The sequence below is a fragment of the Humulus lupulus genome, chromosome 4 (assembly GCF_963169125.1).
Source record: "Humulus lupulus chromosome 4, drHumLupu1.1, whole genome shotgun sequence".
Lineage (NCBI taxonomy): Eukaryota > Viridiplantae > Streptophyta > Magnoliopsida > Rosales > Cannabaceae > Humulus > Humulus lupulus.
Genome location: NC_084796.1, coordinates 54,019,283 through 54,091,371, shown reverse-complemented (window position 1 = coordinate 54,091,371; position 72,089 = coordinate 54,019,283). Strand labels below are relative to the sequence as shown.

At 37.6% G+C, this 72,089-nt stretch overlaps 1 protein-coding gene and 1 long non-coding RNA gene across 2 annotated transcripts; both read right to left on the bottom strand.

Moving 5' to 3' along the window:
- Positions 1-28,895: 28,895 nt before the first annotated feature.
- Positions 28,896-29,440, bottom strand: LOC133832183 (cystathionine gamma-synthase 1, chloroplastic-like; the record flags this gene model as incomplete). Its single annotated transcript, XM_062262559.1, has 3 exons — positions 28,896-29,044; positions 29,165-29,260; positions 29,369-29,440. Coding segments are annotated over 3 exons (300 nt in total), but the record flags the coding sequence as incomplete, so codon positions are not given.
- An 85-nt stretch (positions 29,441-29,525) lies between these two features.
- LOC133828968 (uncharacterized) lies at positions 29,526-31,178 on the bottom strand. The gene is made up of 5 exons (XR_009891422.1): positions 31,154-31,178; positions 30,967-31,050; positions 30,321-30,763; positions 30,146-30,208; positions 29,526-29,980 (listed from the first exon to the last, which is right to left on the bottom strand). It is a non-coding gene; the product is annotated as an uncharacterized LOC133828968 (long non-coding RNA).
- Positions 31,179-72,089: the final 40,911 nt, after the last annotated feature.

The window sequence follows — 72,089 nt, the reverse complement described above, 5'->3', positions numbered from 1 at the left end:
GTATTGGGCCCACTGAGATATGCAGGGGCCCAACATCACATTAACTATTGGAATTTACCATTTATTATGTATTTAAGTCCCCATTAAGGGAGAATGGTTGTAATAAATTCCCAATAGTGAAGTTAATTGCCCTCAACCATCTATAAATAGGAGTAGGGCTCACATTGTAAAGGATCCTAGATTTTGGTATATAGAGCATTGGAAAAACGCTACTTGAAACCTCCATAGAAGCTTGATACCTCCAAGATTTCTCATTCTAATACAAGTGACTCATTGAATAGGGTTTATTTATAACCTAAACTACGTAAAAACCCCTTGCCTTAACCTTTGTTTTCTTTAAGCTTTTTATAATTAGTTATTAGCGAAATTGCTAGTCAACATTTTGGTGCTTTCATTGAGAGCTTGATGAAAGCTTTGAGTCGCAGCAATGGTGAACACCAGAAGAAATATTACAGAAGAATTCCCCCCACCGCCGAAGTGGGAGGAGAACCTAGCCGGCCACCTCCACCAGCTAATCCGGAACTGACGGAGACGACTACTATGAGGGTAACTACTCACAGTTGTACCAGGCGGAGGAGCCACCAGAATTGGTGGCCCTTAAAGGTCAAGTAACCTCCCAACAACAAGAAATATAGGCTTAGAAGGGTAGTATCACTGCCTTACAGGAGGTGGTTAACGCGATGAAGGAGAAAGGCGAAGTACCACCTAGGCAACCAACTGGCGTGCAACCTGAGCACCCAGCTGGAATGCCACATGTGCAACCAGCGAGGGTGCCATCCTCGCACCCCGCTGATGCTGTGAAAGAATAGCCAGCTGGCATGCCACCTGCGCACCCAGCTGTAGTACCACCCGTGCCTCTAGTATCGAGGGAGGACAAGGACAAGGCTCCCTAGAATCAAAAGAGGACTCATCGGGCTTCCGAGCCCATCGATGTCCCAAGGAGGGCCAATGACCAAGAGCCTCATGGGGTTCAAGGAAATAGTAAAGCCAACAACGCTCGCAAGGCCTAGGGTCTTCCACCCAGGCACACTACGACTAACCATGTCAAGCCTGGAGGAGGGATTCCTTTCGTGCTTCACCAACCCCGGAAATCCCAGACACGGAGCCAATAGAAAAGAAGTTCCGTAAACCAAGGACAATGAATCAGTGTCTCGGTTAATAACGATAACGTAGAATCAGATGGGGAAACAGAAGTTGGATTCCTTGGAGAAGGTTGTCGCACGAACTCACAGTTCGACCTGCGAGAGAACTTGGATGCTCGCAGAAATGGAGTAGCTCCAAAGGAACTTCCCAGGAGACATTCACAATTGGACCTCCGAGACAATCTTAATTCTCAGAGGCGAGAAGCTATGCCCGACCAGGGGGCATACCCAGCACAAAGTGCCAATCACAATCCTCTATGTGCATAAAAAAATAACATGTTAAAGATGGCTCATAGGCAAGGACAAGACTCCAACTCGGAAGATGAAGACAGGGAGCCGTGTGCTCCACACATCGTCGAAGCCCCGTTACCTCGAGGCTTCCAGATGCCAGACATCACTCTTTACAGTGGAGTACAGATCCCTCTGACCATCTGTTCAAGTTCAATACAATGATGTCGGTGCACCGCGTCTCTGAGGATGTCAGATGCCACTGCTTCCTCGTTAACATCGACGGGACCAACAAACGAGTGGTTCAAAATGCACAAGTTAAGTTCCATCCACTCCTAGAATCAACTCCCAGCTGCCTTCTGAAGACAATTTATAGCCGCTTGGAAGGTTCACTTCGTGGTCAATGCTTTGGCTAACATTAAGCAGGGACCATTTAAAACCCTTAAAGAGAACATAAAACACTTTAAAGAAGAAGTTGCAAGGACCAAGAGAGTCGATGACAGTCAACAACTTATGGCTTTGCAAGCTGGTATCCGACCAGGTTCTCCTCTCTGAGACAACCTACAAAGGCGCGGATACAACATGCTCAATGATTTCATTCTTCAAGCCCAAGAATACATACATTGGGAGGATGTCCGAATCAGAGCTTTTGGAAGACCAATCTCCATGCCCACTCCCACCATCCCTACTGCTACAGTTACAGGTCCTCAATTCTCGCCTTACACTCCTGTTCAAACAAGTGTAATGGGTGCCCTGCAATATAGTCTAGTTATCCCTCAGGGAAGCTACAGTACCATGCCCGTCTGGTACAAAGTAGCTCCCACTAGGTTTAGTTCTTTTCAGCCTACCTTCATTGCTGGAACAGCTACTCCCACGCCAGTCAGTCGTGCCTAGCGAGGGTCCAAGCGGGAATTAACGCAGAGGAAAAGGTCGAGGATATATAAAGCCCAAGATAACTGGTGCTCTAAAGGAGAAGTACACTACTCAGTATTTCGATACACCGACTTGGTGGATTCTCGCGATTACATATTTACTGCCATGGAGCAGCAAATCCACTATCGGAAGCCCTAGCCTATTTGGAGGGAATGAGAACGGAGAGTATACAAAGTTCTGAAAATTTCACTACGACGTTGGACATCACACCAACAAAGGTAGAAAACTTTGTGATGAGATTGAGAACAACATCAAATTAGGGCATCTCCACCAGTATTCCAGAGTGGGAGAATGCCCAGCTCAAGCTCTAGCTAGAGCACAACCTCTACACCAATAGGTGGCACCTCCACAAGCTCAAGGCCAAGTTCCAGCTACCTAGCAGCCAATGGCGACCTCCTATGGTCAACGAAAGAGTGGGGACCATATCTGGAGGACCCCACCAGGGGGCACCTCGACGGGCTCATAGAACAGATATGTGCACGCTCTCAATCACAATGATGAATAGCTAGCACTGTCCTAACTCCCAACACAGATACTCAGATGATGGACCAAATCATAAAATTCTCTGAAGACGATGCTTAGAGAGTGCACTTCTCCCACCATTATCCGTTGATGATCGAGAGCCAGATTTCTTATAAGATGGTAGCAAGGATTCTGGTGGATAACGGGAGTTCAGTGAACATCCTGTTTAAGACAGCCTTCTAGAAGATCAGACTGATGACAAGTGATCTGTCTCCATGCACCTCAATAGTTTATGGGTTCTCAGGTGAAGGCTTGATTCCCATGGAACAGATCAAGCTGTCAGTGACACTTGGAGAAGTACCTCAACAGACCTTCAAGTACTGCACATTTGTGGTGGTGGATTGCACATTTGCATATAACGCCATCTTGGGTCGTCCAGCCCTGGTGGAGTTTGGAGCGGCCACCTCCATTAGACACTTGTGTATGAAGTTAGGAGTATGTCCTAAAAGCATATAAAAGACATTTATTATTTCGATGAATAATTAAATACAATGGTCTATTATTGTTGTATTTAGATTATTAAATTATTGTTTGAATAATTTTTGTAAATATCAGAAAAATTCCATATTCATTATTGAGGATGTGATCTTGTATTAGTATGAGAGAATTAAGATCACATGAATGAATAAAAATAGTCAACAACAAATTGAAGTTATGGAATTCTTTAATTGGGGTTGTAAGTACAGTTTGCTGAGTATCATGTTGATACAAATAATCTAGATTTGGATTATTGATGTGGTAAGACATCTCGGTAAATGTGCTTTATATAATATGATTATATATGACAAGGACCGATATGAATAAAAGTATTTATCCAAAAGCCATTTTGTTGACCCTCGAATTGGCCAACGACACGGAGTCAAATGTACGAAAAAATATGGAACGATACTTGAAAAGATAATCTAATGGAAAGGAAAAAACACCAAGAAATTATAGTGGTTCAGCCCCAGTGATTGGTAATGACCTACGTCCACTTAGTGATATTGTTATTATTGAATCTTAAAGTTGTGATCAAAGAACTAGGGTTCTTGAGTTTCACAAACCTTAGATGTAGTACAATAAGATGATGAACAACTCACTTTAGCTCTTTCTCTCTCAATCTTAAGCAAAAAAGCTAATGAATCAAAAGTCCTTTCCTTGAGCTATTTCATGCATATTTATAGGCTCAAGGAGGGTTATACATGCTAACGTGTCCTATCTTTCCTTAATAATCGCGTATCAAGGATAATTATGGAGAAATATTCAAATGCAGTTAATATTAGATTACAACTCAAGAAGGAAATAAATCAGGCTTCTCGATCAGCCTGGTTGTATAAAAAATTATCACTGATGACGAGGTGTACTTTTGGTCGATAGCCGAACATCACCTTTGTCCTTCAATTCCGCCATGTGTCAATCCACGTGTGAGAAATCTTTTCCACATCATCAATAACCATTTTTGGGTAAACATTTGCCCCCCAAGTTTACTTATTGCGACCAGAAATAAGTAAACTTAGGAAACTGACTCTTCGAATACCCCACGAAATCTGTCAGAACCGCCCATGCTTTCTCAATAAAGGTGACCAATCATGTCTAATCATGTCTTTTTGGTTTCCCAAGAATGTGTCCGACGGCTATCATGCTTCCCCATTCCTTGAAAAATTACCCTTTATGATTACCTTGGTAACCGCTCCTCGGCTAGTATAAATGACCCCCAAGTTTTCATTTTCACCTTTTACCTACTTTTGCTTTCTTGAAGAACATTGAAGAACTCGTGTTCCAGAGCCCAGCAATTTTCAAACATCTACACTCGGATGTTCAAAAGCTTTCACCTTCGGACTTCAATCTTTATCTGAGTAAGTTTCACGAACCTTCTTGTCTTTTGAGTTACCATACGAAACTGTCTTATGCTTGCTTTCATTTTTGAACCCTTTCGTGTTCTTGGATGAAAATGTATGGGGATTGTTTGCATGTTGACAGATGATTGATAGGGTAGTGAAATTTTTTCTTGTAGGAGTTAGGAGCCAGTTTGGTAGTCGAGATTGTAGATATAGGGCGTAAAATCGAATAAAAACTGGGGTTTTCCCTCCCATTCGAAGTTGAAAAAGCTTTTTCCTGAAAAACTTTTTACTTCCGCTTTTCAATCTGTTTTTCAAACTGCTTGTATAGAGCTTAGTGTTTTTGTTAGAATGTTGCTGGTCGTATAAAGACATAATTTTTATACGCAAACAACGTTATCCCAACTTTCAACACAAGCTTCTAAGCTTTATGTCTTATCTCCCCCTTTCTCTGTTCCCAGCTTTCATGCAAGATCCATGGGGAGGAGAAAGACCCATCGACGATGACTTATTGGCTCAACTGCTTGAGGACGAGGAGCAACCGTCATCGCTAATACCTTGCATTCCCTTTTCTCGTGCCATTTCAAACACTCCATCTATCCTTATTCAAAATATGGCTCGAGCAAAAACTACAGCCCAGAAAAAGAAAACTCCTAATCCTCCAAATCAGCCTGTTCCTCGGGCTGAAATTCCCTCGACTGATGGTCGAGCAAAAAATATTCCTGACCCCAATATCCAAACTCATGCTCAGCCCCGAAATGCCATTCAACTAGATGTTGAATGGTATGTTGTCTCTGAAAGCCGGGTGACGATCAGGATGATTGCCAACTACATTAGGAAATATGGACTCCCGGGGGTGACATTAGTTCGACCCAATCAAGACCAATGGGTGAACTTGCTCGGAGGCGCCTTTAGTGCCTGGTCGAGATACCATATTGAGGTAAGGGCTGCCTTGCCTCTTCACCCATTCTTCCAAGGGGTGGCCAACTACTTCGGGGTCGCCCCTTTCCAAATAACTCCCAATGGCTATAGAATGCTTGCAGCACTCTATATCCTATATAGCCACAAAAAATGGCCTGTGCCAACACTCCATGAGGTTAATTATCTGTTCGACCTCAAGTCTAACCCCAACCAAGAAGGTACGGGGTTTTTTCATTTTTGTCATCAAGAAACTGGGCGCACCTTCCTGACCGACACCACTCACATGTCGAACGTGGGGAGCTACTACCAGGAGTATTTCCTTACGACTGACATGGTCGCGAACAATCTGGCATTTACTCAAGGAGGCAACACCTTTATACCACTGGTCATTAATCTTTCTTTAATTTTTCCTCTACACTTTCTTAGAATTTTAATGCCTTTCAGGCCCATGGCTGCGACCAGAACCCACTCCTGACATGGAGTTACGATCAGCCCTCTTGGCCAGTATGACTGATGTGGAGAAAAGCGTCAAGCATCTGGTCACAGAGGCTAACCTTAGGCCGGTCGGCCTTTTGGCCCCTCATCAGGACATGAGAGAGTCAACAGCGGGGAGTGCTACTGGCGGAGAAGTTCCCGATCAGTACCCGGACGTGGAACAAACCCTTCCGAGGAGGGCCACTGGAGTAACAATCAGGGAACTATCCAACACCCCGTGGGCTGCTGCTCCCCCCACCCCAAAGGGAAAAGGGAAAAAGAAGGCCATCGAACCTCACTATCCCCTCAACGAATCTTCGGACGAGAACGGTACTTATCTCTCGCTCTTAGACAGCTTGCCAATTCCCTGTCACTTATTTGACGGGGACGGCAATTTTAAGTACGCTCCAAATTTAGATTCAGCCTTCTTTATGCCAGAGAGTGAGTGTAAGACTAGTAGAGTATATAATGTAGCGACCAGTAATGATAGCTCGGGTATTTCACTTACAATTTTTTCTGTTTCTTTTCCTGGCATAACATACTTAATTGTTTATACTATCTTACTGTTCGAATATTTTCTTTTTTTCCAGAAATGGACTCTGAGTGCGTGTTCGACATAAACAGCGCCCCTGAGGCTCCCGAAGCTCCCCCAAGCAAAAAGAAAGCGAGCAAGAGGCATCCTGGGGAAAGTAGTAAAATGCCTCAGGCTAAGAAATCTTGCACTGTAGGCCTCCCGGAGGACGGACCCTCAGCCAATGCAACACCACCCCCTTCTCCTCACGAGCAGCAGACTCCCCCTGCTCCTGTCGGGTCAACACCGTCTCCACCGGCCCCAACCGACCAAACTCAGCAGGCTGGTCTTACTTCCACAGGGGGCAACATAACAAGTCGTGCCTTTAGATTGGTCAAGGACAGGGTCGCAAAAATTGTGAAGCACGGCCGTTGTCGAGAGGCAATGGCTGCGACTGAGACTGAGACATTGGACATCCACCAGATCCTAACCCGCGCCTTGAATGAATTTTCCAGTGTAAGTTATCTTTTTCTGTTGAGATAGCTTCCTTTATATTCTACAGTGAGTCTAATCTTTGCTCTGATCGCAGCCATTTCTAACCTTTACTGCCGGTCGGCTATGCTTGGGTACCGTCACCGAGCAGTCCAAATCTTTGGAGCAGCAGCATGCTGACGAACTCAAGGCTGCCGAAGAAAAATACGCTGAACAGCTTGAGGCGGTGCTCGGGGAGAAGAACAAACTGGCTGAGCAGTTGAAGGAGAAGCAAAATTCTCTGGATAAGGCCGTCGAACAAAGGGACCAGTTCAAAGATTCTAACCGCATTAACTACCGCGAGGCTAAAAAGCTCGAGCAGGAGTTGATTGCGAGCAGACATGAGACTACAACTTTGGAAGGCCAGATCGAGGAGCTTGAAAAAGCCAATGCTAGCAATTTGGAAAGGTACAAGAACGCCACGAGTAAGTTTTTTTATGACTTCTGGAAACACAACCAAGGGGCGAACTTCAACTACCTTCCCGAACACGCAAGGCAAGCCGAGATAGTCCGCTGCGTTGCTCGACTGGCAGAAGAGGAGAGGGCAAGGGTACCTGCCTCGCCCGAAATCTCCTTGGCGACTGGCATGGACGAGGCGGACAATGAAACTGCAGATGTCGTCGACCAGGGTACCCCTCAAGATCCTCCGGCTTCGTAGTCTGCTATTTCTTTTAATCTTTCAAGTACTCGACCTACGGGTCGTAATGTAAAGACATTAATTTTTTATTGCTGCATGGGCAGCTATTTTCCTTTTAATTAGACAATTACATCCAAGCAGCACTGCTCGCGGTGTAAAGTAATTTGTTTCTGATATTATAGCACCTTTTTATTTTATTATAATATCTGTTCACATGACCAAACTTAGCATAGCACTTTAGTTTGATTTAACAAAATACAAAATTTTGAAAAATACTCTACGTACCCTAGCATGCTTTCACTCATTTTGCTCATGTGTTTACATACCTTTTAATGATATGCTTTGCTTACTTGTACCTTATATGCCCCCCAAGTGATCGAGGAGCTTTAGGTCCTTGGTCACTTGCCTTGATCAAAACCTGTTTGAACAATGCTGCCCAAAGAAAAATAATTGAAATTGTAATACAGCAAAACAACACACGTAATGGGCAAATACTTGTAATAAATACAATAATTGACAAGAAATGACTGGCTACGCACAGTCCCTTATATTTCTCGTAATAAATGGATGAAACATGTCTGTACAAGTGATCAATAAGATCTTACACTTATAAGCGATCGGTCACATAAAATGACCAACCCTTTTTCAAAACTTGTAAAAAGTAAAATTAATACAAGCCAATTCTTTAAGAAGAATTGTTTATTGATAGTACTTGCAGAGGTGTTCTCCATTCCAATAGCGAGGAACGAGATCTCCATTTAAGCGAGCAAGTTTATAGGTGCCTGGGTGAAGGACTTCTTCAATCTGGTATGGCCCTTCCCAATTAGGTCTGAGTACTCCAGCAACTTGGTCGCATGTGTTTAGAAAAACTCTTCGGAGTACAAGATCTCCAACGCCGAACTTTCTTTCTAGCACTTTAGAGTTGAAATACCGGGCGACCTTTTGATGGTACGCAGCTACTCGGAGTTTAGGCTTGCTCCCGTTTCTCATCAATCAAATCGATGGATTCCATCAATAGTTGGCTGTTCGAGCCTTGGTCGTACGTTATTCTACGATGCGAAGGCAGATCTAATTCAACAGGCAACATAGCTTCATATCCATAAGCCAAAGAGAACAGAGTATGACCCGTTGCTGTTCGATGGGAAGTTCTGTACGACCAAAGTACTTCAGGCAATTGTTCTGGCCATGCCCCCTTAGCTTCTTCTAGTCCTTTCTTCAGTGTATCCTTTATTGTTTTGTTGACTGCTTCAACTTGTCCATTTTCTTGGGGATGAGTGACTGAAGAGAAGCTCTTAATAATATTATGCCGCTCGTAGAAGCCCGTGAATAAATCACTGTCAAACTGGGTGCCGTTATCCAAGACGATCTTCCTTGGCAATCCAAAGCGACACATGATGTTTTTGACAAGAAATCCAACACTTTCTTGGTTGTTATGGTTGCAAGCGGTTCAGCTTCGGCCCACTTGGTGAAGTAGTCGACGGCAACCACAACATATTTGACACTGCCTTTTCCCGTGGGAAAAGATCCGATTAGGTCGATACCCCAAACTGCAAACGGCCACGGGCTTTGCATCTGTTTAAGCTCATTAGGGGCTACTCGTGGGATTTTGGAGAATCTCTGGAATTTGTCACATTTTCGCACGAATTCTATCAAGTCTTCATTCATTGTGGGCCAAAAGTATCCTTGCCTTAGGATCTTTTTTGAAAAACTCTGCCCCCCAGCGTGGTCTCCGCAAAAACCCTCGTCCACCTCTTTCATCAATTCTTTGGATTTTTCCTTTGTAATACATCTGAGGAGTGGAATTAAGTATCCCCTTCGGTACAAGATTCCATCGACCAGGATATACCTAGCAGCTTGCCACTAAAGGGTCCTGGCTTTGTTTCTGTCTGTTGGTAACACGCCTTGCGTCAGATACTTTACGTATGGTGTCATCCACGTATCCGCCATCTGGATCACCAGAGTGGTCTCCTCTGCTTGGATGCTTGGTACAGATAGTCGCTCAATTGGCACTATGTTCAGAGTATTAGCATCTTTTGCACTAGCTAGGTTAGCCAAAGCATCAGCGTTCGAATTCTGGTCGCGAGATACCTGCTGAAGGGTGTACTTATCAAACTGTGCTAACAAATCCTTTATTTTGTTCAAGTAGGCAACCATCCTTAAACCTCGGGCCTGGTACTCTCCCATGACTTGATTCACCACCAGCTGAGAATCACTATAAATGTCAAGCACTTTTATATCTATGTCCCTGGCTAACTGCAATCCAGAGAGTAGTGCTTCATACTCGGCCTCATTGTTAGAAGCAATGAAGTCAAATCTGATTACGCAGTGAAATTGATGCCCCTCCGGCATTATCAATATCACTCCTGCTCCAGCGTGGCACTCGTTAGAAGAACCGTCTATAAATAATTTCCACGTGGGGGCTTGGCTTTGACATTCAGGCTCGTTAGGCTCTTCAATCTGCTCACCATTCATAAGTTCAGTGAATTCTGCAATGAAGTCAGCCAAGGCTTGTCCTTTTATCGCTGCTCATGGCAGGTAAGATATGTCGAACTGCCCGAGTTCGACTGCCCATTTTAGCAATCTACCTGCAGCCTCTGGTTTTTGCAGGACTTGTCGAAGAGGCTGGTCGGTCAAGACAGTAATTGGATGAGCTTGAAAGTAAGGACGCAGCTTCCTGGAGGCCAAAACTAGGCAATAGGCTAACTTCTCGATGGGCGGGTACCACTGTTCTGCTCTAATCAGCCTTTTGTTTACATAGTAAACAACCTTCTGCACACCTTTTTCTTCCCTTACCAAAACGACACTAGCAACGTATTCCGTGATCGCCAGGTAGATGAACAAAGTTTCTTTATCGACCGGATTTGACAGGATGGGTGGTTGCGCCATATGTGTTTTTAGTGCTGGAAAAGCCTGTTCGCACTCCTCCGTCCATTCAAACTTTTTATTGCCCCTAAGTAGATTAAAGAATGGGACGCACTTATTTGTTGACTTCGAAATGAATCTACTTAGAGCGGCAATTCTTCCGGTTAAGCTTTGAACATCCTTAATCTTTACTGGCGATTTCATGTCGATCAAGGCTTTAATTTTCTCGGGATTGGCTTCAATTCCTCTCGAGTTAACTATAAATCCCAAGAACTTCCACGATCCTACTCTGAAGGAGCATTTAAGGGGATTTAGCTTCATCTGATATTTCTTTAAGATATTGAAGCACTCTTGCAAATCCCTTACATGCCCTTATGCTTTCTTTGACTTGACCAGCATGTCGTCCACGTAGACCTCCATGTTTGTGCCGATCAACTCCTTAAACATGTGGTTGATGAGTCGCTGGTAAGTCGTACCAGCGTTTTTCAAACCGAAGGGCATCACTTTATAACAGTAGAGCCCTGTATCAGTCCGAAAGCTAGTGTGATCTTCATCAGGGGGATGCATACTAATTTGATTATACCCGGAGTACGCATCCATGAATGAGAGGATCTCATGTCCTGCAGTGGCATCGACTAGCTGGTCGATCCTTGGGAGTGGGAAACAATCTTTGGGCAGGCTTTATTTAGGTCTGTAAAATCCACGCACGTACGCCACTTGCCATTCGACTTGGGCACTAGTACGGGATTAGAAACCCACGATGGATAAAATGCCACCTTGATGAACCCATTCTCTTTCAGCTTCCCGACTTCCTCTTTTAAGGCCCTTGATCTATCTTTGTCGAGCAGCCTTCTTTTTTGTTGCACTGGTGGAAAACTCTTGTCGATGTTTAGGACATGGCTGATGACTGCAGGATCTATCCTGACCATGTCTTTGTGCGACCAGGCAAAGACCTCCTGGTTCCTCCTTAAAAACACCACCAATGCTTGTTTTTTCGTTGTCTCTAAGTTTTTACTGACTTTCACAACTCTGGTCGGATTTTCTTCATCGAGTTGGACCTCTTCAAGGTCCTCGATGGGTCCCACTTCTCCTTCAAAATCCCCAAAGCGAGGATCTAAGTCCCTATCCTCACTTTGGGCAACGCCCTATTTGATGACATTATCACCCGAGTGGGCCTGAACATTAGTCACCATTTGCAACTCCTTTCCGGTGGCGTCTCTCGATACACCATTCTTCGCTTTGGTGATTGAGGTGTTGTAGCACTCCCTTGCTTCCCTCTGTTTTCCCAATACGCAACCTATTCCTGCATCTATTGGGAATTTCATGGTGAGGTGCCATATCGAGGTGACGGCTCGTAGGTCGACCAAAATTGGTCACCCAATTACAGCATTGTATGCCGAAGGATAATAGACTACTATAAAAGTAGTGAGTAATGTCCTATTAGCAGGTGCGGTGCCTGCTATAATTGGGAGCCTAATTGACCCTGTTGGGGCGAGCCCTTCTCCGAAGAAACCATAAATGGTTTGGTTGCATGGCTCCAGGTCCTTCACGGACAACTTCATTCTTTCCAGTGAAGACTTGTATAAGATGTTGACCGAACTTCCTGTATCGACCAACACCCTTTTCACCATCATGTTCGCAATCTGCACGTCCACGACCAGCGGATCGGAGTGTGGGAATCGAACGTGCTGGGCGTCATCGTCAAAAAAGGTTATCAGTTCCTCCTCTATTCGAGCCTTTTTTGGTGCTCGATCCTCGATCCTCGACACTCATCATCTCAATATCCTGGTCGTGGCGCAAGGTTTGAGCGTATCATTCCCTTGCCTTCCCACTATCTCCTGCAAGATACGGGCCTCCGCAGATGGTGAGTAGCGTGCCTGCCACAGGAGCTGGCTGTAAAGGTGGCGAGCGTTGGCATGCAGGCGCCTGCTCGTTGCCACCTTGAGCCTCTCGTTGAGACCCTCCTGCGGCTCGCGCATATCTTCTTAAATGTCCCTGCCTTATCAGGAACTTAATCTTGTCCTTTAGCTGGTTACATTCGTTGGTGTCGTGCCTGTAGTCATTGTGAAAACGACAGAACTTTGTTGTATCTCTCTTGGAGATATCTTTTCTTATAGGTGCAGGTCATTTGTAAGGCATGCTTGAGTTGGTCGCCTGGTAGACCTCAGCTCGGCTTTTGACAAGGGCAGTGTAGTTGGTGAATCTCGGTTCATACCGATTGCCTTTGGGGCGCTTACTCTCGGAGGTCAAGGGTTCATTGTTCGCCCTCTTTCCACCATTTCTACCATTGTCATTCTCGTTGCCTTTGCCGTTGCCATTGGGTTTTTCTGACTCGTTGGCGGCTTTGGCGGGTTCTTCTTTGGGCTCCTTGTCTTTTGTTGGCGATTTCCCTTCATTGGCGATCGCGTCTTTGAGCTTGATGTACCGATCAGCTCGATCTAAGAACTCCTGGGTGCTCCTTACCCCATTCTTTCTGAGGCTGCTCTAGAGCGGTGAATGGCGCCTAACCTCAGCAGTTAGGGCCATCATCTTTCCTTCGTCGCCCATAGTCTTGGCTCCAGCTCCAGCTCGCATGAAGCGCAGAACATACTCCTTCAAGGGCTCTCCCTCTTTCTAGCGTATCTCGACCAGTTGATTGGCCTCATTGGGTGCACGCAACCTGCATAGAACTGTCCATAAAACTCATTTACGAACATTTCCCATGATACTATACTAGCAGGAGGGAACTTGAAGAACCACTCCTGGGCGGTGTCCGACAGTGTTGCAGGGAAGATGCGGCAGCAGGCATCTTCTGACACCTTTTGTATATCCATTTGTATCTCAAACTTACTAACGTGAGATATCGGGTCTCCATACCCATCAAAATTTGGCAGTGTTGGCATCTTGAATTTACTGGGGGTTTCAGCCATAACAATCCTCTGTACAAAGCGGGTGCCTCTCCTCTGATCGTACTCAATGTGGGATGTTCGCCCCCCAACCAGCTGCTGCACCACCTGGTTCAGGGCATCGATCTGAGCCTGAACAGCTTCTAGGATTGCTGGGGCCACTGGTGCCGGGGGAACGTACTCATCGTGCCTTTCATGACAGTCGTTAAGTAAGTCCCTCAGATCATCGTCTCTTTATCTCTGCTCGCTGGCTCCCAGCCGACTAAAGACGTTCTGATGCCTGGGCTGCCCCCCAGCGTTATGGCCTGCTGGTCGGTCCTCTCTAGGTGGGGGACTCCTGCCTCCACCTCTTTATTCGTTCCTTCGACCAGCATTTCTTCTGCCGGAATCGGCTTCATTGTAGTCCGTGCCATCTCTGAATTGTGGCTGACTATGGTGTGACCGGCTATTTACTTTGTTGCCTCCTCGGGCTGGCATAACCCGAGCGTCATGGGGAGGCCTGCGCTGGTCGGTGGGTCCCCGTGCATTGTTATGTCATGGGGGGCCCCTGACCGTAGAGCCTATCTCAGAGTTCCTCCTGTTGGCAGAAGGACGCTGCCCCCTGCTCGGTAGATTCGACTCTTTATCCCCTGGGCGTCTCGGGCTGCGGAGCGGTTGTCCGGCCCTATTCTACCTCGGGCGCTGGGGATTGCCTCGACTAGCCTGAGATGGAGGCTTCTGCTTAGGATCCCTAGGTGGGACATCATCCTGAGCCACAGGCGGCTGCTCTGGTCTTTGAGGGCTTACCGGCTGAAGCGGATGACTAGGATTGGGACCCCTTTGAGGTGGCCCGTTTGGTGGCTGATTTGGCTGGGAAGTTAGCGCAGCCTGGTTCCTAGCCAGCAGGATGGCTGCTTCAAGGGTGGCCATGGCATACCTCTATCGTCGATCCATCTCAGCTTGCCGCTCGCTCAGCTCCTGATTCTGGCGTTCTATTTCTCTTTGCTGTGACACCATTATCTCTACAACATTCTCTTGATTGGCCCTCAGATTGGCCAACTCATCCTACAACACCCCCAGTGTTGCCTTCAATGTTTCAGAATCTAACTCCTCCTCATCAAACTCCAAATGTGGTTCGTCCTCAGCCGCATTTGGGGGAGGAGGCTGGGATGATGCAGCGCCAGCGGCCTGTCCGGTCCTCTTGGATGTTTTTGCCATTAGATTCTTTCACAATCTCTCAATGAAAGCACTAGAATGTTGACCCTCGAATTGGCCAACGACACGGAGTCAAATGTACGGCAAAATATGGAACGACACTTGAAAAGATAATCAAATGGAAAGGAAAAAACACCAAGAAATTGTAGTGGTTCGGCCCCAGTGATTGGTAATGACCTACGTCCACTTAGTGATATTGTTATTATTGAATCTTAAAGTCGTGATCAAAGAACTAGGGTTGTTGAGTTTCAAAAACCTTAGATGTAGTACAATAAGATGATGAACAACTCACTTTAGCTCTTTCTCTCTCAATCTTAAGCAAAAAAGCTAATGAATCAAAAGTCCCTTCCCTGAGTTATTTCATGCATATTTATAGGCACAAGGAGGGTTATACATACTAACGTGTCCTATCTTTCCTTAATAATCGCGTATCAAGGATAATTATGGAGAAATATTCAAATGCAGTTAATATTAGATTACAACTCAAGAAGGAAATAAATCAGGCTTCTCGATCAGCCTGGTCGTATAAAAAATTATCACTGACGACGAGGTGTGCTTCTGGTCGATAGCCGACTAGCACCTTTGTCCTTCAATTCCGCCACGTGTCAATCCACGTGTGAGAAGTCTTTGCCACGTCATCAATAACCATTTTTGGGTTAACACATTTAATAATAAAGATTTGTAATTCATATCATAACTGATGAACATTTATAGATCAACCTAAATCCTGAGTGTTCATGAACTCTTATTTACGTTTATTAAATCTTTTGATTCATTCATTAAGGTCTCTTCATAGAATGAGGCTAATGACTTTTGTTTTGGAGATTTAATATCATGGATGACTGGGAACATGTATCAACAATACAAAATCTAGTCTTTCCTAACGGATCGTATATTGGTTCCCTTAAGGGTTAATTCTGGAACTGAATGATTTTGAGTTCAAATCTATAATTAGATTATAGATTAATTGTTCACTAGTGAATTAATGGTACTTAAGGAATAAGAAGTAAATTAGAAAGGTAAAATGTTAATTCTTCCATTCTAATTTATGAACTAATTAATTAGAGGGTTGAACTATTGTAAGATGGTTATATCAATGGAAAACTTAAAATAAGATTTCTGTAAAAGTATATCTATAACATAAAGAGTTCAATTCTGAATTCATAGTGGAGAAATATCATAATTAATAAATTAACTATTATGATTAAAGAGTTTAATTATTTAGTTTTAAAATATTGGAGCTTAATGTTATAGGTCCATGGTCCTCGAAATGGCTCAAACAAACACTGACAAAGATAAATACAAAAATTGGCAAAAAGACTTATTTGATAAGTAAAATATTTTTATATGCACTAAACATAATTATTGTATAATTATGTGTAATTAATTAATTGAGAATTAATTAATTGATTTAACAAAAATATAATTAATTTTGAATTAATTTATTTTTGGGATTTTTTGGTATTTAAATAATGATGAAAATTGGGAAAAATCACATGCCCTCTCTGGCATGTGGAGGGCGTGTAGCACAGTGCATAGTCACTGTGCTACACGCACAAGAAACTTTTAGAAGATTCTTGGTTCAACAATTTTAGTTATTTAAATATTAAATAAATAATGAGATATTGTAATATGATTAAAATATTATTATTTAAACAAAATTTGATAACTGATTAGTTATTTTTAATATATTGGATATATTAAATATAGGATATCAGTTTTTCAGAGCGATACTTTTTAGTGATAGAAAATAGATCGTGAAATCTCCCTGAGAGTAAGAGAATAGTGCTTCAAGCATAGGTCACTGTTCTTCATAAATTTCGGTCCAAACTTTATTAGATCTCATGTGTTGAGAACATCTGATAAATAGATCTTGCCTATTGTTTTGTATAATGAGCCCACACTCGTTCTTTGTGTGTTGAGAACATTTTGGAAGATCATGGTGTGAGATCTCAAGGATTTTTGTGGTACAAAAAGATAGCAGCAAGGAAGGACTTGAGGTAATTTTCTATTCATCTCTTTGATTCAATATATATATATGTATGTGAAGAGTAGATCTAGAAATCTTGTGGGGTTAAATTAACAATTTTGATTGTTGTTCCGCTGCGTATAATCTCTTATTTGATCTATAAAAACCAACAAATGGTATCAGAGCCATCTTCACACATATATATATTGAATCTGTGTGGGTGTAGTTTTATGCATTTATTTATTTATGATGAATTAATGGATGGCTTAATATGATTGAATGCATGGGAATGTTGAATCGTTAATTGAATGGTGTTTTTGGGTTAGGATTTGTTGATGATTAGATCATTATGTAAGCCATTAAGGGGTATAGGATTTATGTAATTTTATTTGGTTTTTGACATCATAAAATTGTAATTCCGATCACACAAAGTCAAAACGGAGCCCGGGATTCAAAATTCAGCCATCGTTCCTCCGAGGCCATCCTCCGAGCCGCTGCTGGGGATGTCGTACGGACGTCCGTATAGCGGGCCCCAACAACACCTTCAAGTGCCACGTGTCCCTGTCTTACTGGTCCATATTTTTTTTTATGAAATTAATCTGTTATTTTTCTTTTTAATTTTTAAAATGTTAAATATCCTATTTGTTAGAAATTTGATATTTAAATAATGAGATATTTTTGTTATCCTAACAAACTTTTTTGAATATCTTATTTAAAAATTTATTTTTCAAAATAACAGATTTTAATTAATTAATTAAAAGTTGTTTTAATTAGAAGGAAAATAAAATTATGATTATTTAAAAGTTTTGTTTTAATTAATCAAGATAATTAGAAAATTATTTTCTTATTATTATTCTAGACCAACGACACATATCCTACTGAAAATAAAGTAAAGAAGCCCGATGGAGATTAAGGCGTTATTTTATTTTATTTTAATTTTATAAAGAGGTTGTAAAATTAGAAATACCCAAAAGCACCTGGTTCAATGAATACATACAGTTAATTTTATTTTAATTGTTAGGCGTATGTCCTAAAAGCATGTAAAAGACATTTATTATTTCAATAAATAAATAAATACAATGGTCTATTATTATTATATTTAGATTATTAAATTATTGTTTGAATAATTTTTGTAAATTTCAGAAAAATTTTATATTCACTATAGAGGATGTGATCTTGTATTAGTACGAGAGAATTAAGATCACATGAATGAATAAAAATAGTCAACAACAAATTGAAGTTATGGAATTCTTTAATTGGGGTTGTCAGTACGGTTTACTCAGTATCATGTTGATAAAAATAATCTAGATTCAGATTATTGATGTGGTAAGACATCTCGGTAAATGTGATTTATATAATATGATTATATATGACAGGGACCGATATGAATAAAAGTCTTTATCCAAAAACCATTTAATAATAAAGATTTGTAATTCATATCATAGCTGATGATGATTTATAGATCAACCTAAATCCTGAGTGTTCATGAACTCATGTTCATGTTTATTAAATCTTTTGATTCATTCGTTAAGGCATCTTCAAAGAATGAGGCTAATGAATTTTGTTTTGGAGATTTAATATCATGGATGGCTGGGAACATGTATAAACAATATGAAATCTAAATGTATCAATAATACATAATCTAATCTTTCCTAACGGATCGTATATTGGTTCCCTTAAGGGTTAATTCTGGAACTGAATGATTTTGAACTCAAATCTATAATTAGATTATAGATTAATTGTTCACTAGTGAATTAATAGTACTTAAGGAATAAGAAGTAAATTAGAAAGGTAAAAAGGTAATTCTTCCATTCTAATTTATGAACTAATTAATTAGAGGATTGAACTATTGTAAGATGGTTATATCAATGGACAACTTAGAATAAGATTTCTGTAAAAGTATATTTATAACATAAAGAGTTCAATTCTGAATTTATAGTGGAGAAATATTATAATTAATAAATTAACTATTATGATTAAAGAGTTTAATTATTTAGTTTTAATTTATTGGAGATTAACGTTATAGGTCCATGGTCCCCGAAATGGCTCAAACAAACATGTAAAAACGCCCTAAACTAGTACTTAATGAAACATTCACATTTCGTTGGTTTTTAAAGGAAAGCCACTTATTATAAAGGTTTCAGTGGGTTCTTTAAGACATGTAAGTTGGGTCCAATAGTTTTAAAAGAAAATATGAGTTTTTATGCAAAGTTCCAAAAAAAAACAACCAATAATTTAAGTCCCACTGATAAGTTTAAAAAGTCTCATAAAACATAACATTATTAAAATGGCGTCTTTAAGTGATCGTTTTTCGTCCATAGGATGCCCCCACGCTGTAACGACCCAGATTTTCAAGACTTGATAATGCGAAATATAAATGTTTTCATTTAACAAAATGTCTCAAAAACCCATAGAAAAAAAAACTTTTTAAAAAGTCGTATGGCCATACTTAACATTTAGTTACAAACATGTTTTATAAAGAGTAGAGTGAGCCTAGTTTAGGAAAATTACACAACATTTCCAAAAATAAAACGGCTTCCCAAAAGGTCGGTCCACATGTACATTTGCAAGGAAGACTCCAGCGCTCACTGCTCTGCCTTGCCCTTGCTCTTACCTACAACATGAAACAACTAGGTAAGCAAAAACGCTTAGTAAGATCAACTTTCAAACAAAGCATGTAGAGAACTAGGGTTCCGGACCCATCCGAACCCTACACAATCAATTTCAAGAACGCCAAAGCGTCCTGGCAAACTTATGGTCATGCTTGATAACCAATGATAAATTAATTCATAACTAGATAAAAAAATCCTGCACTCAGAAAAATCCCAGAACAAGCAGATATATTATATCACAGCTAATTCTTATCAACAATTATATCCCTGCACTCAGAAAATCCCAGAGCAAGCAGATATATTATATCACCATATAATTCGAGACCAACGCTCGACAATTTCCAACAATTCAGGCGTAACGCGCCCTCCAACATAATTGCTAATCTGTAAAAGAGAACCGAGTCTCCACACTAAGATCTAGCCAATAAATATTCTCATCAAGGGTAACTATCGTGTTACATAGGGCATCGCTACTTATTCAAGAGTGTAATCCAATTTACACGGTTTTACGGAGACTTCTATGTTAATCAGTGGTGCTGGTGAGCAGTTGCCCCTAGGGTGTTCAGCCTCACTCAATCTTGGCAACCCCTAGTATCTCTAGGCACTCTCACTGAATGGCCAATATTCACGACTGCTATCCGGGAATAACTTATCAGAGTACTTGCTCGGATTCTAACTGTCCAATGATTAAGTAAGCATGAGGGCCCCTAGGTCCCATTTATCTTGACGCCCCTAGGTTTAACCAGCTTATCCTCATCTCATGGCCACTCGTCGCAGTAATGAACCGGACATAAATAAAATCAAGCAGTGTGACGGGGATCAACCGTCTAGGACATGACGGACTTCTACCGTTCATATTTTCTAAATCAGCACTCACTAGACTAACGTCTCTAAGCAACTTTCTATGACAACCTATATATGTGCATGTATCCCTATACTAACATACAAGACAATAATCATTTCATGTTGCAGCCATACACTATAAGTTGACTTACTTGGAGTCCTTAGCGCTCAGCAGGTTTTCACCCTCCAACGTTCAGTCCAATTACGCTTAGCCAATACTGTAGTTATCCATACAGTATACTCGGATTAATTATGGCACTCATAATTCATTATTATTATTTTGGGCAGTTTGGTCATTTTAATAAAAGTCATTTGTAAGGATTTAAAATCCTTATTTGGTTTTAAACCTATTAAGGAAAGTCATACAAAATATTCGAGACTAAACCCTAAGTCTCGGGGAGACCTATCCTAAGGTCTCGATACCTAGGCTCGGGTATCACAATGGTATTTCCCCACAACCCGCTAAAAATCTTATTCTTTCAAGGTATCGCTATTAACCCGCACTTTCGATTAGTCTGTTAAAATATGTAAGATTTTAGCCGGCATTATATCCAGAAAATACAAATAAATTCCTTAATTATTTTTAAAGAAAATAAACTCTTTAAATTTTCCTTTTATTTTTCTTAAGGTTTTAATATCTAAAAACCGTTTTAAGAAAATTGCCTAATTTGTCTTAATTAGGAAAACCGTTATAAATTTCTCATCTGGTCTAATTAAGTTTCCAAAATCAATTAATCAATTTTACTTACTAGAAAAATAATTCATTTAATTATTTTCTCAAAATATAAGGTTTTAAACCCTCTTTTAATTTATTAACTATTAATAAATTAAATATCTTATTTTTAAAAAGAATAAAAACTCTTTAATAAAAATAATTCATTTAAACTCGAAGGGGTAATTTTAGTGAAAATATGATTTCAAGACTTACCATTTTATATCTTGAAATAAACAAAATTTTACTTTTTACCTTATGTTCCAAAATCTCATTTTTACACTAAGTGTGAAAAGCCTACTTTTCACATTTTTAACTACATACTTCGTTAGTTCATAACTTGAAATTTACTTACCCAATTGTTACCAAAATTTCCCAATTCCATTTTTGTTATGCCATTTAGGTCTTTGTAAAATCTTACGTCAAAATGAGCATTTTTTATTGGTGAAATCATTTTCCAACAATGAGGTAAAAATGACTTTATTTTCAAGTCCTTATTTTTTCCAAACTTTGACAGTTAATAACTTTCAAACCATTCAATATTTTCTTACCAAATTTTACAGTGGAATAATAGGTTATGCCAGAAATATGTCCACAAAATTTTAGAAAAAACTGGGTTCATTTTCCCTCTACAGTGGCTGTCCAAACTTGGTTCCGAAAATAAGAATACGAAAAAACAGTTTTTTACCTAAACTTTGAAATAGCATAACTTACTCATTTCTAAACATTTTTTTTGTGTTTCAAAAGCTAAATTTTATGTATTCAATCTCAACAACATCACAGTACAATTTAATTTTACAAAAACAATATACAGTGGTTGCTTGACCCCTTGGAAGTCACAGCTCAAAACATGTTTTGTTTTAGGGTATCCTACAAAACCCTTGGGGGTTTTGGTTTCCATTTTCAAAAATCAATACACATGCATCATAAAAATTATTAAACAACTACCATAATCTTATTACATCACCAACAAGAAACTTTAAGCATTAAATATACAAAATAATGCTTAAAACCAAAAACCCTACAACAAAAATCATCAAAAGTAAACTTTTTACCTCTTTGGTGTTCTTGCTTAAGGTTTGGACCTTCCTATTAGCTTTGGCTCCTCCAAAACCTTTCAAAAACCCTAACCAACTTCCCCCAACAACATAGTTAATTAGCTATTTGAAACTCTATGCTTAAAACTTTACAAAAGCCTAGATTAGTGAAGCTTTACCTTAGGGAAAATACTTCCTAGACCAAGACTTAGCCTCTAAGTTTTCCTTGGTGTTCTTGAGGTTGAATATTGAGAGAAAACTTGAGAGGGTCTTCAAAAATCAGATGAGAGTGATTGAGAGAGTGTGGGGGTCAGTTTTGGGGGTTAGAATAGTTTATACTATCTAATTTATCTCAAAAACACTCAAGTGTTTTACTCCCACTTGCCCACTTGACTTGACTTACTTAAAATGAGATTTTATCTTTATTAATTTGGGTTCACACCACTCTAAAATAGCACATGTCCGGCCACCCTTTGCCATATATGTGATCATTAATTTTTTTTTTTATAAAGGTTAATAAAGGTTTCATAAGAAGAAAAGTCCAAATTGGCTTTTGACACCTTTTTCACTCTTATTAAGTTTTAATCACCAAACTTAACATTAATTAATTAAATTAAATGTCTCTCACATTTAATTTAATTAATCACATAATAAAATTTAACCTAAGGTCCATTCATGGAATAAAATTCCCCATTTCGGCAAAATTAGGTATTTAACACAAAATTCCTTAAAATTTCCATTTTCTTTTAGGTTTATTATTTTTGACCAAACTTTAACTTTTGTGAATGTATTTTATGCCCAAAATATAATTGCCATGATTTTTCATTTTATTTTCCGAGATTTTTACCCGATCAGGGTTTTTGTGTCGGTCTAGGACCGAAAGTCTTATCTTGACTTTTAAAATCACAAAATTCATATTTTGGCTAGCAATAACTCATGGAATACTTACAAACAAAATATAATACTATTTAAAATAATATTCTTAACCCGGGGGAAAAATCCCGACCCGAGTCGTTTAAAGGTATCCGAAAACGTAGGACGTTACACACGCCATACACACCAGGACGATAGAACTTCCTGTTATATTATTTCATATAATATAATATTAGATTAAATAATGTGACAAAATGTGATTTGTCACACCTTGTAACATATTATTGAGAGTCACAAAATTGGACTAATGTGTGTGCCCAAATGTGACATATTTTGGAGTTACAAAATCAGTTACAAATTTGTAACTCCCAAATATTACCCAATAATGTGTATATTATATGTTACACATTTGAGATTGGATTTCATAAAGTCATGATGATATATGATTGTTGGAGACATGTTTTTAACTCCCAATAGGTGTTTGGAGGTTACAAAATCATGTGGGAAAGGATTTGGGACGTTTTGGAAAAATGACTTTTTTGTGCTGAAAATGGCCTGTGGCCGCGGCCACTGACTTTTAGTGGCCGCGGCCTGGGGGACAGAAGCTAGTGGCCGCGGCCAGTGAGGCTGACAGCCTATGTGAATTTTCAATTTTTTCCAAATTGAACGGTTCTAACATCCCAAATAACTCCCAAATCTCCATTTTAATTCCATAAACATCCAATTAAACATTGGTAACAGCCATGGAGGTTGGTGGAATTTGAAATTCAAAGGGGTATCTCAAACTCTATAAATAGGAGCCTAATGCTCACTTGTATAATACACCATTTTTCATCCACAAAGCACTTGGCTGAAAAAATACACCTTGAGGCTTGATAATTCCAGAGAGTTATTTCCTTGAGAGATCCCTTAGTGCTTAGAGAATAGAGGGAAATAAGCTTTTGGACAAAGGTCTTGAACCTTGTTCAAGTTGGTGATCCCTACACTACTACAAAATTGACATGGGATGATGGTTTTAAATCGTTGTATGGACTCTCATACGTCGGTTCTAATACCGTCGTCCCATGCAATGTCATGCCATGTAAAGCATGAAATGACAGTTTAAATAAAAGCGTCATCTCATGTCGTACATGAGATGATGGTTCCTATACAAACGTTGTCTCTTGTGGTACATGAGACGACAATTTCTGTGCAAGCATTATCCACTGCAGTAAATGAGACGACAGTTCCTACTCAAGCGTCATCCTCTTGCAGTACATGAGATGACAATTTATGTGCAAGCATCGTCCCCTGTAATATATAAGACGAAAATTTTGTAGAGACCGACGTCTCATGTAGAATATGAGAATTTTTTTTATTTCTCTATTTTCAACCACTATATTCATTCATAATTTCCTGTGTAATTACAACATAGTTTACACAAAATCAATAGGCAAACAAAATTAACAGAACTCAGTATGTTCCAAATCTAAAAATTACAAGATGAAAATATACACTTGGAATAACTATGTAAGTGCTAACTAAAAACTAAAATTAGTATATTTTTTAATTATGATTTCAAAAGTTACTCTAGCTATGACTCATGTGCTCAATAAGTTTGGCTGCCCATTCATTTCGAGTTTCATTAATTTCACTAAGTGTATATGTATTATTCTCACCACACTACAAAACACAAAATAAAAAACTATCACTACTACAAAAAAAGCATTTTAGGGATCGCATTGCAAGCCTCAAAAAAGTTTTTAGGGTGCTCCCCCTGCGAGCCTTCTATTTAAGAACCTTAAAAAGTGAAGTTTTTTAGGGCATGCGTTGCGAGTCCTAAAAAAATCTTTATGATGTTAAAAATACCTTATTAGGACTCGCAATGAGTACCTTCATAAATTATATCTCAATTTAAAAAAATATGTTTATTTTTAATTGAATTGTAATTTATATGATATATATTATATTTTTTAAAGTTTTAAATAAATTTAAATTTTAATAAATATCAATAATAAAATTATATATTAGAAATAAGACCAAGATCCATCCAATAATACAACATACAAACATAGAAGCTTTGTAGCATCCAATGTTCCTATTGGAATAGTACAAACCTGAAACAATTTAAAATAAATTGGAATACGCAATTGCAAAGATTAGCTACATGTACACATATAAACTTTTACTCAGATATTCCCCTCAAAGTTCAGCTTAAGGGATCATGTACCATCTGAATAAGCTTTATGTGTCCACTCCAGTTGCAAACCTGTGAAAGATGTGCCTAATTCCATTAAAAGAAACATAGCAGATAGTTAACAAATCGCAAATAGTTAACTGAAGAATTCAAAGAAAGCTACATGAGCAAAATAGCATACGTAGTAAGCTACCTTAGACTAAGAGACTCACCAAATAATAGGACAATAAGAGATGGCAAGAAGGCACACAAAATGGTGCCAGCCAATTCGCACATTTTAGACAAAAAATAAGAAAACAGTGTTCATTCAAATATAGTTTTTCATAAATTATGAAGGGTAATTAAAGGAAAACTAACATCAATGATGAGATGTTGCAATAATATATAAAACCACTGAAACCCATTTCACAAGAACGAGAAACAGAGCAATTCATTACTCAAAATGAAAAAAATACATATTTTTAGATATATATATATAATAATTATATCTGTGTGTGCTGTGTTTATGATCCCATTCGAAACAGAGCAACTCATTAATCAACATACAAACAAAAATCTAAAAAATGCAAGAGGATAATTCATGACCCTTTTCCCGTCTCAACTACGGCCCAGTCATATATGTTGTTTCTCACTCTATAATAGTACTGCACTAGTTTTATCATTCTAAAAAATGTCTTGAAAAAATAAAAACCACAAGTCACATAACATATTTGGCTTTATTAAATTTTCAAGCAAAATAGAACATGTATACCATATATAAACCTCAGTCCTTACATTGGTATCATTCCCTATACGTAGAATAGACTCAACTAGCAAGTTTAAGCAAAACATAATAATAAAAATGTAACACTCAAAACCCTTTTCATGTATCATTTATATAATTTCATCATGGAAAATTTCAACAGCCAATGCCAATGAGAAACCCCAATTAAACAAAGTCTACTTATCACAACTCAATTAACAATTCTCGTATCTGAGATATAGGAAAAAAAATAGAATCACGTGATCAATAGTAGAGTTTAGATATCCTTTTTTTTTTGTTATAACTTGTGTCAAACATAGCAACCAAATAGATTAATAACACAACAGAGACAGCTGAACCAGCCAACAACAACTAGAACAGACAAACTACACCAGGACCTAAACTTGGGAATTACACTAAAAACAAAGTAAACTAATTAGTATAACTCAATTCATAGAAGAGAAATTTCCCTGCAGTTATTGAAGAGGAAATGAATGAAGATAAAAATAAGTGAAAACCTAGTTCAACAAAAAATAATATAACCACGAAATAAAATTGGAGAGTGAAAGTTAAAGTAGGTCTCACCATTGCTTCTATAACTATAAGTACACAAATCTGCATAATAAAAAAATTAAATTTACAATATATCAAAAGCAAGAAAGTCATAATAAGGTATGAGCATTGAATAAAGAGAAGACTTTGTTCTAAAATTACGTGGTTCATCTTTATAGTGTATGAAATATAATCAAGAATGATGCATCAATGACACAAGTATAAATCAATAAATAGATGCAACAAAACTTTGAGTATACTTCAATGACTTAATATAAACTTAAACACTAGCCATGCGAAGTCAATAATTCAACAAGCAAGCAAAGATCTAAAGACAATATATATATATATACATATATAAATTCATAAGGATAGCTCTGCCATCTTTTGCTTAAATAAAACCCCCCTTTTTTTTTTCTTCAGATATCTTTGCCATCTTTTGCTTGAATAAACCCCCTTTTTTTTCTTCAGATTTCACTCATAATGCAAAACAGGGGCAGCAAGTGGAAAAAAAGAAGAAACTTGCAAATGGCATCATCTTAGGCACATGGACTCGATAGATTAGTGCACTTTTCAAACAGCTGTGTTGGATTTTTTTTTAATTTAAAATGGTATTTTCCTAGACAGAGGCCACACACTTAATTCATTAAAACAAAGTAGAATACAACACAACATAAGCAACCAACCCCTGTCCAAAGTCAGACTTGAAGGGACCAAAGAAAAGAAAGATTGTTTGCTAAACTAAATTTTGATTCCCTTTGTTTGTATATTTCAGGACAAAACTCTACTCTAATCATATCCATAATGTATATTAATTACATAGTGTATATTAGTTTATTTTATAAACTTAGACTATATAATTTTTAGTTTATAAATATTATTCATAAATGTATATTAATTATTAATGATATCTAATTCCAACCATTCAATACTATTACTATAAAATACAAAAAAAAAAAGAGTTTACATCTAGTTAGTTTACAGCTAATATCATTAGGTTAGTTAGGTTTTGTAGGAAAGATCTCCACATATAGATTAACAAAGAGATTTCAAACTCAAATTTCTTACTCAGGATTCAAAAAAAAAAAATTTAGATAGATATTACTTGAAAAATACATTATTAAGGGCATTGAAATAATAGCTTAACCCAATCATTGCTTACAAAGGCCAGTAAATATTTTGAGCTGAACTTAGTGCCTCAATTTGTAAATCTCTTCAGTTTAAGCAACAATTAAAATAACTAAGACATAGAGAGATGACCTTGTATGTGTTAAATATAATCTCCCTGAACTTTACCTTATCTTTCGAAATTTTCTTCTTCTCGTAACCCCATTTCCTGGCCAACTTCAGAGCTATTTCTACACCTTCAGCACCAGTGTTCTTAGATCACAGTCTGTGAGTCATTTTAACAAATACATATTGAAATCTCAAAATAAGAAAAATGACAAAATTTATCTCAAAAGTTGACCACAAAATTCTGAATCATCACAAATCAAAATGTACTTTTCCAAACACCTCAAATAAAGTCCCAGGGGCAAATAACATCAAATATATTTAAAAAATTAAAAATTAAAGAGCACAAAGCAAAATGTAAATGGAAGACTCTTTGGTAGATTGTAGTAACAGCTATCTGTTGGGTTATTTGACTAGAGAAGAATAAGAAAATCTTTGAGGAAATGGAAAACAGGGTGGAGAAATTTGGCTTGATCTTGCATAGTGTTAATCCTATTACTTTTTATTTCATTTCTGTTTTTGAATGCATTTTTTTACTAGTTTGATTTGGAGCAAATGTGAATTCAAATTTTTGTTAGTTGAAATTAACAAAGTAGTGCAGTATTATAAATAACTAGCTTTCAATACTTATAAATATTAAGATTTTGCAGTTTTTGTTAGTCTCTAGCCAAATCAAAACTCATTCTAATAGCAAAGCTTTCAATTAAAAGTGTACTTTCAATTATGAATTAACAATCATTTTTACTTATTTGTCTATATCATAATTTTTATGTAATAACTATTTGGAATGGATTGGTTTCAAAATTTTCATTTCTTATCATCATTTTCATTCTTTTTATTGTAGACTAACATGAACTAACTGCAAGAATAATTTAATCAACAATTTACTCTAAAAATTACATATATTCCTAATTTTAAATATATTGTATATACACAAGTAAAATACTTCATTGCAGATCATTAGCATGGTATACATATTCTTCAGTGATTAGGAATCTAGTCTTTTCATCACTATATATATGGTACAAGTATAAATTAGGAGTTAATAAATATCAACACATAGTTTAATCAACAAAAAAATTACTTGCACTCTTTTTTCTTCTATTTTATTTCAATAGATAAACAATAATACCTCATATTATAATACCTCATATAGAAGAAAAATGTGCACTTGAGCTGAAGCTTTAATTGAAAAGAAAAGAAGAAGAAAAACCATCTTTAGAGATGTAAAATAATCTCAAATTACTACAGGTCCTACCATACTACAAACTGAAAAGCTCTAACAAAAGCAATTTTATCACTCTGCCTAGGCATCTATGCCAAAACTATTTACTCCTTAGGCCTCATAGTAATCTGACTTTTATTTGGGTTATTTATAAGCTAAACTTTGCTAATCTTTTCATTAAAGAATATGCATCCATGAGGGTGTATGATAATCTGACCTTGTCATGATAAAACTTACTACTGACAGCTAATAATTACATTTTCAATCAATATATTGAAAATTCAAGGGCAGTACCAGTAAGACATAATTGCTGGTTGATCCACAATACTCTCACAGCCACCAAAAGATGGGGCAATGTATGGAATTTTAAGTGCATCAATGAATTTGATGGTGGTATGTAAGTCGCCATCAATCTGCATAGTCAAGCCATACACCGGTTGAGAATGAACATACCAATGAGTAGAGGTAGAAAGAACATATATCGGGCTCACGAAAGCAAGCTAAACAGATGAAAAATAGTCAACAATGCTCACATCAAAACTGACGACACCACCAAAACTAGTCATTTGCCTCTTGGCAAGTTCATGTTCAGGATGACTTTTCAAGCCAGGATAATAGACCTGAGCCACCTGTCAAAAATGTTGTCACACTATCAATTCACAATACACGATACTAACAAATAAAAAGATAAGTATTAAATTATAATCTGTCCAGTGACAAATTGCTGCATCCTATACCTTAGGATGTGCCTCTAAAACTTCGGCCATCCTCGATGCTGTCGAATTCTGTTGCTTATCGAACTCTGAACTATGTTAAGCTACAAAATATCTTAAATTACAACTTGTCTAGTTACCAAGCCCAAGACTAATTCAATCAGAACCAAAGATAAAAATAAAAAAACAATGACAACAACAACAACTAAAGTTAAAGAAAGAGAAAGCTAACCATATAAAACTTTATTTTGAAATTTGTATCTTTCATAGTCAATATAATCATTCTAAATACTATCAATATACATTACATTTTCCTACCACAAAGTTTAAGATTTAACAAAAAATTATTTGCCTGCTCTCTCAATAGAATCCAATTATCAAACAGAGCTTTAGAGATCCTAAAAGTAATAACAAATGCATAGTAGAAAAAGTATGGATAGGGATGACTGAAAATATACATATGTGACTGATGAAAAATATATCCAAGAACCTCATTTCTGAAAGCCTGGCCAATTTGAGCAGCAGCAAAAGGAAGCTTGTTCCCATTTCTGAAAGCCTGGCCAATATAACAGATGCCTCTACACCCTCAGCAAGAGATGCCTTGCTGCTACTATTGCTCCGGATTGCTGACTGAACCTGATGAAGAAACAATAACCATATAGAACTAGAATGTTTTCTTTTTTAGGTAACAAACAGAGCACTTGATTTAAGACCAAAAGGAGATAGAAACAGAGGTCTACCAACCCAACAAAACAGCACAAAACAATGGAGTGCATTAATTCAACCCCTACATTATTTTACCTGAGAAGACGCACTTTTGAGTACAGAAAGTACATGAGAGCGAATCATACCCAATGCTCGAGACTGTCATAACAAAAAAATTACTCAATTATTGGAAATGGAAACAAATTTTAGTGGAAGAATGTGCAAAAATGTAACATTATCTAATCAGCTATCTGTATAAATTTGTTTCTACCTGCAGTTGTCGAAATTTGAGTAAGTAAACGCCGGATTCAGCATGCTGTGGATTGTTTTCTACATACCTAATATAAAGTAGATAATGTTTAAGGTCATCAAGTTGATTGAGAAAATAAATGTCTCAACAAAATATGCTAGTAATTCCCTAAATCAACATATAAATTAATGGTACGACACAAGTAATATCTAGCATGGAAGGACATGTCAGTGTCACAAAATTAAATGGTCGATTTGGTCAAGTAGATTCTTTAGATATGTCAAAACATTTTTACAATGATTCCAGCAGATAAAAAAGAATAGCTATAGATGTGCTAGCCAGTCAAAACCTTGCAATTTTTTCATAGTTTGCTCAATTTTTTCCTTCTCTTCATTTAGCTTGACACATTTTTCTTCCAATATTCTGACTAAAGAGCCAATTTTTAACAGGTCCTCTTCAAAGACCTGCAGTGAAATAAAGAAACTCAAGAAATCCTAAATCCAGCATGAAATGTGTACAAGAAGGGAAGATCTATCTTCCTAAAGCTTGTGAAACTCTATAGATGAATAAAAATAATTATTACAATGGTTAGTTCGTGCCAAGATAAAAACTGCATATTCTTTGAAAAGTAATGTAAAAGTGACAATTAGTAGTTGTATGCTTGTACCTTTTTATTATTTTCAATGACCATGGAGAAGTTTTTTCCATCATGCTCCACTTTTGGATTTGGTATAGCAGGTTTGACATGAACCTGCATATGGAGTATAGCAATGGTCCAATAAGTAATGGTTTGTAAACTACTTCAACCAACAAAACAAAAACATCACATATAGCTTTTACATAGTTGTTCCCACCTCAACATTCAGACTAAGGTTTGAATGGCGAGAATTAGATATGAATGTGCTAATCTTTTCTTGCGTAAAAGAAAAGATGTTCCACAACCAGAATCCATCTTTTCTTCCATAGGATTCACTTATCTCAACATTCATTATTACAGTTTTATTGAGAAGCAGATAAAGTATTGAATTTTGATCAAGAAAGGCATCGAAGAGATTATAACTGGGCAATGAGCACTTATAATGAGTAAACAATTGAAAAATAGGACAAGAAAACCACCTTTTTTCTTTTGCGGCTGTTGCTGCGCTTCTTTAGATCTTTCTCCTTCCTATCTAAAATGAAAGATACACAGAAAGAAATACATGAGATGAGATACAAGACAGTACTAATAAGTTGAAAAGAGAAAATGAAGAAGAGAGGTTGACTCCAATAACAAGATCTGTTGTGGATGTCGAAATAATGGCGGGGTTGTTGTCCTGGGGTTGAACGACGGCTGGGCTACTGTCTTCGGGTGCTGTTCGAGGTTGTCGAATGGAGGTGGGGGCGCCGTCACTGAGGAGGTGCTGCGCGCGAGGTCAAATGGAGGTGGAGGGGGGTCACGATTGTGGCAATTTTTTTAACCTGGAAATCATTAAGAAAGTCATTCTTTAAAAAAATAAAGAAGAGAAAAAAGAATATGTTTTTTAAAAAATAGTTTTTATTAGTTTTAAAAGAAAAAATAAAATTAATACTATCAATTTTTAATAAGTATAGGTTGTGTTTGTAAAAAAAAAAATTATATTGTTTGGTAAAACTTAAAAAATAATTTTTTATTTAATTAATTAAAAATTTGACAATTAAACATAAAATGTATTTGGTAACTCTATTTTTATTTATTATTTTTTAAAATTTTAATTAAAATTTATTAAATTTTGAAAATAGAATTTTTTCACTTTCAAAATTTTTTTAAACCGTTTTCGATTTTTCCTTTTTTTTTTTTTTTTTCTCTTCTTCAAATCAACACCTCATATTGTTAAACAAAAAAATAAAAATAAAAGTCATCAAAAGTGTTTATTATTTTTTGTTTTTAAAAAAAAAAAAACAAAAATAGTTACCAAATATATTTTTATTTTTTTAAAATAAAAAAACAAAAATAAAATAATATTTCTATTTTTGCGTTTAAAAAATTCAAAAACAAAAATTTTTATTTTATTTTACCAAACTCAAAAATGGAAATATTATTTTTATTTTTGTTTCTTTATTTTTAAAAAATAAAAATATGTTTGGTAACTATTTTTGTTTTTTGTTTTTAAAAACAAAAAATAATAAATGTGTTTGATAACTTTTATTGTTAATTTTTGTTTAACCATATAAAATGAGGTGTTGATTTGAAGAAGAGAAGAAACAAAAATTCGAAACGGTTTAAAAAAAAATTGAAAGTAAAAAAATTCTATTTTCAAAATTTAATAAATTTTAAAATTTTAAAAATAATAAATAAAAATAAAGTTACCAAACACTATTTTATGTTTAATTGTCAAATATTTGATTAATTAAATAAAAAACTATTTTTTAAATGTTACCAAACAACACTATCATTAATGAATTTTTAATAAAAGAAATATTTTTTTATTAAATATATAATAAATAATTCAATTAACAATTAATATTACAAAAAAAGTATTAAAAATTTAAACAATTATTTGAATAACTCATTTAAAAACAAAATTCATTCTTTAACAAGTAGCTATTGTGTGTTGCAAATTATTAATTAATACTTTTTTATGAATATCTTTACATAAAATGTATTAAATTATATTTAAAAAAATACAAATTAAATTAGCATTGTGACAGTTAGAATCCCGTGATCCGTGGGGGGAAAGACCGGGTAAAAAGCTGTGCAATCCCACACTGCCTGGGGAAGGTCAAGTGTGATGATTCTAAGACAGTGTAGGTATGGGACTACACAGTCAAAGAGGGCTTAAATGGATTGATGGGTACTACCTATGCCAACAATATACATCTTCTTTTTGGTAGCCCATCACTTGAGAACTCCAAGCTTAACTTTGGAGCAATCTTATGATGGGTGACCTCCTGGGAAGTTTTTCCAAGAAGCGTGCGAGTGAGGACAAAACACGCTGGAAAGACTCGTGTTGGTTTGTAGGGTCAGTTGTCATTCTAAGAAGCAACCATAATGACGTGGGGCATTACAAGTACTTGATTAGAAAATTTGTATTGCATTAGACAACAATTTAAGTAGAACTATTGTCTCATGTTAAAAATAGACATGTTACAACATTCTCATTAGAACTGTCATTTCATGTGAGTTTTAATTTGCATGGCACAACAGTTTGTGAGCGACTGTTGTGTCATGTATATTTTTAACATGACACGACAGTTCTACTACAAACGTCATCTCATGCATGTTGTCTAAGTACAATTTTGTAGTAGTGTCACTACTCTACACTTTGGTTGTGTGAGAGTTTGTTTGTGTTTTCATTCTTTTGTTCTTCTTATTTACTTGTATTGTTATAGTATTGAGTTTGTAATCTTCTTCTTTTACATCTTTTTATTTACTTGTATTTTGAGCAATTGAGTTGTAATACTTATTTAATCAATATTATCTTGTCCATTGTATTTTTGCATAGAGTTGTATTTGGTTTTTCCATAATTCCATTGAGCAATAATAGATATTCTCTAACACTTCCCACATCACCACGCGTGCCATGGAGAAACCTATTTGCTACCTGGAAGGGAAAGTAAAGGGGTGAGCTAAAAGCCCAGTAAGGAAGTACAAACAACAAGCACGTAAGATACAACAATTTACAAACAATATCGTTCATCTTTATACATCATAGCATCATCGTAAGATTGGCATCAATATCATAAACGTAAACATATTACCACCATCATATCATAAATATCATAGCATCATAACAGAATCATAAACATCTCCAAACATCATAACATAATCATAACCATAACCAGACATCATAACACATTCATACACAATTCCTTGTGAACATGGCCCGCTAACTTGTCAATGCCACCCTTTGAGGTAAACAAGGGTCTCTGATCCTTGAATAACCTCGGTGCGTCCGCCCATGGAGTTACATCTTCATATCCTTAGTAACTCGGGTTACGGCTTCTTTATCCTTAGCAACCCAATTTGATGTGTCGCGTTCATCACGCTAACATCCATTCATATCATACAATATTCATACAAGCCAACATATCATCACATTATGGCATTCATAATTCATAACATTTCATTCACACAACAGTCTTACCATTCATAATATAACAATCATAAATTCTATCTAACTTCCTTACCTCAGGTCCAAGCTAAGTAAACCACAACTTCTCAACGAGCCTATACCATAATCAAAACGACATTCCTTAGTTTCACATAATTAGTAATTTTCCATTTCATGTAATTCATGTGTGCATGGGCCATGCACACATAGTATGGGTTACACACAACATACTAATATACTTAATTACACACAAGGTCATAAAAGAATAATGCTCATTCTACTTATATTGCATGCATGATCTTTCCATAAATACTACATGGTTGAATAATAGACATAATTTTGGACGTAAAAGTGAATTTTCATGTAACGTGCATACGTGGGAACGTTATGTAATTGTGTCGTTTAAAACGATAATTCTATGCGTCTTACTTCTATCGTTTTAAAAATAAAAGACTTGTAGCATGTGTTGTTTACCATTGTTTATCTTCTTAAAATTACTAGGTTGATTAAATCTCCCAAGACATTCTTTTTATTTCATAAAAACAATTTTATTTAGCCATTAAGAAAATATAAAAGACAATTTATTATTTTCAAATTACAAAGAAATAACTAAGGCATTGGAAATTATTTTAAAAAGAAAAATACATATGATTACCATGTTTCCTTAGAAAAATCAATTTAATATTGATTAATTGTGTTACATAAATGATGTGAGAAAAATATATTTTAAGTGTGGAAAAATATATTTTATTTGAATTATTTTAAGGCTTAGTTTTATGTAACATAAATTCATAAGTGTCAATTAAATAATCATTTTAAACTAAACTTTCAGCTACCATTTAATTTCTTTAAAATCACAAATAAATTAGATTCAATATTTTCCTTAATCAAAATAAAGAAAAATCTTAACTATTAAAATATACACTCATACCATATTAAAAATACTATTTTTAATATTACCATAATTTAGGGTATTAATTTATTTCAAATACTAATCAAATTCATTTTATTGAAACACACTTTACATTTTTTTTTTATAAAAATTCCAGCAATCATATTTATCATTAAAAATCACTATATTGAATTTAAAACCTCATATTTTTCTAAAAATATAATAAAAATTCTGTAGGTATTTATTTGAGGAAAATATCATTTTATTGTGACTTAAAATACCCATTTTAATTCCATAAAATCAACATAGCATTAAGGACATTACTTATGTATGCAAATCACTATACCACCAAACTTATTACCCAATTATTCACAAAAATCAGCAAGCATAATTAATCATGAAATTCATCTTTTATCTCATGCCTTTCAAAAATTCCATACAAATCATACATGTCCAATAAACACAATAAATCACAAATCCTAACATGATCTTATTATACAAATAAATCAAAGAACATCACTAACACATATTCATATACAACCTTATGAAACATTATTCTATTTCAAATGAATTCATACATGCAATCCAACAAAACAATAATAACAACATGCATTAATACATAAACACCATTATTCATATATGCCTTTATATTAAACCTAACATGTTTCTATCATTTTTCATGCATACCATAATATCATATACATCCTATCATGTTTCTAAAATCACCATTATTTCAAAACATACAAGGAAAACAATCATGATTGAACCTTTTACCCCTAGACCGAAACACTCAAGATCCACCACAAAATATCACAAAATTCTCATCTATCTTTACATGAAGCCTAGCATGCATCTATCATCATTCTTGCATATTTTTACATAAATCAATGGTCTAAAATAATCATAGCAACATAAACACAAAATACAACCCTCATATAAATCTCATCAAACACATATCCTCTCAAACATTCCCATGAGCCTCTTTAACAAACCCTATTCTTTTCATGAGAAATAAAACCAAACATAACCACCTCATCACCAACTTACAATAACCAAACCATTAAACACCACCAAAATCAACATCAAGGATAGACTCATCAATCCAACATAGGTTAAGAAAAACCATTACCTCTCTTGATTGTTGAATCAAGAATACTCTAGTAAGAAAAACCTTGTCACCTATAGGGGATTTTCAAACACCATACATCCAAAGAAAGAAACCACAAAATAATCTTAGATTAGAGAAGAGGAGAAGACTCTAATTCAATATTCAAAACACCAATAGGTTAGAACTTACCTAGGGTTTCGAAACCCTCTTCTTCTTCTTCTTCTTTTCCTTTTTTCTTTTTCTCTTCTTCCTTCTCTCTAGAAAAATGGCAGCCCTTTCCCTTCTCTCTCTAGCTTGCCACTCTCTCTCTCTTTTCCTCTCTTTAACTCACGGCAGCCAAGAGCAAAAAATGCTCTTCCAATATTTCCTTCTCTTCTTAACCTAATCCTCTCATAAAGCCTCACCAAAATAAATGGTAAGTTCTCCAATCTACTCATCTAATAAGCCTAAAATCCATTATAATAAAGAGTATTTTAAATAATAAAAATGTCAAAATTCCCTTACCCATAATAGCTATAATCTTCCAAAATTTAATTTTAATTGATTGAGAAAAATAAAAGGAATAATGCCATTTCCCTTTTCCCACTCCTTTCCGTCCACCATCTTTCCATTTCTCTTATTTTATATATTTTTTTAAATAAATAAATTAAAATCTAATAAAAGGAAATATAAGGTGTGTAGAAAATCTACACATGTGTACCATGCTACCATGCACTTGCACACACTAAATCACTAGGGTACAACACTATCTACCGTGCACCTTAGTGCATTCAACCAAATCTCACATAATCACATTTTTAAAATAAAATAAATATATATCATTTAACAAATAATTTCACAAAAATATTCTACAAAAAATTCTAACAATTAAATAAAATAACAAAAAACAACTAAATAAAATAAACAACATTTAAATAAACAATTCACCACACTTAACACTTAAATAAAATAAAACACAAAAATTTTAATAAACTAAAAAAAAAAAAAAAATTGGTGCACTACAAAACACTCACAAAGATAAATACAAAAATGGGCAAAAGGACTTATTTGATAAGTAAAATATTTTTCTATGAACTAAACATAATTATTGTATAATTATGTGTAATTAATTAATTGAAAATTAATTAATTATTTGATTTAACAAAAATATAATTAATGTTGAATTAATTTATTTTTGGGATTTTTTTATATTTAAATAATGATGAAAATTGGGAAAAATCACATGCCCTCCCTGGCGTGGTGGACATGTAGTACAGTGCACAGTCACTATGCTACACGCATAAGAAGCTTCTAGAAGACTCTCGGTTCAACAATTTTAGTTATTTAAATATTAAATAAATAATGAGATATTTTAATATGATTAAAATATTATTATTTAAACAAAATCTGATAACTGAAATTGTTTAAAATAACTAATATTTTATTTTTTAATATATTGGATATATTAAATATAGGAGATCGGTTTTTCAGAGCGATACTTTTTAGTGATAGAATATAGATCGTGAAATCTCCCTGAGAGAAATAGAACAGTGCTACAAGCATAGGTCACTGTTCTTCATAAATTTAGGTCCAAACTTTATCAGATCTCATGTGTTGAGAACATCTGATAAATAGATTTTGCCTATTGTTTTTTATATCGAGCCCACACTCATTCTTTGTGTGTTGAGAACATTTTGGAAGATCTTGGTGTGAGATCTCAAGGATTTTAGCCGTACAAAAAGATAGCAGCAAGGAAGGACTTGAGGTAATTTTTTATTCATTACTTTGATTCAATATATATGTATATGTATGTGAAGAAGTATATCTAGAAATCTTGTGGGTTTAAATTAACAATTTTGATTGTTGTTCCGCTGTGCATAATCTTTGATTTGATCTATAAAAACCAACAAATGGTACCAGAGCCATATTCACACACACATATATATATATTGAATCTGTGTGGATTTAGTTTGATGCATTTATTTATTTATGATAAATGAATGGATTGCTTAATATGATTAAATGCATGGAAATGTTGAATCGTTAATTGTATGGTGTTTTTGGGTTAAGATTTGTTCATGATTAGATCATTGTGTAAGTCATTAAGGGGAATAGGATTTAAGTAATTTTATTTGGTTTTTTGAAATCATAAAATTGGAATTCCAATCACACGAAGTCAAAACGAAGCCTGGGATTCAGAATTCAGCCACCGTTCCTCCGAGGCCATCCTCCAAGCCACTGCTGGGGACGTCGTACGGACATCCTTATAGACTGTAGGGTTCTATACAGTGGGCCCCGACAGCACCTTCAAGTGCCACGTGTCCCCGTCTTACTGGTCTATAATTTTTTATTTTTCTGAAATTAATCTGCTATTTTTAAAAAAATTTAAAATGTTAAATATCCTATTTGTTAGAAATTTGATATTTAAATAATGAGATAATTTTGTTATCCTAATAAACTTTTTTGAATATCTTATTTAATTTTTTTTTAAAATAATAGATTTTAATTAAATTAAAATTTTTTTTTAATTAGTGGAAAATAAAATTATGATTATTTAAAATTTTTGTTTTAATTAATCAAGATAATTAGAAAATTGTTTTCTTATTATTATTCTGGACCAACGATACATATCCTATCGAAAGTAAAGTGAAGAAGCTCGATGGAGATCAAGACGTTTTTTTTATTTTAATTTAATTTTATAAAGAGGTTGTAAAATTAGAAATACCCAAAAGCACCCGGTTCAACATTTATTGTTTATTTATCTAAATAATTATTTTCATGTGATTGATAATATGTTCATGCATTTTGTGCCATACATAAAAAAAACCCACACAGTCATAATCATGCATCTCATTGGTAGAAACATGATTATTAGGATTGTCCTATATATTTATATGATTTGTTTTGCGAAACCAATTGCATATAAATTACTTAGTTTTATTCTTTGAAAACTTGGTAAAATATCACACCGTTTTTGTAAGTCTTTATGACTTAATTTCATTAAACCAACTTTATTTTAAAATTGTTTTTTAGTAAAGTTTAGATAAACATAATTGGTAATTTAAAATTGGAAATGGACCTAGAAACTAGCTTTCTTACCAATTTTAATTATGTTCATAAGGTTTAAAGAATCTATAATGAATTTGGAAATAATTAGGCTAAAAACACTTATTTCAAAATAGTGAGCGGGAGAGGGTTGATAACTCAACATCACTCGTGGTCTCCATTATTAATATAACACTGTGAGATATGAATAGCGCCTCGCGGCAACTTTGTTTCTGCCCCCCTATGGAAGGTGTCTAGACATGTCAATAGCAAGGTGATATTTCTTACAAAGATAGGAACTAATTATGTATTTTAGGTTTGACCGACCCTAAGGCGGGATGTCCTAAGTTAAGTCATGAACTCCGAAATAATGGGTTACACTCACAAAGTTATGATTAAGCTTTTGCAGTGGATAATCATAACTTGACCAAACTAAGCGGTACTTTAATGTTTAAAAGAGAAAATAATGAGTTATTTTAAGTTTTAAACAATAAACATAAGAATGTCTTATAAATTCTCTAAGATTAATTTGACCGACCCTAATGCGACACTTTAATTGTTAGAAAGTTTTATCGTGGAAATTAAACTTTATTTTATGTGTTTTAATTGTGCTCATACATCACGTTTAATTTTCGAAACTTTGATATTTATTTTTCTAAATATAATAATATGTGTATTTATTTATTTATCCCCAGAAAAAATGCCTATTGGTGAATTACACACCGATGCTTTTCTCAAATCTTTGGTTTTTAAACCTGAAAATATGCAACACGGGTTTCGAGGCATGTTGACCATTTTTTCTTATAAAAAGATGATGTCAATTGTTTGTAACAAACCTCCAACAGAACCACCTATTGCTACTAGCTATGAAGCAGAAGAAAAATATGCAAATTGGATGAAATCTGATCGGTTGGCACGATATTGCATGCTTTCAACCATGCCTCACGAAACAAAGGAAAAATATATACACTATAACTCAACATATGAGATGTGGCGAGCAATGATAGAGGAAGTCTTTGCTCAGTGTCATCGTTTATATCAAACGGAAAAGGTAAATAAGATTTACATATATTTTTCAACTTTGAATAATAGATTCAAATACTATGAATATCATATTCAAATTTTTGGATAGTAGATTCAAAAATATATGCCACTAATCTATTTTTCTTTTGTTATTTTTCCTTTTACAGAATCAGAACCCTGAAAAGGAGGAAGAGACTGATGAGGATTTAAATAGCAAGTAAAGAGATGGAGAAGTTGGAGAGTAGTTTTATTTAGTAATTTTATTGTTAGAAATGTTAGATTTCTTTAAACAAAGAAAACTACTGTCTAGAAATATAGATTATTATTAGTAATTTTGATTATTAATGTTTAGAAATTTATTTCTATTTTTGCATAACATTTATTTCTTTATTAATAAAGTAGTTATTATTTAAAGAAATTATCTATTTACTTGTTATGAAAAATGTTTTGGGATAAACAAAATTTACATACTTATAATGAATGATTTTTTTTTTATAATTCTGAATTATTTAAAACAGCTAATCCTAGATCTATTAAACTGATTACGATAGTGAAACATATCTGTGGCACTTGAGATTGGGTCATATTGGTCTAGACAGAATAAATAGGCTTGTAAAGGATGGTCCTTTAAGAAAACTATCTATTGGATCTCTCCCAATTTGTGAATCCTGTCTAGAAGGGAAAATGACCAAGAGACCTTTTTCTCCTAAAGGTTCAAGAGCCACAAAACCACTTCAGCTAGTACATACGGATGTTTGCGGTCCACTTAATATACATGCAAGAGGAGGTTATGAATATTTCGTCACTTTCATTGACGATTATTCAAGATATGGTTACCTGTACTTAATGCAAAGAAAATCTGAAACTTTTAGAAAGTTCAGAAAATTTCAAGCAGAGATTGAAAAGCAATTAGGTAAATCACTGAAAGCTCATAGATCTAATCAAGGAAGAGAGTACTTGGATTGTGAATTCAAGGACCATTTGTGTGAGCATGGCATTCAATCCCAACTCACTACATCTGAAACGCCACAGTGAAATGGTGTTTCAGAAAGATCGAGCACAACATTATTAGATATGGTTAGATCAATGATGAGTTTCTCATCATTACCACTGTCATTCTGGGGCTATGCGATTCAATGTGCTCTAAACATATTGAATGTTGTTCCATCTAAGTCTATCCAAAGAGACACCCATAGAATTATGGAATGGTTGTAAACCTAGTTTACACCATTTTTTCGAATTTGGGGGTGTCCTGCACACGTGCTTAAAGGGAAGACCGGGAAGTTGGAATCACGCTCTGAAGTGTCATGTTTGTGGGATATTCCAAAGAGACTAGAGGTGGAATTTTCTATAGTCCAAAAAAAAAACATTTGTATCGACAAATGCAACTTTTCTTGAATATGACTATGTTAATAACCACAAACCTCGCAGTAAGTCTTTATCCTAAAACCTTTTAATAATAAAGATTTGTAATTCATATCATAACTGATGATCATTTATAGATCAACCTAAATCCTGAGTGTTCATGAACTCCTGTTCATGTTTATTAAATCTTTTAATTCATTTGTTAAGGTCTCTTCATAGAATGAGGCTAATGACTTTTGTTTTGGAGATTTGATATCATGGATGGCTGGGAACATGTATCAACAATATAGAATCTAATCTTTCCTAACGGATCGTATATTGGTTCCTTTAAGGGTTAATTCTGGAACTGAATGATTTGGAGCTCAAATCTATAATTAGATTATAGATTAATTGTTCACTAGTGAATTAATGGTACTTAAGGAATAAGAAGTAAATTAGAAAGGTAAAATGGTAATTCTTCCATTCTAATTTATGAACTAATTAATTAGAGGGTTGAACTATTGTAAGATGGTTATATCAATGGACAACTTAAAATAAGATTTCTGTAAAAGTATATCTATAACATAAAGAGTTCAATTCTGAATTCATAGTGGAGAAATATTAGAATTAATATATTAACTATTATGATTAAAGAGTTTAATTATTTAGTTTTAATTTATTGGAGCTTAATGTTATAGGTCCATAGTCCCCGAAATGGCTCAAACAAACACTGACAAAGATAAATAAAAAAATGAGCAAAATGACTTATTTGATAAGTAAAATATTGTTCTATGCACTAAACATAATTATTGTATAATTATGTGTAATTAATTAATTAAGAATTAATTAATTGATTTAACAAAAATATAATTAATTTTGAATTAATTTATTTTCGGGATTTTTGGTATTTAAATAATGATGAAAATTGGGAAAAATCACATGTCCTCCCTGGCATGTGGTGGACGTGTAGCACAGTGCACAGTCACTATGCTACACGCACAAGAAGCTTCTAGAAGATTCTTGGTTCAAAAATTTTAAATATTAAATAAATAATGAGATATTTTAATATGATTAAAATATTATTATTTAAACAAAATCTGATAACTAATTAGGTATTTTTAAAATTTTTTAAAATAACTAATATTTTATTTTTTGATATATTAGATATATTAAATATAGGAGATCAGTTTTTCCGGAGTGATACTTTTCAGTGATAGAAAATAGATCATGAAATCTCCCTGATAGAAATAGAACAGTGCTTCAAGCATAGGTCATTGTTCTTCATAAATTTAGGTCCAAACTTTATGAGATCTCATGTGTTGAGAACATCTGATAAATAGATTATGCCTATTGTTTTGTATAGCGAACCCACACTCGTTCTTTGTGTGTTGAGAACATTTTGGAAGATCCTGGTGTGAGATCTCAAGGATTTTAGCCATACAAGAAGATAGCAGCAAGGAAGGACTTGAGATAATTTTCTATTCATTTCTTTGATTCAATATATATATATGAATGTGAAGAAGTAGATCTAGAAATCTTGTGGGGTTAAATTAAAAATTTTGATTGTTGGTCTGCTACATATAATCTCTGATTTGATCTATAAAAATCAACAAATGGTTCTAAGGTTCCAGCTGCCTAAACCAAACATATCCCTTTTTGCCAAAAAGTCCAAAATTCCCTTATAACTAACTTAGATCCTCTAGTGAGCTCAAGGGAAATTCCATCAATTGCCATTTCCCGTAAATCCTCCAGTGTTCCTCTAAATCCCAAACTACCTCAAAATAATAATAATTTAATCTCCCATTACCAAATAAATCCCAGTAATGTACTAAATTACCAAAATACCCCTAGGCTCACCCCGAGTCGGGTATTTAATCACCATTGTGATTTTTCTGCTACCTTGCTTACCAGGATCGCCTCGCATCGAGTAACCCAAATATATCTACATAATAATGTGGTCTCAATCACACACACGCATATCTACAATTATACCCTCAACGGGTCAAATTACTAAAATGTCCTTCTTATAAGAAACGGGCCCACACACATATTTAATATTTCTAAACATGCAAGCATAGTTATATTATAATATAATTCACATAATGACATGCTCATACTATATTAGCACATAATTAAAACAATTATTGCCTTCCGCCCCTTTAATCCAGGCACTAAGCCATATTAAGGAATTTGGGATGTTACATATTTCGTCAGGCAAGTTATAAAGCAAGAAATAACGAGCCAAATGATTGGACTTACTCCAATCACTATATTGTTCATGTTCTTCATAGCCATGTGAAAAGGATGTAACTGATGGGGGTCTTCAACAACCGCATTCATTAACATTTTAGTTTTGAGAATGATCATTATTCCCGAAAACAAACAATGCATGTCATTAAGATCAAATGTGAGAGTTTCAAGGAAGATATCAAGGGTATGTTTAGGAGATGGCATGACTTCTAGAATAAATAAATAATATCATGAAATGAATTTTAGCACATATTATGAATGTCAGTAAGTTTTAGAATAGTAAATATGATGCACTAATGCAACAAATTTAAATAACACATAAAAATAATTATTACTAATTCCATGATAAATTAATTAGAAAATTAATGGATCAGCCTTAGGGTAGGTCAGAATAATCTCAAATTCCATAAGTGAAAACTTAAAATCAACTATTTTCTCTTTTGACTTACGAATAACCGCTAGTTTGGTCAAGATTAACTTGTCCGCTCGAAAGCATAGTTAACCTTTCTGAGTGTAACCCATTAGTTTAGATTAATAAGTTAACTCAAGAGTGTGTCTTAGGGTTAGTCAAACTTGAAATGCCTCATTCAGTCCTATTCTTTAAAGTAGTTAACCTTGAATAATAACATAGTAAAAAACCTTCCTTAGTGAGATGTGAACAAAGGAGCCTCAAGGCTCATTCCATGAAACATTGGTGTTAACTAATAATGGAGACCATAGAAGTTATTGTTATTACTCCTGCTTTCACTCAATATTTTAGAATGTGTTCTCTTAAAACATCATATTCTTTTAATTAATTAAATTAATCAAATTAATTTACCGAATGATATTCTAATAATTACTAATCTCATTAATCATTTAATCATTGTTGTACCCTAAAAATACCAGCTCAATTTTCTTGCTCGGGGTACAACTGACACGTAATTAACAAAGGTTGCAAGACTTTAGAAAATATTTCGTTAACTCTAGACGCAACAACTAGAGGCTGTGTCACTAAGTCTGGGACAACTCAGGATCCTTCAGATTGTTTGAAGTGCTGATGACCGGTGTCTAGATCGCCTTCATTAGGCTCGAGCATTATCTAAGCCAAGTCATCCTGCTCAAGTCATATCCAGTTCGAGAATGGCATCTAGCTCGAGGTGGTTCAAAGATGCGCATATGGAAGAATCCCTACAGACTCGAATGCCTAATATGTGCAATAAATGCACATGATCGTTAAATACATTTATTGATTGATGTAAACAGAAATAGACTTAATTAGGGTATTTACGTATCTATTTATTTGGGAAATTACCCAATTCTGTATGCTACCATTCATGTTACGGTAACCCAATATTGTCCATCACAATTCCCTATAAATATAAGGGAAATTGGCAAAAGGGACATACATCTTGTAGTCGAAAACTCTACTGAAATTGTCATAAACATTCTCTTCAAGAGTTCCTAAACAAGAATAAGAGTGACTCGTGGACTAGGCGGATTTTAACCACTGAACCATGTTAAAAGTTTGTGAATTTACATTTCCAGTTTATTAACAAGCTTAATCTCTCTAATCATATTTCTTAATCCCCTATTGCCAAAAAAGCACGTCAAGAGATTAGTGCTTTCATCGAGAGAAAGATTAGGCTTGAAATTTGTTAGAGAATATTCAACATAACAATCAACATGGTGGTAACTCGCTCTATACGTGACAATGAATCAGAGAGATATGGGGATTATGGAGATTACCGTGTAGTTGACCCAACTGGAGAGGGTACCTTGTGCAGTGCGATCTTGGAAAATAGCACATGAACCAAGACGATCCTAAAAGTTCTGCTTTGCACCCTCCAAATCCAAATGCTGGATATTTGACTACCATCGAAATAGAGAACGCCTATCTAAGGACCCACCTTGCCCAGGCTAACAAGCGAATAGATGAGATATTGGTTCGATTACCTCTCCTTGAAACCGATGAGAATGTCGGAAGGAGGCAATTAGATCCCACCAATCTTGGTCCTAGATGAAAAATCGACCCAAAGTGAGTCGTTCTATCATAACAGCAACCCCGAGCTCCGTGCCTTCTGAATGGACTCCTAGAAACAAGCCACGTGCTAATAATTTCATGAATGAACAAGTGACTCACACTCAAAGAAATCAACCTAGTCAGACAGGGCGAGTTGAGATTGCATCGAGAAGGGTGGAGGCCCCTATAAATCCACCAGCACCTCAACCAGCAGCTCAGGTGCAAAGAAACGAATCTGTGTTGCCACCAAATTGTGAAATTGGGGTAGACAGTGGGCTAGCTGATCCGGTGCGTCCTGGCAGAAGACGAATATCCTTGCAAATAAGGCACCCTCCATCTCACACCTCGCATACAAAGAAATGTTTCGGTTCGTAGGAATGACAGGAGAAATGATGTACCTGTAGAAGATACATATGTCCTACAATCTCACAGGAACAATCAAGCCACACGACCTCAGCCGCGAGTAGTAAACTTCGTGAATGGTAGCTATTGGATGGAGAGCCATTGTGGGGGGAGAATTGAGAATGTACGCAACACGCACTCCTAGAGACATGAGAAGGACCTGAGAAATCTATTGAGCTCAACCCAAAGGTTGCGTTCCAATCCTCAGTCTGATCTGCACGACCATCTAAACGTGCAAAGAGGACAGTCAGCTCGTTACAATGATCTGAGTTACGATCAGATGATTGGAAATCTGTCAATTGTGCATGATAATGGGGACAACCTCCCTAACCGAGCTCTGGCTTGGAGGGAAAATAACCCATATAACATGCAAGATAGGATGGGATCTGGTAACTAGATCCCAAATAACATAGAAACGAAGGTTCCAACTCTTGAATGACTAGCCTTGATGGAGGAGCTAATGAAGAGACTTTTGTCAAGGAAAAACGTGGATGATTGTGATTCTTATGAGGAGGTCGCGCCTTTTGCTCCTCATATTGCAGTAGCTCCCTATCCTATGGGCTTCAAAATGCCCAACATGCCCACATGCGATGAAACAACTGACCCGTCAAACGACATCGGGACCTTCAACATTTTGATGGGATCCCACAACGCCGACATCAACCTACACTGTGTCCTGTTCCCAGCCATGTTAACAGGACCAGCCAAGTTATGGTTCAACAAGTTTCAAAGGCACTCAATCAATTTTTGTAAATAGTCATCCACAAAGTTCAAAAAGCGATTTCGAGCTGCGAAAGAAGTTCGAGTAGAAGCTAACTCACTGGCCAATATAAAATAGCAACCGAGAGAATCCCTTAAGGCATACATCAACTGATTCACAAAGATATCAGCTCAAGCTAGGGACGTTGATTATAATGCCAAGCTCATTGCCATGCGGTCAGGAATCAATGTCAGAGGAAAATTGTGGAAGGAACTCCAAAGGAAATGAGTGAACAGTACAGACGAGTTCTTGGTTCAAGCTCATTAATGGATTAACATGGAAGAAGCGGAGTATGCAATTGCAGAAACCAACCAGACCCATATTCAGCCCTGGAGTGGCAACAAATGGTGTTGCTATGACTCAGCCTTTGGTCCATAACAATCAGACAATGAATAACAAAAGAAAAGGGAATGGTTAGGGTGACCAGACTATGTCCAAAAAGAATAAGCTCGGGGAAAAGTACACTTCTATCATGACCACATATACTGACCTAACAGAAACGCGGGAACATATTTATCTGTCCATCTTCCATGGAAGAAGCCAGAGCCCCTGAAGCACCAGTAGGCAAAGAAAGATCCGACTAAATTTTGTCATTTTCGTAACGACATCGGCCACAACACTGACGATTGCCATCAATTAAAGGATGATATCGAGACACTTGTCCAAGTGGGATCGTTAGCGCAATTTTTTGGAATAGGGTAGCTCCTAATCAACCAGCAGCGCAAAATCCTCAACCAGCTCCAGGGAACCAAGCCAATTCACCAACACCTCTCCCTACTCCAGGCAGTCAGATCTTCCCTCCACCTGTCAAAGGAATGTAAATAGTCACTACTGCAGGCAGACCTCATCAAGCAAGTATGAGCAATGGAGCTTAAAAAAGATATGTTCAGGAGCAAAAAACTCATGAGGGCGCAGTATTTACTTCGGAGCAGAGGTTATCTAAACAATAGTGATTGGATAAACAACCAATCATTTTTATGGAAGAAGACGCTAGTCACGTCCAATTTCCTCATAATGATCCGCTGGTGATAACAATTTAGCTCGCTAACCATAGAGTAAGAAGAATCTTGATTGACAATGGAAGCTCGGTGAATGTGACATTCAGGCCCACTCTTGAAAAATGGGATTATTTGTGGCCGATCTTAAGGCGACCTCCATGACTCTTTATGGGTTTTTGGGAGAATGAATTGCAGCAATAGGTACGATCAAGCTCGTAGTAACTCTACGAGATGAAGCTTGAGTTGTTGCCAAGATGCTTGAGTTCAATGTAATTGAGTGTCCAACTACCTACAACACAATCTTGGGTAGACCAGTGGTGATGGAATTTGAAGCCATAACTTATATTCACCATTTGGCCATAAAGTTCCCCTCATCCATGGGGATATGCACGGTAAGAGAGAATCAACTTACTGCCAAGGAATGCTACAAAATTTCCATGAAGGGCAAATCACAACCTGGGAAGCAAGCCATGGTGATAGTTGAAGAGAATGAGGAGCCTCAGGCAATGGTTACCATTGCTGAAGAGGTAGAAGAACCTAATAGGTAAGACAACGAGGTTTCCCAATCAGAGGAAATAGACCCAAGAATATGTGAAGACCGATTTGAACTTTAGGACTTAGAGGAGCTAGAAGAAATAATTCTCAATCCAGAGACACCTTGGAGAGTGGTAAAGATTGGAAAGAATCTAGGAGCTAAACGAAAAAAGGAATTGGTCGAGTTTCTGAGGAAAAACCCCGACGTCTTTGCCTGGACACACAAAGATATGGTGGGGATTAGTCCGAGTATTATTATGTACAACCTACACCTGGAAAAAAAATTGCCTATGAAGAAGCAGAAATGAAGGCTATTAAGGAAGGAGCGAGGAGAAGCTTTAGAGGAAGAAGTTGCTGGCTTACTGAAATGCGGATTCATTACGGAGGCAAAGTACCTGAACTGGATTGCCAATCCCATTCTGGTTCCAAAGCCAAACGGAAAATGGAGGACCTGCATTAAATTATCCAACCTCATCAAAGCTTGTCTAAGAGACTGTTTTCCACTACCAAGAATAGAACAACTAGTTGACGAAACAGCCGGCCACGAGCTCATGTCCTTCATGGACGTGTATTATGGATATAACCAAATCGCGATGAACCCTGCGGACTAAGAGCACACCAGCTTCATGATTGAACACACTGTATATTGCTACAAAGTTATACCATTTGGACTAAAGAATGTTAGTGCCACGTATCAGAGGTTGATCAATAAAATGTTCATGGACTAGATGGGGAAAACATGGAAGTGTATGTTGTTGATATGCTCTTCAAGTCAAAAACTACCAATAACCATGTATCTGATATGGAAGAATGTTTTGACGTTCTGAGAAAGTATGATATGATGTTGAACCCCCAGAAATGTACATTTGGGGTCTCATCGAGGAAATTTCTTAGCTTCATATTTAACTCAAGGGGGATCGAAGTAAACCCTGAAAAAATCATATCGCTATTAGAAATGTCATCGCTCAGGTCGCAGAAAGAAGTCCAGAGCATAACTGGAAAAGTCGCAGCCTTAATTCGGTTCACATCCATGTCGATAGACAAAAGTCTTCCCTTATATAATTTTCTCAAGGGAAATAGACGATTTAAATGGACAGAAGAATGCGAACAAGTATTTCAAGATCTGAAGAAGCATCTAGCTAAACCCCTTGTTTTATCAAAACCAGTTGTTGGGGAATGCCTATACATGTACCTTGCAATAATAGAGAATGCAATCAACGCTATGTTAGTTCAAGAAGAAAATTGGCTGCAGAAACCAGTGTAAAACATAAGTATGAGGCTTCTGGGAGCTGAATTATGATATCCTCTAATTGAGAAGCTCGCGATCTGCCCAATTTTGGCCTCGAGAAAGCTCATGCTGTATTTTAAATCGCACACTATACACATCTTAACCAATAAACTTTTAAGGTAGGTCTTGCAAAAGCCTGAAGCATCCAGACATCTATTAAAGTAGGCTATCGAGCTCAGTCAGTTCGAGATGTTGTACAGGCCATGAACAGTAATAAAGGGCCAGGCGCTCGCCGATTTTGTAGTTCAATGTACTGGATTCCAAGATGAGCCTATGAGGGAACCAACACAAGAATTGTGGAAACTCTTTGTTGATGGACCATCCAACACAAATGGATCAAGTGCTAGAACAAGCCTAATTACACCTAAAGGACATCGCTTCCATACAACTCTCAGATTTGATTTTGATGCATCCAACAATGATCTAGAATATGAGGCTCTATTGGCTGGAATTTGAGTAGCAAAGGAGCTGAAAGTGAAAGCAATACAATGCTTCAGTGACTCTCAACTCATGGTTAATCAAGTGTTGAGGGAATATCAAGCTCGAGGAATCAAAATGGCAGCTTATTTAGCTAAGGTAAAAAGCGAGATGATAGAGTTTGAGTTCATCTCCATCAAAGAAGTCCCTTGCGAGCAAAACACCAACGCTGACGCTCTAGCTCGACTCACCACCACTAAAGAAGAGGACACATTGAGTATAGTCTCCGTTGAATTCTTAGAAAATTATAGCATAGAAGGGATCGAGCTAATTAGCTCGTTGCCTACTAGAAAAGCAGGACTTCGCTATGCGGTTGTCGCAATCGACTACTTTACAAAGTGGGTTGAGGTCGAACCTCTGGCGACTATAACCTCGAAGAAAGTTCTAGACTTCGTAGTGAAGAGAATAATATGTTGTTTGGGGCTCCCAAAGAAGATCGTGTCTGACAACGGAACTCATTTTGACAGTGATCTGTTCACAAATTTCTGCAAAAAAAATATGGCATAATTAAGAGTTTCTCTTTCGTGGCATACCCACAGGCCAATGGGCAGATTGAAATCGTAAATAAAACTCTTAAGGTGAGTCTAAAGAAATGATTAGAGGATGCTAAGGGGCTATGGCTTAAACACCTCCCACAAGTGCTCTAGGCTTGTAGGACCTCACATCGCATCTCAACTGAGCATGCTCCGTACTCCCTAACTTTTGGAAGCAAGTTATGATCCTATTCGAGGTTATGGTTACGTCACATAGGCAGAGAAACTTTAGCCATGAACGGAACCACGACCTGCTTAATGCATCCCTAGATCTAGTGGAAGAACTATGAGAAGAATCTCAGTTGTAGCTCACCCATTACCAACAAAAGGTGACGCGTTATTTCAACTTGAAGGTCAAAGAGTGGAGACTCGAGTTAGGAGATTTAGTACTTTGAAGGGTATTCCTAGCTAACAAAGACCCTAAAGATGTTGTAGTCTGACCAAACTAGGAAGGACCCTATCAGATCGTGGAGATCTTACTGGAAGGAGCCTTCAAACTAGTTTAGTTAAATGGAGAGATGGTTCCACAAACTTGTATCTCAAAAGTATTACAAATGATAAGAAATCTTTATTAGAATTTATTTTATCTTTTGTAAGGCTTAAGTATAAAAGCCATATTTTCTGTTATTTGAATTTGAATAGTATAAGGTTGTTGTGTAATTTAAATACCACGACAGAATTTTTCAATTTATTCTTGTTATTTAGCATGAGTTGATTATGTGAAAGTGATCTAGAATATTTTTAAATTGTTATCACTTGGGGGGCATATAACCCTCAATAGTCTTTGGAATATTCAGCAAACTTAAGGTAAATTTTTGCAACTTAGAATTTGGAAATTTGGAAAATCTATTGCTTTTTAAAGCTCGAGTTTTCAAACCAATTCTAAATGCAAACAAAGTTAAGAAAACACATTAAGAAAATAAAAATCCTAGAATTTAACTAGGTACAAAAATCCTGGAGATAAACCAGGTTTAAGGCCTGAATCCTAACAGATATGAGCAAATAGGCGATCAAAACTCTTGGATATAACCAGGTCAATGACTAGAAATTAAATGGTCAAACCATATAGCACATGTCTTGACCTAAAAAGCACTTCCTACTACTATGCAAGTGTGTAAAAACTTCAAAGGTTTATAAACACGCTAATAATCAATGGAAAGGGGGAGCATAAAGATTAAACATGCCTCCTTACAAGAGTTTTCCCTCTCATCCCCAGCTCCAGTAGTTTGCTCCTAGGATGACACATCTTCCTCTCCTCCATCAGCTCTGGCCCTAGAAGCCATCTCCACTGTCTCCATGGGCTCATTTCCCAACTAGTCCAGAAACATGGCGAGATACCGCCCTCAAATTTTGGCATCGAGTAACGACAAATCCCCATCCTAATTGTACGCCCAAAACCGATAGAACATCTCCTCCAAGGAGTTCCCTATCAAGGCCCTATGGCCTTTCACTTGAAGATCAAGCTCCTCGATCCGGGTAGCATCCTCCTTGGCCTTGGACAGGGATTTCTCCTCGACCTCAAAATCCTTTAGCCTAAGATCTTCGATATCCTTCAGAAGATGATCACCTCCAAAGCTTGTGCCTTAGAAATTTTATTGTTATTCTGGGAGGTTTCCATAGCTTCCTTGGCCTCTTCCACCTCAGCACTAATTCTAGCAATGCCCCATATGTGAGCCATGCAGGACTGCAACAAAAAATTAATGAGGGGTTAGTTCATGAAAACATGGAACTAAAGAGGAGGATAAGGATAGGACTTATGGTTAAAGACATCCCCAATGTAGAGTCAAGGACGGTCGCTAAGGGTTTCCCTTCTATGGCTTGCAACTCTCTAGTGCTGACCTGGTTTGCATGCCCCATCATATGGTTCATGATATTCTGGAGCAAACCACACAGGGGTTCTGGATGTTTCCCAACCTCAATGTGAGGACCTGGGATCGTGACAATTGGGGTTGCGGCTTGGACGACCTCGGGGATATTCATAGGATCATGAGGATCTGAGGAGGAGCATATTTAGTCATAAGCATGAAAGACTGGGGCTGCTTCTCGCTAGAGCCAGCTCCCTTGGTTTTGGCTGGAGATCCAGAATAGCTCCAGTTCCGGGTGTAGACTTCTTCAAAATCCTCGGCCTCTTGACAGTGGGGCCGGTGTTGAAGATGTCCTAGAGGCTCATATCTTCTTCTAAAGGAACAAACAGAAAAGGTAGAACAAAGAATTATAATTCTAAATGTGTACACAACAAGAAGTAATAGAACAAGAGCCCTACCCTCCAAACTAGAGAAGGAAACTACTACGATTAGTTCCAAATTATGGATCGGGCTACACACAACCTCTAACTCTTGGATTATTGGGGGAGGGGGAGACTCTAACATTACTACTTTGTGGGACTTACTAGGTCTGGGTTCCTCATCTGGACTAGGCTCATATTCAGCCTACCTAATACCTAGGGTAAAGGAACCATGATACAAGGAATGCCATGATAGGAGGTTTGTACAGTATTGTTCCAAAATGGTGGACCTAAAGTGTAAAGTGTTATCTACTGCTATGGTCTACTTAGGGTAGGCAAAGTCATTGCAAACAACCAATTGGTCGATGCACTGATGCAAGGTTACATCCAGGTCCGGGTCTTCGGGATGTCTGCTCACGAGTTGCCTTGGATTGAATCGTGAAAGTAAAAAACTGGAAGCAACTCGATTGATTTCCCTATCATTATTACCTTGGCCAAAGAAACAGGCTATTGTCCCTGATTCAGCATGACCTTGTTCATTATTCTGCCCGCCTTTGGTAATCTTCCTCTTACACACCAACGATGTGACCTCCTCGTCTTTCTCAACCTCCTCAATGAATGGAGGTAGACTATTGGGGGGGACCTCGAGGCCTGATGGCCAGGGTTTGATCTTCCCTTATCATCTTGTAGGCCACCACGGTGGCATCATTCACCACTACCTTGAACTCTTTCTCCTCGGTAGAAGTGCTGGCCAGAGTTTTGTATTGACCCCCAAGAGTCTCAGACAGCGCCGTTCTCTTATAAATAGCTACACAAGATAAACAACTCGTTCAAAATAAGTAAAACTCAGCAAAAGTAAGGAATTTAGATGAAGAGTTTAAAAGTTAAGATACTTACGAGGTCGGCTGAAGTAACGATGTTTGTAGTTCCGGAATCCGTTTTACATAAAGAACTGTTCTTTGAAATCACTCAGATGGCTGGGGAGGTCGATGATGCTGGTGGATTTGGGAAACTAGGTGAGGTAATAAAAACCATTACCTCAGATTTTAATGTCTAGATTAGCCTTCAAAAAGAAAAAAATATAAAATATCCTCTATGGTGGGGACCCCCCACTTGTTCTTGATGAATATATATTTTAACCCTGCGAGGAAGCGATATGAATTTCGCTGGAGATGAAATGGGGCAAGCTTCACGTAGCTCAAGAAGTCCACAAAGTACTGATCCAGAGGGAGGAAGGCACCTGCCTTCAGGTGTTCATCACTCCAGGCCCCGAAGTCGTCCTCCAATGGGGCACAGCTCCGCTCACCTTCCAATGGAGGTTGAGTGTATAAGTTGGTTTTCATCTCAATCCCATGACTTAGCATTATTTTATTCACCTTGGATTGAGAATTAATTTGAGACACAATCCTCTCGGCATCGAAGAAACTGTTAGGTCCTACATCGATGGGGATCTCGGGGGCGACCTGCTTATCCCTTTTTTGAGAAGAGGAGCCTGCCAGTGTCTTTTTTCTTTTAAAAGGCCATGACGATTGTGTTTTAGTTCACCTAATTACAAAATGACTCACTAGAGGCGACCTAGGGATGTTACCTAATTCTAATAACAGAAGAAATGGTGGCTTAATATTCTAAGGCTTTACTACTCAACCTAAAGTATCTATGGGCTAAGTTCTGGCTTAATACCCTGATGTGTGGCCTCACGTGTGCCCCTAATTCACGCGCTCAAATATCGGGAAGGTACTCAAACTTTGAAATTCATGTGTCGGACATGGTGGATTTTAAAAGCGGTTTAATGCTAAACTACCCTAGTACCATGTCTCTTAAGCTACCTGGATTTTAGCCTAAACCCTTCACCTTCCAGGCTAAAGACTAGTACATTTAACCTCTAAACTTAGAAAAACCAAGAACAATTACCTATTTTTATGCATTTAAGTTAACCGTTTCTAGCCCTATTTGCGTTGGCCTATTATAACCCAAACTAATCTCGTGCAGAACCAAAATAAGGCAAAAACACACTGGAAAATTTTATAAACTTGTCAAAAAAAAAAAACTGAGTAAAAATAAATTTAAACCAGAGTAAAGATTTACTTATGGATTGGTTCTTGATCGAGGTAGTAAAAGGATGAAGAACAGCGAAGATTACAGAAAATCTCAAGAGGAAACCATTGAAGGGGTTGAAGGCGTTTATGAGAAAAAATACAGTTAGAGGGTTTTTGAGAATTTTTAGAGAGAAAGAAGAAAGGGAAAAATCGAACGCAAAGGTGGTGCACGCCAGATTTTGTTCTCCTATTTATAGGTCAATTTTGGGGGAAAATATGGACTGCACAATTTAAACAGTTTGGAATTCGAGGGAAAGAATTAAATTAAATAAACGACGGTATATGTGTCAATCACTCCAACCTCAACTTGTTCTTCCATTATGCTTCGGATTTCTAAGAAATCCACTGGGACTACGTTTAACGTGTCCGCCTCTTTGGTTGTGGCAAGTCACGCTAAAAGCACCAGCATTCGATGGAACTCAACTCAAACTTAGACAACTAATCTTTAACCTTAGCAAGATAACTCGCCATTATGACACCTCAAGCTTGATACTCCCCCAATATTTTACTAACCATGACCTGGGAATCACTATAACATCGAATCACCTTTACTTTAAGTTCTTTTGCCACTCGTACTACTACCAATAGAGCCTCGTACTTTGCTTCATTATTGGATGCTTCAAAACCGAACCTCAGAGCTGTATGGAATCGATGTCCTTTAGGAGAGATCAAAATTATCCTAGCTCTGGATCCATTCTCATTAGATGATCCATCAATGAAGACTTTACATAATTTTGCACTGGTTCCATCATTAGCTCGTCTTGGAAACCTGTGCATTCTGCCACAAAATCAGCAAGCGTTTCACTTTTAATTACTGTTCGTGGCTTATATAATATCTCAAACTGACTGAGTTTGATGTCCCACTTAAGCATATGTCCCGATGCTTTAGGTTTTTGCAAGACCTGCCTTAAAGGTTGATCAGTTAAGATGTGGATGTTATGGGACTGGAAATACGGCTTGAGTTTTCTCGAGGCAAAGATCAAGCAGAACGCGAGTTTTTCTATTAAATAATATCTAGATTCAGGTCCCAAAAGCCTTTTACTCATGTAGTACACTAGTTTTTGTGCTCGATTTTCTTCTCGAACTAATACGATGCTTACCGCATTTTCTATCATAGCTAAGTATAAGAACAAACATTCCCCAACTACTAGTTTTGATAATATGGGGGGTTCAGTCAAGTGAGTTTTCAAAAGATGAAATGCCTACCCGTATTCTTTGGTTCATTCAAACTTTTTGTTTCCCCTGAGAAAGTTGTAGAATGGGAGACACTTATTAGTGGATTTTGAAACGAAGCGATATAGGGCCGCCAAATTCACTAATAAGGCTTAGTGCATTGATTAGCATGCCAGGAGGGAAATACCTAATTTAATTATGTTAATACGTGGATTAAAAGATTATGTGATTAGAAATGCATGTTTAGGTGAATTAAATATGCATGTGGGCCCATTTTGGTTAATAGGGGCATATTTATAATTTTGGCCCATTGAGGGCATAAATATGAATAATATGTGTGATGTGCTTGAGAACACGAGATTGTGGTGATATATTTGTGAAGTTTGATCCGAGATGGTCCTAGGGAGAGAATTAGTGAAATAGTCACAACGGGGTCGAATACCCAGCTCGGGTGGGAGCCTAAGGGTATTTTGGGAATATAGCGCGTGTTCGGGGTTACCGAGTAACGGGTTATTATTTAGTGATTTTTTAAGTATGTCGAGAGTAAATGGGGATTTATAGGAACACTCGAGGAATTAGCGGGATGTGGCAAATTATGGGATTGCCCTTGGCGACATTAAAGGATTAGGGATGGACTTAAGGGTATTTTGGACTTAGGCAACTAAAGAAAAACTCAAACCAAAACAGGACTCTAGAAACACTCTCAAACTCAGTTGTCTCTCTCCTTTACGATTTCCACTCTCTCTCTTGGTTTTTGGAATGGTTTTGGGAACCCTGAAGGAATTCGCTTAGAAATTCCGAGGCTTGAGGCTGGAAGTTGAGGATTTGCCACTGATGGTATTGGGGAACTAGCTCAGGGTCATAATTAACACAAAGGTAAGATTTAGAGCAAGTATTTTTTTTGTAAGTTTCTTTTCTTTTTTTTTTTAGAGTTTTGGGATTTGGGACTTAGGTGATTGAATTTGGATTGTGATGAGGTTTTTTCAATTTCTTTGGGTTTATGTACTGCTCTGAGTATAGTGTAAGTGATCTGGGGCTTAATTATGGCGTTGGATTGTGTTTGGATCGATTTGCATGAGGTTTAGAAATCTGAAAATGGTAGAAATTCTGGGCTCGCGGGGTCGCACTGCGGAACTGTTCTTGAGTGTCGCAGCCCGCATGAACTCAGGGGCCTTGGGGGTTCACTGAATCCCCTCAGCGTCGCAGCCCTGAGTAGGGCACGCCATGGCCCGTGTCCAGGAAAATTCAGGCATTGGCTCTCTGACTTAGAGAGGGCCACGACCCTAATTTCTGGGGTGTCATGGCTCTAATTGGGGGCACCGTGGCGCCAATAGGGAATTATGGCCAATGTAGGGTTTTAAGCTCGAGAACCCAAATCTTAGGGCTCAGGAAGGATCCTACTACCCGGTTTAGTAAGATTTAAGTTCTAGGAGGCCAGAATAATTTTATGAAGCTCTTATTTGGTTTAGGGCATGATGGATTGTTATTATGGATTCTTTGTGACTAGGTTTACATCAAAGCTCGGGTTAGGGGATCGTGCTCGGGATCACGTAAATTTATCATCTCGGGACACAGGATAGAAAATTGTTTGTGCCCCCCGTAGAGTAGGGCGTGGCAATAATATTTGTGTTTAATATATATGTGTGTGAATAGTTGTAAATGCTATGCTTTGTGGTGCATGACTATGAATGAACGACAAGGACCGAGAACGTCGAAGGCCAAGAATTGCAAAGGTTGAGAGTGACAAAGGCCGGAAACGGCGAAAGCACACTGAATGTAGGCCGCTAGGGAGAGACCCTCTAAGGGTGTTGTATTCACGCGCTCGGTGATGACCGTGAACCCAGTGTCTGGTGAAGCACCTAGGTAAGCACAAGTCACTATATGTTTAACCTGTTGTTTGTCTAAGCTGTGTATTATCAAATTGAATTATATAATGTTATGCGTTGAATTTTCTTGCTAGGCCTCGGCTCACGGGTGCTTTATGATGCAGGTAAGGGGAAGGGAAAGGTTGACCAACCATGAGTTGGAGAGCGTGGAGCGGTGTGTACATGTTTGACCTACCTGACTGCAACGATCAGGATTGTTTTAGTGGATATGTTGCAACAGTTGATTTTTAGCTTAAGTCGACTGTATCTACATTTTTTAGTTGTAATACATTTTCAAAATAGTATTTTGGGATCCCAAATGTATAACTTTTATGATTTTAATGAATGTTCAAATCTTTTATAACTAATATTGTCAAATGAGTCTTTATTTCAATTTAATCACAATATTTAAGCTAAAACCTTGATTAGCGAGCTAATGGCACATTTATAAATCACTTGGTAATGACTCTAAGGTAGTAGGGCGTTACAACTTGGTATCAAAGTTTGCCAAGGTTTATGGTTCCTGGAGATCGACCGTTCATGTACGCTCGCTACCAATGACATGCTCGACTCAGGGTTGGTCAGTATTAAATGAATTATGTGCTTAACTGCTTGTTTAAGTTGCCTTGTTTGTCTGAATGTTATAGATAGAGCATGATGAATGTGTTTATATATGTATGATGCCAAGGAACAACCCCCTTGTTTGTTGTATGCTTATGTTGTGTGTGATGTGTTGAACAGTTGTTTGTGACTGATTGATGGGACTAGGAGGTGGTTTTGGATGTTGTTATCATGCTTGATGTGCGATGTCATTCATTGTAGTAATATTGCAGTTATGCCTCAGAAATCCATCAGACTCCGTGGAAATAGGGCTGAAGATGACAACCAGGGTTAGGACCCTCCACCTTCCCCACAGAATTGGAATTAGTTGTTTGCCGAAATGGAAGCCAGACTTCAATGAACGGAAGATGAGCTCTGAGAGTTTAGGCAACAGGTCCCTCCTCAGGGTATTGAGTTACAAATTCCATAGGCTGTGGCACCAGTGTCAGCCCAGCCTGTGATGGAAAACAGGTGGGAGCCTTTATATGAGAGGTTCAGGAAGCAGCATCCTCCCACCTTTGAGGGCGAACCAGACCCACTGCGGGAAGAGTATTGGATGAATATGACCTCTTTCCATCCTGGATTTCATTAGGGTGGAAGTGAATGAGAGGGTGGCCTATTCCAACCACATGTTTAGGGAGGACGCCCACATTTGGTGGGACGTTGTGTCCCAGAGGAGGGATGTGGCAGTTATGACCTAGGAGGAATTTAGGGACACCTTCAACGAGAAGTACTACAGTGTTGCAGTCTGAGCTACCAATGATGACGATTTTGTCAACCTGTCTCGAAATCGGTTGACGGTTACAGAATCCGCACTAAAGTTTGACTGTTGGCGAAGTTCACGCCAGACTTGGTGCCTACTGATATGGCATGGAGGGAACAGTTTGTGCAGAGATTGAATGTCATGATAGCCTGTAATGTCAAGCAAACATTGGATCCGAGGACTACCACCTATGCACAGGTACTGGAGAAGGCCCTTACACCTGAGGGGGTCGAGGATAAGATATGGCGAGAGGGTGCCGCTAGGCGCAATGCTCGAAGGACGGTGCCTCCTTTTTTCTGGGGTAGTGGCCCCAGTGAGCAGAAGATAAGGGCCCCATATTCTTTTGTTTCTCCTGGTTCAGATAGGAGGACACAGGATGCTTTCAATGACCATCAAGGCAAAGGAGAAAATTGGATGAGTTTGCCAGAGTGTCCTTGGTGTAGACGACGACATCAGGAATAGTGCAGAATGAGGGCCATCTTCAATTATGGGAGTGTTAGTCATTTGAGGAAGGACCGCCCACACGCCAGAAAAGAAGAACCGAAGAAGAGAGACAACCTCACTCCAGCTAGAGTATTCACCTTGACCAAGACTGAGGCTGAGGCTAGTTCTTCGGTCGTGACAGGTCAAATTTCTAGTACCGGTTCTTCATTTACTGCATTGATTAATTGAGGAGCTACTCATTCGTTTGTATCTGCTAGAGTGATAGAACGTTTTTGTAGACCTAGTGACTTGGTTGCTAATAGGGGAATTGGTAGTCTCTAGGAGATGGTTTAGGGCATTACAAGTAGAGATAGAAAGTATGGAGTTGTCTATGGATTTGATTGAGCTAGCGATGGATGACTTTGATATGATTCTGGGGATGGATTGGTTATCAAAGTTTGGGTCAATGATAGACTGCAAGAGAAGAATGGTGACCTTTGAATCAGAAGGGGAGATACCCTTTGTATTTGTGGGGACAGTGAGTGGACCACAAGTACCTATGATTTCTGTATTAAAGGCTAGAGACCTGATGCAAGAAGGTTGCATAAGATTCCTAGCGAACATAGTGGATACCTCCAGGATTGTCTTAGTTGGATTGGATGAAACCAGATTAGTATGTGAGTTTCCCGATGTGTTTCCAGCAGACCTGCCAGGGTTACCACCACACCGGGAGATCGAGTTTGTCATAGAGTTGGCACCAGGGGCAGAGCCAGTATCTAGGACACCTTATAGAATGGCTCCAGCAGAGTTGAAGGAACTGAAGATTCAGTTGCATGAGTTACTGGATCTAGGGTTCATCAAACCCAGTTTTTTGCCATGGGGTGCTCCAATGTTATTCATCAATAAGAAGGATGGATCCTTAAGGATGTGCATCAACTACAGAGAGTTGCATAAGTTGACCATTAAGAATAAGTACTTGCTGCCTAGGATCGACGACTTGTTTGACTCGCTACAGGGGAAGACGATATTCTCTAAGATTTACCATCGGCCCGGCTACCACCGCTTAAGGATTTAAGAGGAGGACATACCAAAGACTGCATTCTGCATGAGGTATGGACATTATGTATTCATGGTCATGTCCTTTAGTCTAACAAATGCCCCAACAACGATTATTGACTTGATGAATAGGGTCTTCAGGGATTATTTGGATAAGTTCGTGATCATATTCATCAAAGATATACTGGTGGACTCCCAGTCAGAGATAGAGCACGAGCAGTATCTTCATTTGGTACTACAACAGTTGAGAGAGCATATGTTATATGCTAAGTTCAGCAAATGTGAGTTTTGGTTTCCCCAAGTAACATTTATGTGACACATAATGAGTAAGGAATGGAATCTGGTGGACCTAAGCAAGATTGAGACAGTGAGAGATTGGCCCTGGTCGAGCATTGTGCCAGAGGTTAGGAGTTTCATGGAATTAGCAGGGTACTATCGGTGGTTCATTGAGGGACTCTCCAGAATAACTACACCATTGACTGAGCTATAAGCTAATTTTGATTGGATGCTTCTTCCAGACCTCTGACAGCATGCGTAACAAGACCAAGTATGTCTGGACAGATAGAATCGAGAACAATTTTAAGGAGTTGAAGCGGGAACTGATCACCGCTCCGGTATTGAGTCTGCCATCAAATAATGAGAAATTTGTAGTCTACTGTGATTCTTCGAGGCAAGGTTTGGGGTGTGTAGTGATGCAAGCTGCAAAGGTGATAACCTACACGTCGAGACAGCTGAAGGAGAATGAGCAATGGTATCCCACTCACGATCTGGAATTGGTAGCGGTGGTATTTGCACTAAAGGTTTGGAGGCATTATCTGTATAGGGAGATGTGCGAAATATACAACGCCCATAAGAGTTTAAACTATTTCTTTACTCAGAAGGATCTGAATATGCCCCAAAGACGTTGGCTGGAATTGGTCAAAGACTATGATTGTGACATTTTATATCATTCTAGGAAGAACAATGTGGTGGCCGACGCATTGTGTCGGAAGGGTCCGGGGCAGTTATTCAGTTAGAGGTAGGTATCAGAGAGGTTATCTAAAGAGATGACCCGAGCAGGAATTGAATTGGTGGTTGGTCAGCTAGCCAATATCACTCTTCCGTCCACGCTCCTTTAGCGAATCAAGGAAGCACAGAATGAGGAACCAATGATGAGGGGAAACAGGGAGGAGGTCTTGGCTGGAGTGGCTAAGGTCTTTTTTGTTTTAGAGATGGGCTTATTGAGGTACAAGAGTTAGATCTGCATTCTGATGGATTTCAGTATCAGGCGAGAGATTTTAGACGAGTCTCATAGTACTCCCTACTCCTTACATCTGGCTACGACGAAGATTTACCAAGATTTGAGAACTTTGTATTGGTGGCCAGGGATAAAAAGGGACCTAGTAGATTATGTGTTCTAGTGTTTAACCTGTCAGCAGGTGAAGGTTGAGCATCAAAGGCTAGCAGGGTTGCTGCAACCTTTAGGGATTCCGGAGTGGAAATGGGAGGATATCACCATGGACTTTGTGGTTGGATTACCGAAGACAGTAGGACAGTATGACTCAGTGTAGGCGATTTTTGATAGGTACACCAAATCAACCCACTTTTCGCCTGTTAAGACAACTCATATAGTGGAGCAGTATGTTGAGTTGTATGTGAAGGAAATTGTGCGTCTCCATGGGGCTCCGAGGTCGATAGTATCCGACATTGACCCCACCTTCACCTCCAGGTTTTGGGAGAGCCTACAAAAGGCTATGGGCACACAGTTGCGGTTAGTACCGCCTATCACCCTCAGATGGAATGACACTCTGACATATAGATTCAGATACTAAAGGATATGCTACGGGCCTATGTGTTGGATTTTGAGGGATCTTAGAGTAAGTATCTCCCTTTGATTGAGTTTTCATACAATCATAGCTACCAGGCGACTATCGAAGTGGCTCCGTACGAAATGTTATATGGTAGGAAGTGCAGATCGCCCATCCATTAGAAAGAGACGGATGAGAGGAAATATTTAGGTCCTGAGGCTGTTCAGAGGACCAATGAGGCGATTGAGAAGATTAGTGCTCAAATGCTCACCTCCCAAAGTCAGCAGAAGAGTTACTCAGACTTGAGATGCAGGAGCGTAGAGTTTCAAGTCGGTGATCATGTATATCTTGGAGTTTTTCCCTTGAGAGGGGTCAAATGATTTTGAGTGAGAGGCAAGTTAAGCTCGAGGTTCGTGGGCCTTTTTGAGATTTAGGAACGGGTGGGGGAGGTAGCTTATAGATTGGCTATGCCTCCAGCCTTATCAGGGGTTCACAACGTATTCATGTGTCCATGCTCCAGAAGTACGTATCAGATTCTACGCACGTGCTGAGCTGTGAGAGCGTAGAGCTGGATCAAGATTTGTCTTATGAGGAAAAGCTAGTTCATATTCTAGACCGAAAAAGATAAAGTCTGGTGGAATAAGACCATCCTTAGTAAAAGTGTTGTGGAGGAACATCAAAGTGGAAGAGGCAACTTGGGAGCTTGAGGCTGAGATGCGGGACCGAATTCCTGAGTTATTCAGGTAAATTCTGAGGCAGAAATTTTTTGTAAGGAGGGGAAAGTAGTAACGTCCCAAATTTGCTAATAAGGCTTAGTGCCTTGATTAGCGTGTCCGGAGGGCAATAACTTATTTAATTATGTTAATACATGGATTAAATGATTATGTGATTAAAAATGCATGTGTTTGGTGAATTAAATATGCATGTGGGCCCACTTTGGTTAATAGGGGCATATTTATAATTTTGGCCCATTGAGGGCATAAATGTGAATTATATGTGTTGTGCTTGAGACCATGAGATTGTGGTGATATATTTGTGATGTGTGATCCGAGACAGTCCTAGGGAGCGAATTAGCAAAATAGTCACAACGAGGTCAAATACCCGGCTCGGGGGGGGGAGCCTAGGGGTATTTTGGGAATATAGCACTTGTTCAGTGTTACCGAATAGATTAATTATTTAGTGAATGTTTAAGTGTGTCGAGAGTAAATGAGGATTTATATGAACACTCAAGGAATTAGCGGGATGTGGCAAATGACGGGATAGCCCTTTGTGACATTAAAGGATTGGGGATAGACTTAAGGGCATTTTGGACTTAGGCAGCTATAGATAAACTCAAACCAAAACAAGACTCTAGAAACACTCTTAAACTCAGCTGTCTCTCCCCATCACGTTTCCCTCTCTCTCTCCCTCTCTCTCTCTCTCTCTCTCTCTTGGTCTTTTGAAGGGTTTTGGGAACCTTGAAGGAATTTGCTCAGAAATTTGGAGACTAGAGGCTGGAAGTTGAGGATTTGCGGCTGGAGGTATTGGGGAACTAGCTCAGGGTCGTAATTAACACAAAGGTAAGGTTTAGAGCAATTTTTTTTGTTTTGTAAATTTCTCTATTCTTTTAGAGTTTTGGGGTTTGGGACTTAGGTGATTGAATTTGGATAGTGATGAGGTTTTATTCAGTTTTTTTGGGTTTATATACTGCTCTAGTATAGTGTAAGTGATTTGGGGCTTAATTTTGGCATTAGATTGTGTTTGGGTCGATTTGCATGAGGTTTAAAAACCTAAAGATGGAGGAAATTCTTGGTTCGTGGGGTCGCACTGCGGCGCTGTTCTTGAGCGCCACGACCTGCATGCACTCGAAGGCCTTGAGGGTTCACTGAATCCCCTTAGTGTCGCGGCCCTGAGTAGGGTGCGCCGCAGTGGGTGTCTAGGAAAATTCAAGCATTGACACTCTGGCTTAGAGAGGGTCGCGGCCCTAATTGCTGGGGCGTCGCAGCTCTAATTGGGGGCATCGTGGCATCAATAGGGAATTATAACCAATGTAGGGTTCTAAGCTCGGGAACCCAAATCTTAGAGCTTGGGAAGGATCCTACTACCCGATTTAGTAGGATTCGAGATACCAAAGGCTAGAATAATTTTATGAAGTTCTTATTTGGTTCAGGGCATGATGAATTGTTATTATGGATTCTTTGTGTCTAGGTTTACATCAATGCTCGGGTTAGGGGATCGTGCTCGGGATCGCATAAATCTATCATCTCAGGACACAGGTTAGAAAATTGTTTGTGTCTGTAAAGCAGGGCGTGGCCCTATTATTTGTTTTTCAAGGAATGTCCCTATTATATGTGGTTAATAAATATGTGTGTGAATAGTTGTAAATGCTATGCTTTGTGGTGCATGACTATGAATGAACTGCAAGGGCCGAGAACGACGAAGGCCGAGAATGGCAAAGGCCAGGAACGACGAAAGCATGCTGAGTGCAGGCCACTTGGACGAGACCCTCTAAGGATGTTGTATTCACTCGCTCGGTGATGACCGTGAACCCAATATCTAGTAAAGCACCTAGGTTGGCACATGCTGCTATATGATTAACCTGCTGTATTATCAGATTGAATTATATGATATGCATTGAATTTTCTTGTTGGGCCTCGACTCACAGGTGCTCTATGTTGCAAGTGCTCCACATTCCATTGGACCTTGGGACCAAGACAGGGTTAGCAATCCAGGTCGGATATTTTGCATCCCTTATGAACCCACACTTAAGTAAGCGAGCTATTTCCTTTTCTAAAGCTTCTGATCTTTCCTTCCCCAAAAGTCTTCGTTTATGTACCTTTGCAGGCACATTCCATTCCAGATTCAAAGTATGCATCATAACATTTGGATTGATTCCCACCATATCTTCATGTGACCAAGCGAAGACGTCCGAGTTATTTCTCAAAAACTCGACCAGCTTTTTCTTCCAGTCAGTTCCAAGATTCTTTCCAATCTTTACAACCCTTGAAGGTACCTGTGGGTCGATACTGATTTCCTCAAGCTCCTCCAATGCTTGGAGCTCAGACCAATCTTCGCCTAATCTCAGATCAAAGTCATCTTGATGGGCAACCTCATTATCTTCTTCCTGAAGTTCTTCCCCCTCATGGGAAATTTTTATTACCCGAGGCTCCTCATTCCCTTCAATGATGACCATCGCTTGTTGACCGGGTTGTGATTTTCCCTTCATAGTAGTGTTATAGCATTCTCTTGTAACGAGCTGATCTCCTCTTACAATACATATATCTGAGGTCAAGGGGAACTTTATTGCTAAATGTCAGATTGAGGTGATAGCTTCAAAAGTCATCAACGCATGTGGTCCCCAAATTGCGTTGTAGGCAGCCAGGCAATCGATTACAATGAGCTCGAACATTTTAGCAACAACTCGCATATCATCTTCTAGTGTCACTACTAGCCCAATCGTCCTTATGAATGTTGTTCCCTCTCTAAAAAATATGTATAGGGTCATTGAGGTCGCCTTAAGATAGGCTACAGATAGCCCCATCTTTTCTAGGTTGGCCTGACTAGCACTTTACAGAGCTCCCATTATAAATTAGTATTCTCTGTACTCTTGGATTGGCAAACTGAACGGTTATCACCGGTGGATCATTATGCGGGAACTGAACGTGGCTAGTGTCCTCTTCCGTTAAAATGATTGTTGTTTCTCTAACAGTTGTTGTTTTGATAGCCTTTCCTTCGGAATGAACTCAGTACCATTATGGGTTTTCAGCTCCTGAATGTACCTCTTTTGGGCCCCATTACTCGTGCCCACAAGATGAGGTCCTCTGACAATACTGGCTATGTCCCTCCCTTTTGTTGGAGGAGGGGCAATCTAATTTCCATGATATGGTTGAGCCTGGGGTTGATTGACCAAATTTTCCTGAGCTGGTTAAATGTTTTACCTCACTGGTTGATTAGAAACTACTATGTTTCGAGCATATTGGGCTTACGGTCCATCCCGGATGAGAGTCTTGATCTCATCTTTTAACTAACGGTAATAATCAATGTTGTGGCTGATGTCGTTGTTATATCGGTAGAATTTGGCTGGGTCTCTCTTTGCCCTCTGATGCCTCAGGGGCTCCGGTTTCTTCCATGGAAGGTGATTAGAATTTTCCAAGAAGATACGCTCTCATGTATTTGTCAGGTTGGTATAGTCAAGGTAGATGGATTGTACTTTTCACTAGGCTTATTATTTTTAGTGCCATTCTGGTTGCCCTCTCTAGTCCTATTCCGCTTATTACCCCCTGCCTAGTTATTCTGGGTAGCGGGCTAAGCCATAGCTGTCGCATGCGTTATCGCTTCAGCGGGCTAAATAGGGGTCTAGCTGGTTCCTGCGACAACATATTGTACCTCCTCTAGATTTATCCATTCCTGAGCTCGAGCTTGGAATTCATCTACACTCTTAACTCCTTTCCGCTGGAGTTATTTCCAAAAATCACCTCCTACTGTGATCCCTATCCTTATAGCAATGACCATGGAGCTGTCATCAACATCCCTAGCTCATGTTGCTGCATTGGTAAAATGGCCATCGAATCAGCTTCAACGTGAGCTTCCTTTGCAACTCAGAACCGCCTCTTAAACTTGGAAGGCAGTTTCTTCCATGAGGTGATTGAATGTTTCTTGTACTTATTGAACCATAACTTGGTCGATCCAATTAGTGTTGCTTAGAACAACATACATCTTAGGTCAAACCCGATGTGCAGGCCATCATTAACGTATTGAAGGTCCCCCTTAGAAGTGGCTTTTTTTCTCCTTGGAAGTAGCTTCCGTAATCCTTTGATGGTAAGTAACAGGGAGATAGCATCCTTCCTTATTCTTCGGATTAGTGGGAGGTTGGCTTTCTGAATTCAAATCTTTCTTGATTCACTTGAATAATGAGTTCCATCCCATAAAGCTCTTCGAAAGACTTTTTACTCTGCAAAGGGACCGCGAATCTAGCCACCACTTTCTCTATTTAAAGAAAAAGAAAGAGCTCATTGATTGAGGAAGATAACTAAATACCTCCAACCACGTTCCCTTACTATCAAGGGATTAAGCCACTATCAAGGCCGAGGTGATTGGATGGGTCAGTGTTTCCATCATACGTGGGCATGGTCGGCATTCTGAAGCCAATAGGATACGAAGTTGCCGAAATGTTAGGAGAAAAGGGCTCGAGCTCCTCATCAGAATCACAATCATTGACTTTTTTTTCCATATAGTAGTTTCTTCATCTGTTCTTCCATTTAGGCCAGTCGCTCAATGGTTGGATCATTGGCGTCTAGGTTATTTAGGAGCTGATTATTAGCTCCCATACTATTGTACATGTTAGATGGGTTATTATCCCTCCAAGATTGAGCTTGATTAGGTGGGACATTCCCATGGGAGCTGATTATTAGCTCCCTTCCTGTCATGTACAATAAACGGATCTCCCCTAGCCTGAGTGTAACTCAAATCATCGTGGCGAGCTGGACGCCCTCTTTGTGAGTTCAAACGATCACGCAGCTCGAAATGTGGGTCAGATCGAAGGCTTTGTGGGGATCTTAAGAGAGTCCTTAGGTCACTCTCATGCCTTCCTCCGCGCTGGCTCTCTGTCGAGTAGCTTCCATTCGTGAAGCTTAAAGCTCATCCATGGGATCGAGGACCTGAATTATTAGCACAAAACCGTGGGATATAAATGTCTTCTGAGGGAGGAGGAATCCTCATGTTATCCCCTGGATCTATAGGATTCCTCTGTGGGTGAGGTGTCGTTGGATACCGAATCAGCGAAGGAGGATGCCTTACTAGTGAAGCTATCCTTGTTCCATTGGGATGGACTAGATTAGCTCGCCCTTGATCTACTCCAATTTCTTGAGTTGGATTCATTTCTCTGTGTTGGAGCTTCTAGTCATGGCACAGATGGATTTGTTGGGAAGTCTCTTCTCTTCGAATCGGTCCCAGATCGCCCTGTTTGGCCAAGCTGGTTCCTAGAAGTGTAAGGTGAATGATCATTCTTATGAGGGTTGGCAGGTTGAGAATTCCATGGGATCCATTCAGAAGGTACATAATTCGAGGTCGCTGTTTGAACAGATCAACTACCATGAGGTCGATGATTCTTGTGAGGATTAGCAGGTTGGGCGTTTCGTTGAATTTGCTCAAAAGGTATGGAGCTCGAAGTTGTAGTCCGAACAGATCGAATGATATTCGGTCGATTATTCCTGTGGGACCCATTTTGCCTCCCTTTGGTGTTAACATTGATTGCAGGAGGGGGTAATCGAGCCAGAATTTCCTCAATCTGCCTATTAGCCTGGGAAAGGTGACTCTTTAGCTAAGTATTTTCCATCTCGATAGTCGTCAAGTACCCCGGATTTGGATTTTGTGGCCGTGATGCTGAACTTCTAGCATCGTTCTGTTCCACTTCTTATTTTCCAAGACGTTGTGGAACAATTGTTCATTCTCCAGTGGGGACGGTCGTTCGATTGTCTTCCTTATCCTCAAGCTAACTAGTCTCATCGTCACGCACTGATCATGTGACCACCACAATTGTTACTATTTTGGATTTTATATGAAGATCCAAGCCTAATTTTCTCTCAAATGAAAGAGCCAATCTATTGACGCAGTGGATTAAGGAATACAAAATAGAGAGATTAGGCTTTTGCTAAACCGTAATTGGAAAAATTAAATATATCAAGAACACTCACAAACTTTTTACGTGGTTCAGTGGTTAAAATCCACCTAGTCAAGGAGTCACTCTTATTAATCTATTTTGTTCTCATCGTGAAATTGCTTGTGACAATTTCACCAGAGTTTCAGTCTACAAAAAATGTCGATCCCCTTTTTGTCCATTCTCCCATGTATTTATAGGGAATTTTTCCTGGAAAGTTTTAGGTAACTGTGCATAAATATGGTAACATACATTTTTGGGTAACATCCTATTTACATAAATTCATTAGTGCCTATCAATTCTATGCCCACAATATCGGGCAATAAATACAGAATAATATATGAGCATTAATGAACGTATAAGGAATTTCTGAGTCTTTTCAGACCCTTCACTGTGCATCATGACCAGGCTTCCATGAGCTGAACACCTCCTTCAAGCTGGCTGTCAAAGAACTAATCTTAATTGACATGGGTCACGTTCCGAGTTTCACGAAGGTGATCTGGATGGTGCAAGAGGCGATATGGACACTATCTGGTTATCGTAAGTTGTCAAGTATGACTCAAGTTGCTCACTCCAGAGCTAGAAAGATGCTCAATCTGTACATTATCTTCATACGCTTGTCTGCCAGCTGTACCCTGTGCTGAGTAATTCAACTCTTATTTTTGGGGTACAACACATATCATAATAAATGATCAATTGTAGATCAGTCTAAACTCTGAGTAATCATGAACTCTTATTTATGTTTATTGGATCTTTTGATGTTAAGGTCTATTAACATAATTTAGCTAGTGAATTTTATTTTGGAGATTCAATATCATGAATGTCTGGGAATATGATTTTATAATAATGGAATTCATGATTTCCTAACGAATCGAATATTGGTTACCTTAAGGGTTAATTATGGGACTGCATAGTTATTGTTCTCAAATCTATAATATGATTATAAATTTATTATTCACTAGTGAATTAATGGTACTTAAGGAACAAGAGGTAATTAGAAGGGTAGAACAGTAATTTTGACATGCCCTAATTAACAAACCAATAAATGGAAGACATAACTACATTTATTGATTATATCAATAGACTACAAGAGAAAACTTTGTAATATATATCTATAAATACTTAGAATGCAATTTCATATTTATAGTGGAGTAATCATGGGGTTAATAAATAAGATTATTGAATTATAGAGTTTAAATAATAATCTAGTTTATTGGAGCTTCGTATTATAGGTCCATGATTCCTGGGTCTCCTCTATCCTACACTATTAAGGGTAAGGATGTCTCAAAGAATATTTAATAAAGAAAATTACTCAATTGCAAATGAGTTAATTTTTCAGGGCAAATAGATAATTATGGGAAATTGATTAATTGTGAATTAATTAATTACTTAACTAATTAGTTTTTATTTGAAAAACTTTATATTAGTTGAAATAAATATTAATCATGCTTTGATTAATATTTGGGAGAGTTTAATTATTATCTTATTATAAGATAATTATTTAAAACTAGTAGTTTTTAAGATAATGTTAATTTTGAATTAACTCATATTTATTTTTGGGAATGAATATATTATCTTATAATTAATTAAACAAACAAATGAGAAAATCAAGGATAGAGCATAAGTGGCACACGCCACTCACTGTGCCAGACGATGAGTGGCGCCACTCATGTCCGTGGATTTGAATTTTAAATTTCAAATTAATTTGTTTATTTAATTATTTTTTTAAATATGATTTAAATTAAATAATTAATTGGTTATAACTGATCATTTTTAATTTAATTAAATAAAGATTATTAAAATCGTTTTTCTTATCTTTATAAACCTGAAAAAGAAACGATTCTTTTCTCTCAAAGAAAAAAAATGATAGAATTTCTATACTTGGAATTCTAGAAGTTTCCATGGCCCTTTCTCTTCTCAAATCTCTCTAGATCTCATGTGTTGAGTACATCTAGATATCCTAAAAATCAATCTGTGAATCTTAAGTGCCCACACATATCCTTGTGTGTTAGAGGAATGACTTGGAAGGTTAAGGTGTGAGCTTTCATAAGAATTGGAAGATCATTTATATTTACTAATAGACTCAAGGACACTTGATAGGCTACGAGAGGTAATCTTTAAATCCTTGTATGTATTAATTTAATATATGTATGATTCTGGCAGGTATTATTAATTTTGAAAATCCTCTTACCCTACCATCTGTTGCGTATTTTGATATTTTTCTATTTAATACCAACAATTGGTACCAGCGTAGTCTACATATATATATTAAATGTTGTTTGGGTTTCTTGCATTTTTTTATATGTATGTTGATATGTATATTGAATGGATGGTTATGTTTTTGCAATGTATGGTTGAATGATAAATCGATAATTAGATGGTGCTATTGGGTTAGGAATTTATTTTATTTTTCTTAGATCTTGTGTAAGCCATATAGAGCATAGGAATTTTCGTAATTTTATTT